The sequence below is a fragment of the Euleptes europaea genome, chromosome 2, assembly GCF_029931775.1.
Source record: "Euleptes europaea isolate rEulEur1 chromosome 2, rEulEur1.hap1, whole genome shotgun sequence".
NCBI classification, from domain to species: domain Eukaryota; kingdom Metazoa; phylum Chordata; class Lepidosauria; order Squamata; family Sphaerodactylidae; genus Euleptes; species Euleptes europaea.
The window spans coordinates 11,522,966-11,594,267 of record NC_079313.1 but is presented as its reverse complement, the minus strand read 5'-3'; the positions used below and the strand labels follow the sequence as shown (position 1 = coordinate 11,594,267).

At 49.0% G+C, this 71,302-nt stretch overlaps 1 protein-coding gene across 1 annotated transcript; it reads right to left on the bottom strand.

Moving 5' to 3' along the window:
- Nucleotides 1–22,425: 22,425 nt before the first annotated feature.
- On the bottom strand, nucleotides 22,426–51,518 carry MAP2K2 (mitogen-activated protein kinase kinase 2). The gene is made up of 11 exons (XM_056867707.1): nucleotides 51,407–51,518; nucleotides 43,907–44,117; nucleotides 40,309–40,455; nucleotides 36,228–36,305; nucleotides 33,659–33,710; nucleotides 29,924–30,048; nucleotides 28,029–28,242; nucleotides 26,344–26,408; nucleotides 25,570–25,631; nucleotides 24,639–24,684; nucleotides 22,426–22,538 (listed from the first exon to the last, which is right to left on the bottom strand). Exons 1-11 carry the CDS (start codon nucleotides 51,502–51,504, stop codon nucleotides 22,428–22,430), a joined length of 1,209 nt encoding a protein of 402 aa, XP_056723685.1. The 5' UTR covers nucleotides 51,505–51,518; the 3' UTR covers nucleotides 22,426–22,427.
- Nucleotides 51,519–71,302: the final 19,784 nt, after the last annotated feature.

Here is a 71,302-nt window from a genome sequence, read left to right as displayed (position 1 = left end):
GTAAAAGGACTCCTCCACTTGATTAAAGAGTTCGCTCTTGAGACCATAGATCTATTGAAGATCTAGCCCACGGAACCTTTCGGTGGCCAAGGTTTACAACTGATCGGGAAAGATATCTTGGAAAGATCTTGTTACGGTTATCAGGGAGATCAGATCTGAATAAACTTGTAACGTTATCGCTGGACAGAGATAAATGGATAAATGGCAAATGGTGAAATTTATTGCCATGGTTGCTAAGACTAAGATAAAGTTAGGAGCTCTTGATGCAAGTCCTACAGATGAATAGTTTATTATGATAAGTAATTTTTATGGTGTAGTTCATTATTACGGAAGATATTGTGACATTCATCTGTTATTATGGTTGTAAATTTTATACTGCAGCTGGCAATGCAACTGTTTGTGTTTGTTGCCGCTGGTGCTGTGATTTTATGATCCTGAGGTTGTCGTTTGCTATGACTTTGAGTCAATCCAACAAAAGCATCAGATTTTGATTTAGAAAATGTATTCCCTGCCTTATATCACACTATGAAGAAAATAATATCTGACCAGAGCTGAAAAGGAATACATGTACATTTTAACCCAAATAGTGCTGTTAAAAATTAATTTAGCAGCACTAAAACAATAAAGCATGGTTGTTGTTGCTTTTAAAATCGACAGATAAATCAGATTAAAAATTAAAAAAGAGGAATTCTACCTCGGAGTACTAGATGGCAGGGACAAACAATTCGGTACACTTGTGAGCTCTAGTCCTGCGGCAAACCCATAAACAGATTCCAGCAGACAGCAAGTCCACGAAAGCAGTTTTATTGATTAGATTCGACAGGTTACAGAAGCCATATTCAGAATGATACTAGTAAGGGGCTAAGGCAAGGCACCTGGCATATATGGAAAAGCAAAAGGAGATAACCAGTAACCCAGGCAACCCCCCTCCCAGAGGCAGGAAGGAGTACTTGGCCTTTCTCACACTAAAGGAATCTATGAAGGACTCTATGAAGTCTAAACACGGGGAACGGACTGGCCTTGGAGAGAACTGCAAAACAACACCTGGGAGCACAACCATGAACTGTCTTCATGGCCTGCTCCTGACATTCTGCCCCCTAAAGACTTCCACCGAGGATTTGTGAGGGTAGGTGGAATGGAATTCTTGTACCAGACGGGGGGCTGAGACGTCACGGGCACACACCCATTCATCTTGGGCGGCACCAAAATGTTTCCAGCGAACCAGGAATTGAAGGGCACCGTAGTGAAAGCGGGAATCCAGTATCTTAGCCACTTCAAAATGTTCTTCCCCTCCCACCATTTCAGGCACTTCAGGTTGTGGCTCAGGATGCCATCTTTGGGAAGGAACGTACGGTTTTAAGAGACTGACATGGAACACAGGATGAATTCTCCATAGAGACTTGGGCAAGGAGAGTTCTACAGTTACTGGATTAATAATCCAGGAAATGGGGAACGGACCTACGTACTTGGCACTAAGTTTATCACACGGGCGGGTGGATCGTAGGTTCTTGGTGGACAGATAGACGAGATCCCCCACCCTGTATTCCTTACCGGGGGAGCGATGTTTATCAGTCTGAGCTTTTTATTTTCGTTTAGCTCGCTCCAGATTTTTAACCAGCCATGGCCAGGTTGTTTGAATGGAAAACACCCATTCAGCCACATCAGCACCCCCCCTCTTCCTCAGACACATCGACATGGCCCACAGGATTAAACTGAAACAGGCTGAACTTAATCTGAAACGGGCTGAACCCTGTGGATTGGTGAACCACATTATTGTAAGCATACTCGGCAAAAGGCAACAGGTTTACCCAGTCATCCTGATGGTAATTGACATAACAGCGCAAATAACATTCCAAGACCGCATTTACCCGTTTGGTTTGACCATCCGTTTGGGGATGGAAGGCACTAGATAGTTCCTGTTCCACTCCAACCAGTTTGAGGAAAGCTTTCCAGAATTTGGCCACAAAATTTGAACCCCTGTCTGTCACCACCTTGCGCGGGAAAGAATGGAGACGGAAGACGTGACACAAAGAGGCGGGCCAATTTCAGGGCAGAAGGGATACCTGCGCAGGGCACAAGATGCACCTGTTTTGAAAACAGATCAGTAATCACCCAAAGTACAGTCTTTCCCCCACTAGGGGGTAAATCCGTCATGAAGTCCATTGCAATCACCTCCCAAGGCTGAGAGGGGGTCTCTAACGGTTGCAAAAATCCGGGCGGTTTTCCCTGTGCCCATTTGGCCGCTGCACAGATGGGGCAGCTGCGGATGAAGGAGTCCACATCTGATCGCATGCCCGCCCACCAAAATTGCCTCCTAAGTAAATGCAACTTCTTAAGGTATCTGAAATGTCCGGCGGTCTTGGCACCATGAACCAAACCTAAAACCTCCCCCCACAACACCTCTGGCACATACAGTTTAGAATTCTTGTACCAAAATTCCCCGTGTTTAACTAGAGAAGCTGGAAGGGTCTGCAAAGAAGAGTGTCCCTAAAGGACTCGGACAGACCTTCCACCCCCTCTGGAGTAGTCCGGCGGGCAGCTGGACCGGGGACGGAGTCGATACCGGAGTGGGGGGCGGTTGAACAGGGTGCTTGGGTCCCCGTGCCTCGGGAGACATGGCTTTGGATTGCTCCGAGGGAGGAGGAAGCGAGATGGGTGGTGAGATGGGTAGCGTCACCGGCTCGCCCGGGTGTGGGGCATCTGTCCCCTCCGGAAGCGGCAGCAGCGGGGAGTGAGTCTGAGAATGGGTTTGCACAGCCAGAGTGGGCACTAGACCCCGTTGGGCAGGGGTGAAGAGCGATTCTGTGGGTTGGTCAACCTTGGTGGGATATTGGGGAAGTCTAGATAGGGCGTCAGCCAGTAGATTTTGCTTCCCTGGTACATGCTTCAGGATGAATCGGAATTGGGCAAAGAAGTCCGCCCAACGCACTTGTTTTGCAGACAGTTTGCGGGCCTCCGTTAGGGCGACCAGATTTTTGTGATCGGACCACACTTCAAAAGGCACCGTGGCACCCTCCAAAAACTGTCTCCACACTGTTTTACAGCATGTTTTACAGCGGCGGCTTCCTTTTCCCAAATAGCCCAATTGAGTTCAGATTGGGTAAAGTTTTTGGGAAAATAAGTGCACGGACGCAAGTGTCCATCCACCCCCCGTTGCAGAAGTGCTACGTCAGAAGCGTCTACTTGAACTATGAATGGTTGAGTGCAGTCGGGGTGTTGCAAGACCGGTTAGGACGTAAAGAGCTGCTTTAGACTATCGAAGGCGGCTTGACACTGGGGGGTCCACTCCACCCGGGTGTTGGGTAAAGTGCCCGAATCTCCCTTTCCCTTAGTTCCGTGCTGGGCAGAGCAATCCGAGCGAAATGAGGGAGGAACGCCCTGTAATAATGTGCAAACCCAAGGAATCTTTGGACTTGTTTGCGAGTAGAAGGTGGTTCCCAACTGAGCACAGCTCGCATCTTTTCTGGATCCATAGTCAGTCCTTGGTGCGAGACAACATATCCTAGGAAGGTTAATTGCTTCTTGTGAAACTTGCACTTAGACAGTTTGGCTCTAAGATGTTGCAATACCTTTTTGACCAAAGCAACATGTTTCTCCATGGTTTTGGAGTAAATAAGAATGTCATCCAAATAAACTCCTCCTCCTCTGAATAGCAGGTCATGGAGGAGCTCATTAATGAGTTGCATGAAGACCCCCGGGGCCCCTTTCAATCCAAACGGCATCACCATAAATTCAAACATCCCAAAGCAACTGGAGAAAGCTGTCAGAGATTCATCCCCCTCCCGAATTCTGACTCTGTAATAAGCCTCGACTAAATCCAACTTAGTGAAAATGTGTCCTTCTTTCAATTGTCCCAAGAGATCAGAAATGAGGGGGATGGGGTAGGCATTCGTTTGAATAACAGCATTGAGTTTCCGGAAGTCAACTGGCAGCGACTTTCCACCTCTTCCACCAGTAAAATCCATTCTTCCAAGGTGGCTGGGTCTCGCTGCATGTATGCCCAGTTTAGAATCTCGGGATGCAATGCTGCTCTGAAGTAGTGCACTCGGGTCGCTTCAGTCCAATCAACTATTTTATTAGCGAGTCTTTGGAACTCGTCTGCAAACTCACGGACTGAGGAGGATCCTTGCCGAAGTTGGAGGAGGGCTGCCTTGGCCTTTTCTCCCTGGAACGGATCCTCGAAGCGTCTTCTTAACGCTCGCATGAACTCATTAAGCGATCGTATGGAGCGGGCCCGGGTATCAAACTGGAGAACCATCCAATCTGCGGCTTTTCCAGTCAAAAGCGAGGAGACAAATCTCACAGGGCTGTCTTCCGTAGGGAAGGAATGCCCCTGTTCTCTCATGTAACTGTCCACTTGGTGCAGAAAACAGGGCAACACATCCGCGGAGCCATCAAATGTCACTCGTAGACGGGGTTGTTTCCACTGCAGCACCGGGACTACAGGGGGTGGTGCTGGTGGTTGCCCTGGAGCCGGTAATACCGGGGCTGGCTGTCCCGGCTGCCCCGGAAGCGGCTGCGCTGGTTGTCCTGGCTGCCCCAGTTGCCCTGGTTGTGCCGGCTGCCCTGGTTGCGCTGGGGTCAGTTGTCCCGGCTGTCCTGGCTGTGCTGGGATTGGTTGCCCCGGGGGTTGTTGGCTTGGGACAGGCGCCCCTTGAGTACGCTGCAGGCGACCGTACTCATGCATCACTAAGTCCAGTTGGTCCTGCATCTGGGCCATACGTTCCATTAGCTCTCGGTTTTGAAACCGCAAGGCATGGATTTCTTCCTCAGTCCCTCCAGTCCGTTGGGCTTGGCTGACTCAGTAATTGGTATTCCAGTCACCTTCTTTGACGTACTCAGTCTCCTCCTCCTCATACTCATGGACATCAGGAGCAAAGGTGAGCCGCTGTCTGCGTGCTACTTCCCGGGGTTGTCCTGGTTCCGGAGAAGACCAGTCCATCCCTCCAGTAAATTTTGACCCTGTTCCAGTCCCTGCCGGCGCTCGCGCCCGAGCGGTGGCCGCCTCCGCCAACAGTTGTTCCTCCGCTCACCTTTGGTCAGCGAGCGCTCGGTCCGCCTCGAATTTGGCGACTGCGGCGGCCGTCACAATTGGTTCGGCCATTTGCTCCAAGAGTAATTGGATCTCCTTGTGTTGACCCAACAGCAGGTGGACCTGTTGAGCCAGATCTGCGGAGGAAAGACCAAACTTTGGGCTTAAAACTTTCTCAACTTCCGCCACCGTCGCTGTGTTTAGCGGTAAGTCCATGAGGGCCAAGACTATCCATGCGGCAACGCTCTGTGCTTCCCGGTGGCATATGGTGGGGTCCGGGGCAGTTAGCGGAACATCTCCCTCTCGAGCCCCTGCCATCAGGAAGCTGGGGGCCGCCGACTCCCGTTGCGGCTCGCTGAGTGTCAGCTCAGACAACAACCGAGTTAGCAAGGCAAGGTCCTCCTGCGCCAACCGGGTCTCTTCCAATAAAGTGTCCAGTTCCAAAAGGTCGGCGTGGGCACGTAGATCAGCGTCCTGGGTCCTCCAGGGGGTCATCTCTGCCAGGTGACGCCACTGATCAGTCTCCAGCCAAACCAGCCGGGTGGCCTCCGCGTCAGTCCGCAGCGTCTCCTCCAAGACGGCTTGCAGTAAACCGGGATCCTCGGGGAGCTTGTCCCGCGCTCCAAGCCGAGGAGACGAGTGCCTAGGCGAACCCTCCAGGGCCAAGGTCAGCAATTAAAACTGATGAAGATGACTGACTAGTATCATAATGTGAGCTCTAGTCCTGCGGCATCTGAACACTGCATCTGAACAGGGAGGCTCCATTTAGGTATAATAGCTAATGGAAGTAGCGAGTCCTTTCTCTATAAGATCTTAAAACCTTGCTGGATCAGACCATGGTTCTATCTAGTCTGGCATCCTGTGTCCAAAGGAGGACGGCCAGAGACTTCCAGGAAGCCCGCAGTCAGGGCAAGGCAGTAACAGATCTCATGTTGGTTGTCCTGCAGTACATGGGACTCCAGTATAGTCCTTATGAGCAGGGCTAATAGCTGCTCCTCCGGCGTGGTGTAGTGGTTAAGAGTGGTGGTTTGGAGCGGCGGACTCTGATCTGGAGAACCAGGTTTGATTCCCCCACTCCTCCACATGAGCGGCGGAGGCTAATCTGGTGAACTGGATTGGTTTCCCCGCTCCTCCACATGAAGCCAGCTGGGCGACCTTGGGCTAGTCACAGCTCTCTCAGCCCCACCTGCCTCACAAGGTGTCTGTTGTGGGGAGGGGAAGGCAATTGTAAGCCGGTTTGATTCTCCCTTAAGTGGTGGAGAAAGTTGGCATATAAAAACCAACTCTTCTTCTTCTTCTTTTAGGAGTGGCCGTGGCTCAGTGGCAGAGCATCTGCTCAACATGCAGGAGGTTCCAGGTTCAATACCCAGCATCTCCAGTTAAAAAGTTCTGGCAGTAGGTGATGTGAAAGACCCCTGCCTGAGACCCTGGAGAGCCGCTGCTGGTCTGAGTCAACAATACTGACTTTGATAGACCAAGGGCCAGGGTCTGATTCAGCATGGGGCAGATTCGTATGTTCATGAGTGTGTCCAGTCCCCCGTTGAAGTGATCGAAGCCCCTGGCTGCCGCCACCATCTTGTGGCAAAGAGTTCCATAAGTCATGAGTATATTATGTGAAGAAGCTGCCTCCCCACCCACCCCGGGCTCAGTTGACTATAGAAGGAAATTAGATTTGTCCGCCATGAATTTCTCTAGGAATGGCTATTAGCTACAATCGCTGAATGTCTCTGTTCAGAGGCAGTATAGCTCTGAATGCCAGATACCGGAGGAGGCGTCAAAAACAAAACACAGAGTAGGGCAGTTGTCTTCGTGCCCTGCTTGTGGTTTGGCCAAGCGTCCCAGACATAACAACTGCAGAAGGAACAAGAAAACAAGGCTTTTAGATCAGGCTTCAGTAGAAAATCTGAGTTGTGTGTAGGAGGCCAGAGCATCTCTCCAAGCATGCTCAGAGAAGCCACCACTGGGTAGTACCGCTTGCAACTCTCTTCCTGCTTATTAAGCACCTCTGAAACTGCAAAAAGCAGCACTGAAAAGAAGTAGGATTTAAAAAAAAATTGTCCTGCGTATTTTCAGCCCAAAGTTCCCAAAGCGGTCAGCGCAAACCATTGGAAACAAGAATTACTGAAAGATTACTGGTGAGCTCCCCCTCACTGGCAGGCTTTTAAGCAGAGGCTGGACAAGCACTTGTCAGGGATGCTCTGGGCTGATCCGGCATTAAGCAGGGGGTTGGACTAGGTGGCCTGTTTGGCCCCTTCCAACTCTATGATTCTATCCTGTCTTGTCTAGTTAACAGCTAGCCATTCTTGTCCATGACAAGAAAAGCTAGCAGTTCTTGTCCATGTTAGATTGCAAGCTCTTTAGGAGACAGTGACCCGTGTCCTTTTGCTTCTGTTGCAGTTCAAAATGCTGTTCACTCCCCTAATGCCGTAATTCTCACTTTAAAAAAGAGAGCACAAAATGCCATTCACGTCAACAGCATTGTGATCCTTGCAAAAAAAAAAAAAAACATGCCAGAAATTGAGCATGCACTAACCGCTTTTCTCTCCAATCGAGCACTGCCTACTCTCAAGCGGGTTTGTTCGCAATTTAAAAATAAGCGGCATATTAAGTGTGCTTGTGCCTCATGGTTCATGGCCTTCATTACCTTGCGGACAACTGGGCTACCGGCCTCCCGAGGTATCAGAAATTACTGCATTGGTGGGCTTGATGGGAATTGTAGTTTCCTTGGACTTCCACTGCAGTTTGGGAGGTTGCAAAAACCCTGGCAGGAAGTCAGGCTGACAAAAGTTGGGAAGAATAATTTACAGGAAAGATAGGCCTGACTGGGGCCTGTCTTCAGTTTAAAAATAGCTACCCCATTTTAGGGGTAGTTTGGAAAGTCACACACACACAGTTTGGAAAGTCAATGTTTGTGGCTTGTAGGGGAAACAGGCAGAGAGCAGAGGGTGAACATAATAAAGGCCATGCTGGATCAGACCAAGGGGAGGGGCCATGGCTCAGTGGCAGAGCATCTGCTTGGCATGCAGAAGGTCCCAGGTTCAATCCCCAGCAACTCCAGTTAAAGGGACTAGGCAAGCAGGTGATGTGAAAGACCCCTGCCTGAGACCCTGGAGAGCCACTGCTGGTCTGAGTAGACAATACTGACTTTGATGGACCGAGGGTCTGATTCAGTATAAGAGAGCTTCATATGTTCAAGGTCCATCAGATCCAGCAGTCTGTTCACACACTGGTGTCAGACTCCAGGACCTCGTTGCATCTCAGGAATAATAAACTTCGCTCCAGACGTTACAGAGAGTTTAAAAGTTTTATTAAGAAAGCAAACGAGTTCAGTGGTCTATACAACTTAAGGTTAGAATAACAACAGGGATTTTACAGATCAGCTTTATAGGATGCACACACTAGAATTGTTTACACGTAATGGCTTTGAAATGCAAAACATCAGAGTTCTCTCAAACTTCAAGAGAGAGAGGGTTCCGGCAAAATCACACCTTGAGATCAGAGCAGATTTACAATAGGAAGGCTACTTTGAAATGGAGACGTTGGAGCCTCTGGGCATAGCACCTTTCTCCCAAACTGAAGAGACTTTCCCATGGGACCAGGAGGTGGGGGGGGAGGACACGGAGCTTGCTATCCAGGGCTCGATTGCGTGCCCTCGCTGACACTCCGCCTCCCCAAAGACCCCCCCAGGGTCTCTCGGTTTGGCGGGGTAGTGGCGATGGAAATCCACTACTAGGGTGGGGGTTTGTACGTGTACAGTGGACATCCACTCATCGTGACTGGAATTCGGATGTTTCCAATGTATGAGATACTCCAGCTGGCCCCTCCGCACCCAAGAGTCTAACACCTTGGAGATCTCAAAGTGCCTTTCCCCTTGTACCATGATCGGGGTCGCAGCTGCGGGTTCGGGGTGCAATCCAGGCGCCGGTAGAAGGGGTTTTAACAGACTCACATGAAATACCGGGTGCACCCCTTGTAAGGTTTTTGGCAGTTCCAACTCCACTGTGACCTCATTGATAACCCGGGAGATTGGGAACGGCCCCACAAATTTTTGACTCAGTTTCCTGCACGGGCGTAAAGACCTGAGATTCTTGGTGGAGAGGTACACCTTCCCTCCGACCTTCAACTCCCACTGGGGCGCCCTGTATTTGTCCGCTTGCACCTTGTACCTGTCCTTCGCCTGTTTTTTACAAGCCAGGGCCAAGTGTTCCTCACTGTGTTAGCCCACACAGACACCTCGGGAGGGTCGCCATCCGGCGGGAGGGGTACGGCCCCCAAGGGTCCAAAATCCATCCCGTAGACCGCTTTGAACGGGCTTATACCAGTCGCAGAGTGTACCGAGTTATTGTAGGCATATTCCACCAATGGCAGCAGATCTACCCAATTGTCTTGGTGGTAATTTACAAAAACAACGCAAGTAACATTCTACCACTGCATTAACCCTTTCGGTCTGCCCATCCGTCTGCGGGTGATAGGCTGAAGACAACCCCAGTTGTACACCCACCAGCCCTAAAAACGCTTTCCAGAATTTTGACACGAACACGGACCCCCTGTCACTCACGACCTTCCGCGGAAAGCCGTGCAGTCTGAAGATGTGGTGTACAAACAAGCGAGCCAGTTTGTGTGCAGATGGCATTCCTTCACACGGAACGAGATGAACTTGCTTAGAGAAGAGATCCGTGATCACCCACAGGACCGTCTTCCCCTGGCTAGATGGGAGGTCGGTTATGAAATCCATCCCAATCACCTGCCAGGGTGCCTCTGGAGTCTCTAGGGGCTTTAGCAATCCTGGGGGCTTCCCCATCAAGCGCTTGCTTGTCGCACACACAGAACAAGATTTAATGAACACATCAATGTCCTGGCGCATCCCCGGCCACCAGAACTGCCTTCTTACTAGGTGCAAGGATTTCACAAACCCGAAATGCCCCGTTTTGGAACTGTGGCTCCATTCCAATACCTCTCACCGCAGCTCCAGGGGGACATAGTGTTTGTCCTTATGGGTACCATTCTCCATCACCTGGGGAGGGAGAGACTCTCCCCCCCGCTCCCGCCGAAGAGCCTCCCCCAACCTCCTCTTGACAGCTTCAGGGAGGTTCTGTCTCCCAGAAGCGGGAGACAGCAGCATCCGACTTTTGAGAGGAGACTGGGACCGGCTCCTCAGCCCTGTTTCCCCACTCTTGCTGAGGGGATCCCCCCCTCCCCAGAGACTGTATTCGGAAGATCCCCATGGGCTGCCGGGGGTGAGGAGGCAGGAGCGGCCTCCTCTCGAGAGGGACTTGGGGTTGACCCTTCTGCCGCAGCGCGGGTTTGGGCTCTGGTCAGAACTCCTGCGCTATTCCCTTCCGGAGTCAAACCCAGGTGTTCCCGTGTAAAAAGAGAACCCACCGGCCGCTCGACCTTACATTCATATTGCGGCATTTGGGATAGCCTGTTGGCTAGGCAGTTTTCCTTCCCAGGCATGTATTTAATGGTGAAATGCCCGTGAGGGCATGCTTAATTGCCATGGCCTCCTTCTCTCCAATCAGCCAGTTGAGCTCCAACCCAGAGAATTTCTTGGAAAAATATGCACAGGGTTTAAGCCTCCCTTGGTCATTCCTCTGAAGGAGTGCACCTCCCATCGCCTTCTCCGAGGCATCTACCTGAAGGGTGAACGGCCTGGAACAATCTGGGTGAGCCAGCACGGGCTCGGAGGTAAAGCGTTCCTTGAGTCTCAAAAGCCGCCTGACACCGGTCAGTCCAAGGCACCTGGTACTGTGCAAAAGTGGTCTCTTGCCCCTTCCCTTTGGTTTTAAGCAAATCGGTGATTGGTAAGGCTATTTGGGCGAAATCCTGGATAAAACCTCTGTAAAAATTAGCGAACCCCAAGAATTGCTGAACCTGTTTGCGAGTTCTGGGGGCTTCCCACTCCCATACCGCCTGAACCTTCTCGGGGTCCATGATCAACCCTTGGGGGGATACAACATATCCGAGAAATGACAACTGGTCCTGATTGAACGCGCATTTCGACAGCTTAGCATACAAATGGTTCTCCCTTAAATCACGCAAAACCTCCCGCACCAACTCTCGGTGTTCTTTGGGGTCCCGGGAGTAAATCAGAATATCGTCCAAATAAACTATTACCCCTTTAAATAGTAGATCTCGCAGGATCTCATTAATTAATTGCATGAAGCACGACGGTGCCCCAGATAGACCGAACGGCATGACCATAAATTCAAACAAACCATAACAACAAAAAGGCTGTCTTTGCTTCGTCTCCCTCCTTAATCCGGACCCGGTAGTAGGCTTCCGCCAGGTCAAATTTTGAGAATACACAACCCTCCTGGAGAGCACTCAGGAGGTCCGGGATTAAGGGAATGGGATAGGCGTTAGTCTCAGTAATCACGTTAAGCCCCCTGTAGTCTACACACAGTCTGAGATCAGAGGTTCCCTTCTTCTTCACAAAGAAGCAGGGAGAAGAAAACGCAGCCTTGGACAGTCGTATGAATCCCCGCTCCAAGTTCTTTTCCAAGAATTCCCGCAGCACTGCTTTCTCTTGGGGACTCATGGGATAAACTCGGGCTTTGGATGGTTTAATGTCTTTAATCAGTTTGATGGCACAGTCCGTCGTGCGGAGGGGGTAACAAATCACAGTCTGTCCCCTCAAACACATCTGCAAAGTCACTGTACTCCGGAGGTAGCGTGTGCGCCTCCAGCGCGGCGGCATTCCCCCCTTGCCTCCGGGTAAGTTGTCCCGGCCGTGTCTCTCGCACTGGGGAGCTCCAAATACAACCCGCCTCTGTTCCCAATCAGTGCTCGGGTTGTGCCCCGCCAGCCAGTTGCTACCGAGAACCACCGGGTAGGAAATCTTAGGGACTACTGTGAAGTGGATCTGTTCCCAGTGGTCTCCCACCCCAACACCTTGCGAGTGCGCAAATGGACCGGACCCCCTCGCAGATCACTCCCATCCATTTGATGGAAATGTAAAGGCTGGTCCAGTTCTCGAGTCCCAATTTTCAGGCGTTCTACCACAGCCTGATCAATCAAGGTCTGGGAACACCCGGAGTCCAGGATAGCAACGACAGCCACCGGTTCCCCTCCCCGGGGGTTTCATAACACAACAGGTAGCAGCAGCGTTTCTCCCTTGTCACTCACCCTATTCAGAGCCAGTTTGGTTTCTTCTGAGGGCACCCTCTCACAGAAGGCCATCCTCGTTTTTTGCCAGCAAGGGATCTCTGTAAATATCCTGAGTACGAAGGTTGTGTGGATCCGATGTGGGTTCTGCCTGCAGGGCTGCCGTTCTGCGGCGACGGGTCGTCCCCTCCACTCTCTTACACTCTAGGGTCCGAGGTGGTGTTGACTCCCGCTCTCGGGCTGCTCGGTTGCTTGCCCCCTCTGTCAACGCGCTGGTACACTTCGCTGCAAAATGACCCATCTTCTCGCACTGGAGACAAGCCCCTTCTCTGCAACGGCACGCCCTGTCGAGGCTGGAGACCCCTCGGTGTCTTCCCTCTCGCCACAGGTCCACTGCGTTGTCCCCTCTCGGGGGTTGCCTTTGATGGACAATCCTTGGAGAACTGGAGGGTCAGCTTGCGATTTTCCACCAAAGCCGCCAAATTTATCCATTCCTCTACTGACTCAGTCTCCCAAGGTTAAGCAGCCGTCCAGCACTTTCCAGCGTAGTCCTTCGCGGAAGTGCTGGACCTTGGTGGCTTCGCTCCACTCCCGTATCTTGCATGATAGGGATAAAAAGTCCTGTGCGTACTCACTCACTGAGCGGGCCCCTTGTCTCAAACGACGCATGGCAATCTTCACCTTCTCCCCCCTATGGGGATCCTCAAAACGGTGTCGCAGAGCAGAGAAAAACTCCTCTAAGGATTTCAAGACACTGGGCATAGTTTCTGCCGCCGTCACCACCCATTCTACCGCCTCTTTCTCCAGAAGGCTGATCACGTACCTGACCCGAGCTTCATCCGAGGCAAAAGTCTCTCCTTGGTCCTTCATGAAGCCGGAGACTTGGAGTAGGAAGTGGGGCAGCTGTGCGCTGGATCCGTTGAAGGACACTTTCAGATCCCTGGCAGTAGGGCGTCTGGGCGTGGGTGCCTCCCCACAGATGAGCGGTTCCGTAGAGGGCCGGGAGCTCGCTTGGGGTTGCTGCGAGGATTGTCTGAGCTCTCTCACAGCCCCCATAACAGCAGCCATGTCCCTCTGTAGAGTCTCCAACTGAGTCTGCAGGTCCCGGTTCTGTAGGTCTGGTTCTGTCCGCGTAGCAGGGTAGCCTCCTCTGCGGTGAGGACGGGAGTGCGGGCGAGCGAGGGATCCTTCCACCACTCTCCAGGAGCGACCTCCCGGCTTCGCTCTTCCCCTTCTCCGTACCAAGCGGTTAGCGGTCCTCGGTATAACTCGCCCCATGGTTCCGACGCTGCCCGTTTGCCGGTTACGACCCTCTGTCACTGTCCGGCTTCCGAGGGCAAGGAGGTCCACGTTGGCCTCCCAGGGACATCGGTAGACCCGGGCGGGTGCTGCTCCAGGGTCGCTTCTTCCCGGCCAACCTCAATATCAATGACGGTCTGCCGGAGGTCCTCTCCCACGGCAAGCGGATTTGAGGATTGTGCAGACATACTAATTCCTAACACAAAAATAATAAAAAAAAAAGGCTGGAGATTCTAACCTACTGTCAGACTCCAGGACCTCGTTGCATCTCCGGAATAATAAACTTCGCTCCAGACGTTACAGAGAGTTTAAAAGTTTTATTAAGAAAGCAAACGAGTTCAGTGGTCTATACAACTTAAGGTTAGAATAACAACGGGGATTTTACAGATCAGCTTTATAGGATGCACACACTAGAATTGTTTACACGTAATGGCTTTGAAATGCAAAACATCAGAGTTCTCTCAAACTTCAAGAGAGAGAGGGTTCCGGCAAAATCACACCTTGAGATCAGAGCAGATTTACAATAGGAAGGCTACTTCGAAATGGAGACGTCGGAGCTTCTGGGCATAGCACCTTTCTCCCAAACTGAAGAGACTTTCCCACGGGACCAGGAGGTGGGGGGGAGGACACGGAGCTTGCTATCCGGGGCTCGATTGCGCGCCCTCGCTGACAACTGGCCACCCAGGTGCCTCTAGGAAGCCCACAAGCAAGACTGCAGCAGCATTGTCCTGCCAGTGTCCCAAAGCACCTAATATAATAGGCATGCTCCTCTGATACTAGAGAGAATAAAATTCAAGTCCAATAGCACCTTAAATGCCAACAAAATTTTCTAGGGTACGTGAGTCAAAGCTAGGGTTGCAACCTCTAGGTGGTGGCTGAAGATCTCCTGGGATTACAACTGATCTGCAGGTGACAGAAGAAGAGTTGGTTTTTATATGCCAACTTTCTCTACCACTTAAGGGAGACTCAAACTGGCGTACAATCCCTTCCACTCCCAGCAGACACCCTGTGAGGTAGGTGGGGCTGAGAGAGCTCTTAAGAGAACTGTGACTAGCCCAAGGTCACCCAGCTGGCTTCATGTGGAGGAGCGGGGAAACCAACCCAGTTCACCAGACTAGCCTCCACCACTCATGTGGAGTGGGGAATCAAACCCAGTTCTTCGCATCAGAACCCACTGTTCCAAACCACCGCTCTTAACCACTACACCACACTTGCTTTGGAGGGTGGCCTCTATGGCATTACACCCTGCTGAGGTCCCTGTCCTCCCCAAACCCCTCTATTCCCAGACTCCCCCCCCCCCCAATTCTCCAAGCATTTCCCAGCCTGGACCTGGCAACCCTAGCAAAGCTCATTTCGGTCAGATATCTGGCCTTGAAGGTGCTATCAGACTCGAATTTTATTCTACTGCTACATGGCTACCCACCTGAAACTATAAACAATCAATGTTAGTACAGCTAGAGTATCCCTTATCTGGACATCCTGTATCCAGACTGATCCGAAAACTGGACCCTTCGAACCGCCACGCAGGCAGAGCCGGGCTGCCTGCTTTCAATGTTCCCTCTAACCTAAAATAATAAAATACAGTGTACACTGTGTTGCAAGTGGAGACTGAAAGCCTGGCGTTGTTGGTTTGTTTGCGGTTTATTGTTGCTCTTGTTTAACAGCTGATACAGGTATTCTGGAGAGTTTCACCTTTGCTTTCTGATGGTCCAGTGTGCACAAAATTATTAAAAATATTGTTTGAAATTCCATTCACGTTATGTGTATAGAGTATATATAAACCATAAATGAATTTGGGTCCCGTCCCCAAGATATCTCATTACGTGTATGCAAAAATTCCAAAATATTCCAATGTACGGAAAGATCCAAAATACGGGTTTGTGCTCCCAAGCAGTCCGGATAAGGGATATTCAACCTGTAATAAATGTGGCTGAGAATGGAGTGGGGTCAGGGACTGATGCAAGCAGATTCTCGCACCCTTGGAAATCCTCCCCCTCCAGTTTCACTTTTGTTTCCTGGGATTTGATATTGTGTTCCATTTCAACAGCAAGAAAAGAACAATTTCTTCAAGGTTTTAAGCTGCATAAAACCAAAATTATTCTTGTCTGGCAGTGGAATTAGCATCCTTTGCCTCGTATTCCACAATCTGGAGAACCGGGTTTGATTCCCCACTCCTCCACATGAGTGGCGGAGGCTAATCTGGTGAACTGGGTTGGTTTTTCCACTCATGAAGCCAGCTGGGTGACCTTGGTCTAGTCAAAGCTCTTTAGAGCTCTCTCAGCCCCACCTACGTCACAGTTGTGGGGAAGGGAGGGTTGCCAGGTCCCTCTTCACCACTGGTGGGAGGTTTTTTGGGGCGGAGCTTGAGGAGGGCGGGGTTTGGGGAGGGAGGGATGTCAATGCCGTAGAGTCCAATGGCCAAAGCGGCCATTTTCTCCAGGGGAACTGATCTCTATCGGCTGGAGATCGGTTGTAATAGCAGATCTCCAGCTAGTACCTGGATGTTGACAACCTGAGGGGAAGGGAAGGCGATTGTAAGCTGGTTTGATTCTTCTTTAAGTGGTAGAGAAAGCTGGCATAGAAAAACCAACTCCTCTTCTTCACTTATACCATTAAAAATTCCTGAAAATTCAAGTTTGGCACGAAAACTGAATATTCTATTCAGAGGCCTATCACAAAACAGCACTTACCTGGGGGCGGGGAATGAGGTTAAGCTGGATGTAAATCCACCATCATTTCCCCACACTGGAATGCGACACAGTTGTTGGAAAAGGTTCTATCCAAGATGTGGAAACCAGCGGTTTTGAATGGATGTTTCCTAGCCTGTTACCAAGGCCAGGAATATCAGGGAAGGCTTCAAAACATCAGCAGTGCGTTCGTGTGTATTTGGAAGGAAGCTTGCACACCAAAGGTGTGTTAAGCAGCAGCACATTTTCCGAAGTCTGTGTGACCATCCAAAGTGACCAAAGTGAAGTGTCTTTTAAAGAGAAAAAGAGTTGGTTTTTATATGGCGATTTACTCTACCACTTAAAGAAGAATCAAACCGGCTTACAATCACCTTCCCTCCCCCTCCCCACAACAGGCACCCTGGGAGGTAGGTGGGGCTCAGAGAGCTCTAAGAGAACTGTGACTAGCCCAAGGTCACCCAGCTGAATTCATGTGGAGTGGGGAAACCAACCCGGTTCACCAGATTAGCATCTGCCGCTCATATGGAAGAGTGGGGAATCAAACCCGGTTCTCCAGATCAGAGTCCACCGCTCCAAAAAAACTAGCCCATCAACAGAGAATTCCAAGAAGTTTCTACAATGAGCTGAATCACACTTTTTACGCTCTTCTCAGTCCCTTTCTTTTGGGATCAGAGATCTTTCGGGTTTCAAGGAACTTTTAGCTCTCTCGTGTTTCAGAAAATAAAGTCAGAAGAGTGTGACTTCAGTTAGTCACTCCAGAGCAGGGGTGTCAAACATAAGGCCCGGGGGCCGGATCCAGCCCCTTGAGAGCTCTTATCCGGCCCGCGAGGCAGCCACCACCACCCAGTCCCGATCTGGGCTGGAGCGGCATGGCCCTGCCCAACCGAGTGACATTTATGTCATATCCAGCCCTCGTAAAAAATGAGTTTGGCACCCCTGCTCCAGAGGATTTATTCGCCTTCAGAGGCAACAGCCTCTATTTCTCTGCATGAGTCACTCACCCAGGATTGCCTATTTCCATTCAAGGCGCTGAGACATTGGATGGCCCAGGGCAGACACAATGGAGTCTACCTGTCCCTGGAGAAATACTAAGGGGTGAGTTTCTCTCACCACAGATCATTCTCTGTTGTATAGTGAAATATTTCTGGACGTAGAAATGAAGCGTACCTCCAATCTTTATCCAGAAAAAAAGGAGAAGAGTACCCTGGCTATCTTGAGTTTGAGAAACAGGGATAAAGGGTCAGAACGGGCAAGAGAGAATCCAGGTTCAAATCCTTCCTCAATCATTTACGACAGGGGGTGTCGAACTCATTTGTTACAAGGGCCAGATATGACATAAAGGTCACTTGGTCGGGCCGGGCCATGACCTGTCAGCCCAGATTAGGAGCGGGGTGGGAGGTGGCTGCCTTGACTGGTGAGCCAGCAGCGGGCTTACCAGCCCAGATTGGGACGGGGTGTGTGTGGAGCTCTCAAGGGGCTGTATCTGGCCCCCGGGCTCTATGTTTGACATCCCTGATTTAGTGTCACTATGAAAATGATTTGGGACCCACCCCCCCAGAACACTCTGGGCTCTTTGGAAGGGTAGGATACAATCTCAAGTGGAATATGGCGTATGCGAATATGGGGGATGCAAAAGGAAAGTCCTAGGCTGTTCGACGCATATAACAGGAACGTGGAATGTCAGAAGCATGAAGCAGGGTTAGCTCAAAATTGTAAACTCAATAAAGGAAGCCACAGCCCTCAATTTGCAAGATCTGAGCAAGGCTGTCAAAGATAGGACATTTTGGAGGACATTGATTCATAGGGTCGCCGTGAGTCAGAAGTGACTTGACGGCACTTAACACAACACACGAAGACCATACCTTGGCTTGGGGGTAAAAGGTAACGGTCCCCTGTGCAAAAACCGGGTCATTCCTGACCCATGGGATGTCACATCCCGATGTTTACTAGGCAGACTTTGTTTACGGGGTGGTTTGCCAGTGCCTTCCCAGGTCATCTTCCCTTTACCCCCAGCAAGCTGGGTACTCATTTTACCGACCTCGGAAGGATGGAAGGCTGAATCAACCTTGAGCCGGCTACCTGGGACCAACTTCCATTGGGATCAAACTCAGGTTGTGAGCAGAGCTTGGACTGCAGTACTGCAGCTTACCACTCTGCACCATGGGGCTCCTTGGCTTGGGGGAGGGCCTTATAATTCAGGCTTTCAGTGCCACAAACCTTGCACAAGTTTGTTTTTTTAACTGGCGTATAGGTATGTAAGCCATCCCGTTGGAGAAAGCACAGCAAACCTTTCCATTTAATGTAAAGTGCCATTTATTTTATCTCCCCATGATGAAAATATTGAGTTTTTTTCCTTTAAAAAAAATTGCACCATCAAAATGCTTAACACATTCTCTTTAAACTCTCCCCAACGTACACACACAAAAGAAAAAAATAAACCCCTAAAGCGCAGAAACACAAAAGAAAAGCAAGAAACATATCCAAAATAAAAACTTTTAAACTGTAGAATGTTCTACTAAATATTCTCTTTTTTTAATTTAAACAGAGGCAGAGAAACATAAAATAACCCCCCGCACATACCCCAACGAGAGCCTCACTTTTCATGTTATGTCCAAAGCAACAACAAAAAAAGTACAGTAATTAGATCACATGATCCCACTGGTTCATTGACAACTTTTAACTCAAACATTGAATATTGTACATTCAGATCCTCAGGAGTTACTTCCGTTCGATAAGACTGCAACCGCACCCCTACAGAGAGGAGACAGAAGAGGGAATTTTTAGCGGCCGGGAAAACCGGACCGCATCACCCGACAGAAAGGCAGCTGCAGAAGGCAGTTCAAATTCCGATTCACCGGCCGGAATGGTTGCCCCCTGCCCAAAAAGCCTTTTCCCATAAACCGCCTGTAAGATTCTCCCAAGGAAATCCTGTCCCATTTTTTCCTCTATGCCCAACCACCGATAACACTGGAAAGCGCTTCACAAATATTCTCCAGAAAAGAAAGTTCTTCCAGGCTTTTGCTGCTTCGCCGTGTAGATGAAGGCAGCAAAGACCCGCTGGGAGCGCTGCAGGAATCGCATTGAACGGAGTTAACTCCAAGGTTAAAAAATAAAGGCCTTCAAATGTTTTCTTTTAAAAAGATGATCATGGTTGAGCCACTTGTACTATATATATATAAAGGAAACAAAAAAAGAGCACTATTCATTACATTTTTATTTTACCTTCCGACACCCACAGAAATCAGCAGCATAAAAAGGGACTGAACAAAGGGGGGCAGATTTTTCTCCCCCTCCCCTGCCCCCAACATCAGCTCCCCCGATATTTCTCCTTGGAAACTGTCCTTTTGTCTAAGGTGGAGCATCCGTAACCATACAGGCTCGCCGGTTGTGCCTGCTCCCAGCCTTTCAGCTGCTAGGAGACAGCAAGCAAGCGTGCGTGCGTGCGTGCGTGGGGGAAGATGAGCTAAGGGAAAATTCAGAGGGGGTGGAGCGGGAGGCTTGCAGTGTCCCAAAATCAAGGCCGCTCCAGGAAAATCCAGGAAAAGGAACCATTCCCAACCCCATTCTAGCTTCAGGTGAACCACGGTCATCGTTTGAGCTTAGGGTTTGCTCGACAAGGGGCGCAAAAGCGCTAGGAGATATCTACGCTACTCCCCCTGCCCCCATAAAAGATTCAAAGAGAACAAATTGCACTTCTTAAATTTGGGGCTTTTAAGGGACAGAGGGGTTCTGCTGCTGGTCTTGAATCCGAGGTCTGAGCTGACTGAGACTCTGTTTCAAGCTGTCCAGGGGCACGAAGCTCGATCCGCATTGTAATCCGAGAGCCAAAGGCCATTCTGTGGCTACCTCGCTGCGGAGTTGGTTTTCAGGGATGAAACTAAATTAACAAAGTAAGGGGGGGAGGGGAGAAGCCACAAGCTTCCATTTAGTTATTAACATTCCCCTCCCCACCTTTGGGAAAATGCACTCTGAAAATATCGGGGGGGGGGGGATGCACAAAGGTGCGAACCCCCGGCATGCTAGAGTTTTCTGCCTAGGTGCAGAGCCTGGCCGGGACCCCCCCACGTCCAAGGCAAAGCTGACCGCTGGGTCTGCTTTTGGTCATGCTGTCAGGCCTGGGAGCCAAGGTGCCCAGCTGTGGCAAGTACAGGTGCAGAGATGCCCGCGGGCTTTTCCACCTTTCGAAGGAAGCAGCTGCCAAGCCCAGCCCGCAAGACGGCCCCGTGAGTCATGGAGCAACCATTTCTCTTTGCAAGATGCTTCACGTAGGTGTCCCCGAGCCGGTTTCTTAACCAGGCAGGGGACGGGCAGAGATGAGCACGCCAGTTTCCGCAGGAAAGGCTGGCTGCTGCACAGCATGTGGCAAAAGCTTCCGGCACGCTCGGACTCCCGCAAATGCCCCTTTGCCCATGAGAGTACAACACGCCTCACTATGAGGGGCGGTTCGTATCTGATGCGCTCGCCCTCGCAGTGAGCAACTCGATGCTCCGACAACTGCGCTGCGGCCATTTCAAAAGATGATCCCCCCCACACACACACACCTGCTCAGCCTCCTGGTCACGGCTTCCTTTACCTACAGGAGCGAGAGCAGCTCACTGAGTGGTATCATCTGGCTATTCTTTGCCAAAGCTGGAACCGTTATTTAAAAAACAAAAACAAAATGTGTGCAAAAAAAAAGCAACATGGTAAGAACATCCTGTGTCACCATACTTCAAGAAATCCATTTGGGAATTTTTGTTAAAAATTATTATTTAAATGGAGATGGGGGAGGGAATTGGGTCTTGCTGAGGTCCCTCCCAAGAAGCCGTGATTGGTCATCAAACCGTAACGAAGGATGGTGGAAGGGGAGAAAAGGAACAGCTGTAATTAAACCGGATCAATTCCAAGGAGGATTAGAGACTGGAGCGGGGGGGGGGGGGGAGAGGAGAAATGAAACATCAACCACCGTTAAAATGTCAGCCACGGTCAAAAGCAACAAACAGCATCCACCACCCCTCTAAAAATAACAAAACGTTCCCAAAAGACTTTCCACCCGCTTCGGAGCCTGCAGATGTTAAGTCTCCTCTGAGCTCGCGGGGCATCGCGGCTTGAGAGAGTGCACAGAAAGGCAGGAGCAACGTCCAAACAGAACGGGAGATGCTGCTCCTAGGCGGAGCTGCCATGCCCACGGACAGGACACTCTGACACCGAGATCCCTTTTCGGAGAGAAGGCGAGGTCGCTGCCGCAGGTGCTGCGCAGCTGGGATTCTTGTCCTCGTTCAACTACCCCTAAAAAGGAATTCTGACTCAGCCCGTTCCCCCCCTTTCTGTTTAATAAATTAGCAGCAGGAGCTATTTCAGAAACGGAGCGCTACGACACAGAGTGCTGAGCAGGCAAGAGGAAGGAAGGAAACGGGGGTCGGAGGCAGTACTGTGTGCGGCCCCCCCCCACAGATGGCAGGATAATAATCACGGTTCCCAGAATGCACGGTGGAGGGGGGAAGAATGAGAAAAAAGCGGCAGTTTCGCCCTCGAGCATGATTCCCCCCTCCCGCACACCCCTAAACAACAAGCGAAATGGAAGTCTCTCTTCTTTGTAAGAAACTGAGTGCTAAAAAAAACAGGGAAGGAGAAGGTGAGAAAGCAGCACACGGCTGTCCTTTCACCCGTCGAGCAGAGAAACGTCACCCACAAACTTCCTTAATCTCGCAGCCCTCCTGCTATATCTCCCCCACCCCCAGCTTCCCCGGGCACGCTCCAGGAAGCAACTGGGCTCGAGTCTTCCTTTCCTCTACCAACGTAGACCAAACAGCCACACTGTTTGGTAACCTGCCCACCTTTGCCCCCAGCCACTCCTTACGCAAAGGTTTCCACCCGTCTGCGGCGTCCGCTGCCAACTATCCTGGCCCCCGCCCCAAGAGAACAAGTGCACAAACAGGGCAACTGGATTGCCCGGACAATTTTTGCGCCTCTCCCCCCCCACTCCAAATCCCTGGTGACACAACCTAACAAGAAGCAGCAGCACTTTTACAGCAGCCCCCCCACCCCCCGTCCCAAGTCAGAAGGCTCTGAGCAGCGTTCGGCCTGGAGAAAGGAAAGCGGGCAACGAAACGGGGACGGGACGGAGCGAGCCGGTCTCTGCTCTCGCTGTCGGGAGGGCCGGGCAGTTTCCCCCAAAGCGACTGGTGCTTTGCTGCTCCGGAGCATGGAGGAGAAGGCGGGCGAAGGGGTAGTTCTTTCTTCTGCTGAAGGGCAGTGAACGACGGCAGACAAGCAGGTGCACGAGGGGGGGGAGGAGGAGAAGAACGCTGTTCACTTGGCGGTCACATGGCAGTGCGGGTGGGCGTGCCGGGCTGGTTCAGTCGCAGCGTCTTACAAAGCCAACCGGCGAAATCCACCTCTTCCACCTCGGAGCGCTTGATAAAGGTGTGATTCTGAAAGCGGAGGAGAAGGAGAAGGTGGCGTTAAAGGGGTCAGTACACCCTGTCCCCTGACGGTCCCCACGGGAATGGATATGGTTATTGCAGGAGGCAACTGCAGGGCAGGAAAAACAGGGCCTGACTGAACATCCAAAAATGATTGGACCCCCCCACCCCCAATGCTGAGAACGAGGCATCGCACAGGAACATCCGGTATGTGCGCAATGCTCCTCTGACACAAACTGCTCACGATGCGGCTCCATTTAAATAAAGACCTACCAGATCCTTGGGCACAGCCAGCTGCCCTGACTTTCAATTTCAGACTCCCCTAGAGTTATCGCTGTCTGTGTAGATGCCAAATGGACCCAGGGTCCAACCTGGTAACAGGTCGCTTTTGTAAGGCAGACGCTCTGGCTAGGGGGCCGGGCCTCTTGCAGAAACCCACCGATACAAGGAACGGAATAGGAATTGCATACTGGCCTAACGTGGGCCTTAAGGAGGGGGGCAGGGAGGCAGAAATCTTGAACGAAGGAGGGCTTCTGTAAAGCTAAATGTAGTCCCCAGTCATTCCTGACCTATGGGGCAACATCACATCCCGGAGTTTACCAGGCAGATTGTGTTTACGGGGTGGTTTGCCATTGCCTTCCCCAGTCGTCTACAATTTACCCCGGCAAGCTGGGTACTCATTTTACCAACCTCGGAAGGATGGAAGGTTGAGTCGACCTTGAGCCGGCTACCTGAACCCGACTTTCGTCAGGATCAAACTCAGGCCGTGAGCAGAGCTTTTGACTGCAGGACTGCAGCTTACCACTCTGCGCCACGGGGCTCTGTACCAACAAATAAACATTACATCTTGAAACTGGTTGGAACTTTTAACATAACCAAAATACATACATTTATACTCAAGCCTGCATAGGATCTAGCTACCTTACACATCTATATTATACTACATTATATTAGTATTCTAACACTGTTTGTTAAACCTTTTAGCCAATGTATCTAAATAATACACAGCACTACTTATCTATCATTTAGGTCTAGATCTATCATTGCAAGATCTAGTTCAGTGGTTCCCAAACTTTTCGGGCCACCGCCCCCTTGGTTCCACAAACTCAACCCCAGCGCCCCCTACCCTATCCAACAACACAGTTGAAGGGGCCCACCTCTAGCACCCCCCTGCTGCCCCCTTGCCTCTTAGTGCCCCCCTAGGTAATCCCACTGCCCCCCAGGGGGGTGGTACTGCCCACTTTGGGAACCACTGGTCTAGAGGGTGCTTTTCCACAACCCCCAAGGTAATTGTCACCCCCTCATCCAGGTTCTGGAGAGGGGTCAAGTATCTGCAGCTGTGGAGAATTCAGGTTTCCAGAAACACCACGTTGCCAACTTTTTTTTGGGGGGGGGAAATTCCCCCGGGCACGCTTTCCAGAAACAAATGATATTGGCTAGGGGTGAAAAACACATACGCGCGCACACTATTCCCCCCCCCCACTTGTGAACAGACTGGATCTTTCAGGACTTAAATTGGTACAGAACGGCCTCAGCACCGCCAGCATCTGTCCGACCAATCTGGCGACATTCAGAACTGTTGGCGGCTCAGGGAAGAACAAAATGCCACCGTTGGTCTGCAGGCACGTTCCGCTCAGACTCAAAACTGGCTGCGGCAGAGAGGAGGTTCAGGAACGGCTTCCTTCTGCGCCGCTCCGTTCGCCCCCGAGGACGAACCAAAGAGCTGCAAGAAAACAGCTTCCTGCCGAGTAAACGCACATTGTAAACTGTGTGCCCCGGGATTACAACCATCACCTTCGAGGTGTGTGTAAAACAAAAACAAAACAATTGGCCTCAAGGTTCCTTAAAAAAAAAAAGGCTCTTGTGTATGGACTTTTAAAACTTGTGGGGCAGTGCAGGCTGAAATCTCAGAGACAGCTCAGTAGGACTTCTGGTGTCCCTTTTAGAGCTCCTGGTATTCTCCCCACCACCCAAACCAGGAAAAACAGAGTTAAGAAATTATGCACTGGTTTCAGAGCTGATACTCAGGCGGAAGGACTCGGCTTTTCCCTTAAGTTTTAATTTTGGCCTGGAGTCTGCACCAGCCCTGAACACGTCTTAGTCACTCACCATCAGCATCTTTAGATCTGCCCGTTCAGCAGGGTTTTTAATTAAGCTGGAGGAGCAGGAGAAAAGTTTTTGTTAATTTTTTTTTCTTAAAAAGGCAAAAGGAGGCTCATTAATGGTTGCCATTTGCAAAGCTCCCCCCACCCCACAAACTCTGGCTCAACCTTTGGAGTGGCACCTGCATTTTAGTAGGACCCAACGGATATAGACGAAGAATTGGTTTTTATACCCCAATTTTCTCTACCTTGAAGGTGTTTCAAGACAGCTTACAATCTCCTTCCCTCCCTCTTCCCACAACTCACGCCTTGTGAGGTAGGTGGGGCTGAGAGTTCAGAAAGAACTGTGAGCAGCCCAAGTTCACCCAGCAGGCTTCATGTGTTGGAGTGGGGAAACCAACCCAGCTCACCAGATTAGAGTCCGCCGCTCATGTGGAGGAGTGGGGAATCAAACCCAGTTCTCCAGATTAGAGTCAGCTGCTCTTAACCACTACACACTGCCTCATATAGTCATATGAGGCTCTCGTTAGCAGTCCCAACTCAACCCCACCATTCAGGGGGTCACACTGCCCAGGAGCAGACAGTGGTCCCCTCACAACCCCCCCCACATCAACACTGATCCTACCAGGTCAGGAGAACAAGCAGCTTTGAAAATAAGCGCAAGCCTGCAAGCAGGTTTTGCTAACTTGCATGCTCACATATACCTTACACTACGCTAATCTTTTGTTGCTTGAAAGGGAGAAAAGAAAGAAACCACACACCCCTCTGCCTGGCTGCTTCAACACAATCCCGATTCTCCACAGATGATCAAGAGAATGCACATCTGGAAATCTGGGAGACAGGATGAGGAAGCGGCACGCCTGCGGCCATTTCCATTTGGGGGGCGGCAAGCCTCTGTCGGCCAAAGGCCTTCCCCATGCAGGAAAGCAAATCCTTACCATTTATTTACAAACTCCTGGAAGTCTTGAGTGAAAACCCCATACGGCAGCTTAGGAGGCGGCTGGAAATAAGGGAGGAGGAAGACATAGAGGGTTAAGGAGGGGAACGATCTGGAAACCTTCGGTGACAACAACAGCGTGAAAGACAGTGGGCAGGCACTGAAGACCACTTGTGCAGTTTGCGTGTTGGGGTGGGAGAGGACAAATGAAAAAGAAGAGTTGGTTTTTCTATGCTGACTTTTCTCTACCACTTAAGGGAGAGCCAAACTGGCTTACAATCACCTCCACCCCCCACAACAGACACCCTGTGAGGTAGGTGGGGCTGAGAGAGCTCTAAAGAGCTATGACTAGCCCAAGGTCACCCAGCTGGCTTCATGTGTAGGAGTGGGGAAACCAACCCGGTTCACCAGATTAGTGCCCGCCGCTCATGTGGAGGAGTGGGGTTCTCCAGATCAGAGTCCACCGCTCCAAACCACCGCTCTTAATCACTATGCCACGCTGGCTCTAGAAGGAACTGGACAGTCCCTTTCCAACTGTGGGATGCGACAAAATGGGATTGACTCAAGTGGGAAAAATCATTCCTGGCTTGGGCGCTTCATTTCTGAGATACGTTTGGACCAGATGTGCAAAAAAGGAAGAGAAGCATGAGCCATGAGGGGTATTACGGTACTTGGATTTCTCACTCACCCCACCCCCCAGCCCCTGGGATTCTTTTAAAGCTATGAGGAAGAAACTTACAACAGGGGGGGAAAAAACCCACTGCAGGTCACCAACCTCATTAACTATGTAGTCCAGCAGTTCAAAGATGGCCATCGCGGGCCGGCTGTCCATCCCGTGGCCTGCATTGGGAAAGAGGGACAAAAGGCAGGGTGAATTGTGGCATGTGGATATTGCTAATAAAAAACAAACAAACAAACAAAAACAAATGAGGTTTACAGCCTAAACAGGCATGCAGAGGAAGTGTTGGTCGTCTCCAATTTCCCCAAAAAGGGAAACTGGAATAGCTGCCCTGAGCGACCAAACATGCTTCCTGGGCATCTAGCGGTTTCTTTAAAGAAAGTGATGCTGGGAAGCCTAGGCCTGAAAAAGCTTAACTGTGAAGCCGGGTAGGATGGTGGCTGGCTGCAGTCATGCACGAGAAGGGAAAGGCACTCTGCACATGCTCAGGATGCAGCAGGAAGCGATTTCATAGGTCCCTGTGACAATGAACACCCCCTCCACCGCCTTTTGTTTCATTTTTTAAATTTTTTTATACATACATACACACACACACACACGTATATGCAGGGCTGGTGCCAGTCTTTTTTGCGCCCTAGGCAAGGCTAACTACTTGTGCCCCCTCCCATTGCTAACTCATTTTCAAAAACAGATGTCTTGTAGAAAAAATAAAAAACCTGATGCATTCCTACAAAACTTTTTATAAGATGTTATAATTAATTATGGCCCTGACCTGGATGGCCCAGGCTAGCCAGATCTCATCAGTTCTCAGAAGCTAAGCAGGGTCAGCCCTGGTTAGTATTTGGATGGGAGATAACCAAGGAAGTCCAGGGTTGCTATACAGAGGAAGGAACTGGCAAACCACCTCTGTTAGTCTCTTGCCTTGAAAACCCCATAAGGTGTCGCCATAAGTTGGCTGCGACTTGACGGCACTTTACACACACACATAATTAATTATATTCCATAGCACTGTTGTGGTACCTATCTTAAAATAAAAAAATATAAATTGTCAGTTGCATTTTTTCAAGAAACTAATCTGATTAAAACTGTGCCCCTCAGGCCAGTTCTGTGCCCCTCTGAGGTCTGCGCCGTAGGTGACCGCCTAGTTCGCCTAATGGTAACACCGGCCCTGCGTCTGTCTGTCTGTCTAACTATCTACATAAAGTAGAAAAGTAAGAATAAAAAAGCAGATTAAAAGTCATCAAATCTAAACAAAAACTGGTAGTGTAAATAAAAAAACAAAAGATAAGGACAATATTCTTTGCAATACACAGTAACACAACATTGCACATTCATAGATAACAGTCTTACTGTAAAACGTAAAATTTTACATGATGCTTATAAGATACCATTTTAAAATTAAACTTTATCATAGAACCAAATTATTATTAAATCATAATACTGAATCAAATATAACATATATTTAAAAGTTATTAATATTACTTGTTATTTTACATTTCTGAAAATTCCCCCACCCCTAAACAATACTTAATCAAGATACACTTATTCCCTCCACCTTTTTTTCAAGGATTCATTACATCCACATCAGCCAGAGATTAACTGTTAGCCTTTCCATTGCCTGTTAGAAATATTTCTCCCTCACTCACAGGAGCTTTATTTCTCCCTCACTCGCAGGAGCTTTATTGGAGAAGTCACAGCACCTCCTTAGCAGGCAGAAGGTCCTGGGTCCAATCTAATGGCAGGAATCAAACTGCCAGCACTGCTCGTGGTATGGTCCCTACCGCTAATAGGACGTCCTGGGGGCCTGGGCCGCGGGGAGATGCTGTGGGTTTCCCCTTCCGCCCCATCGATCACAGGCCGGCCGAATATAGCTTCCAGTTCCTTGGCGTCAGGCGGGGGGATGGGATACCGCCCGATTGACAGCTCCACCAGGGAGAGGCCCATGCTCCAGATGTCAGACTGGACCGAATAGTGAGTGCCTTGTAAGCGCTCGGGCTGCAAAGGGGAGTCAAAACAAGACACGGGTTAGTTTGGCCTCACAGGATGCACCTGAAGACAAAGTTAACCCTGCTGTTTAAAATGTGTTATGTGCAAGACATTCACGCCCCTCCGGTTTACAAAAGCTTCCCTGCTCCATCAGTTAGACACGATTCGTTGCTACAAATGAACAGGCAAGCGACAATTACGGATCAGCGGTGCTTACCTCTTGTGAGATGGCTGCAGAACCCAGCCGAAAGGAAAAAAAAACAGTCTCTCTCGTTATTAGGAAACAATAACTAAAACTGGTTGTTGAAAAGCCCCTTTTGGCTCAAACTTACAGAAGCAAGCCCCTGATAACTGAAACTGTGCTGCAGTTTATTCCATGAATGAAGGAAATAAAACACCCTGAAGCAAAATCACCTCTTTCCCCCCAATCTGTCATTTACTGGGTAAAGCAAGAGAATGACCAGCAAATAGGCTCAATAATATACACTCAATATATATACAAACAATTTTATCTAAGAAACTATGTACCCACTGTATAACAACTATGTGTAAAAAAACAACACCTATCATCCAAAAATGAAAATATACAAACAAATAACCCAAAGAATCAAAACTGAAAAGTCCATTTGAAGTATAAATGGCCCTTGGTCCATTTATCTTAGATTTAAACACTTTTCAATAGCCAGTTCAAGGGCTGTAGGTAGACCATGTCTTCTTGTCCAGAAGAATTCCTTGGTTGTCTCAGAAAGAGCCAGGAAAATATGCAGATATGCATATCTGCATATTTTCCTGGCTCTTTCTGAGACCCTGCATATCTGCATATTTTCCTGACTCTTTCTGAGACAACCAAGAAATTCTTCTGGACAAGAAGACACGGTCTACCTACAGCCCTTGAACTGGCTATTGAAAAGTGTTTAAATCTAAGATATTGGACCAAGGGCCATTTATACTTCAAATGGACTTTTCAGTTTTGATTCTTTGGGTTATTTGTTTGTATATTTTCGCTTTTGGATGATAGGTGTTTTTTTTTACACATAGTTGTTATATAGTGGTTACATAGTTTCTTAGATAATTTTTTTTGTATATATATTGAGTGTATAATATTGAGCCTAGTTGTTCTTTTTTTGGAGGTCCAGGGTATCCGTAACACTCTCCTCCAACACCACATTTCAAAAGAATCTACTTTCTTCTGGACCGCCAAAAATATATATATATAAAAAATCAGTGGGTTTTAGATCAAATCAAGCCTGAACTGACCCTAGAAGCTAAAATGACTAAACTGAGGCTGTCGTACTTTGGACATATTATGAGAAGGCAAGAGTCACTGGAAAAGACAATCATGCTAGGAAGAGTTGAAGGCAGCAGGAAAAGAAGAAGACCCAACAAGAGATGGATTGAGTCAATAAAGAAAGCCACGGCCCTCAGTTTGCAAGATCTGAGCAAGGCTGTTAAGGATAGGACACTTTGGAGGACATTGATTCATAGGGTTGCCATGAGTTGGAAACGACTTGACGGCATTTAACACACACACACACATTATTGAGCCTATTTGCTGGTCATTCTCTTGCTATTTCCTATACAGCATAGGTGTTTTTCGTTGTTGCCAGATTAACTGGGTAAAGACACACACCGGCAGACAAAAAGTCCACTCCCCAATACAAATAGTGTACAAGAACGCAAAAGGACGTACGGACATATAGGATCGAGTGCCCACAAAGGAATTTGCCATGGAGTCGATGAGCTGACCACTGACTCCAAAATCACAGAGTTTAATTTCTCCTCGGGAATTCACCAAGATGTTAGATGGCTTTACATCTGCAAGTGGATTCAAAACAAGCAAACAAAACAGAAAAAAAAAACAGAAAATGTCACAGCACAAGAGTAATTCAAACTATTGGGACATCCCACTGAGGGCTGTACATATTTCAAAGCACTCGCCAAGGTCAGAGTCTGGTACTGAAGAAGACGAAGAGTTGGTTTTTATATGCCGACTTTTGCTACCACTTAAGGGAGGCTTACAATCACCTTCCCTTCCCCTCCCAACAACAGACACCCGGTGAGGTAGGTGAGGCTGAGAGAGCTCTAACACAGCTGTGACTTGCCCAGGGTCACCCAGCTGGCTTTGTGTGTAGGAGTGGGAAACCGATCCAGTTCACCAGATTAGCCTCTGCTGCTCATGTGGAGGAGTGGGGAATCAAACCCGGTTCTCCAGATCAGACTCCACCGCTCCAAACCACTACACCGCTCCGGCTTTCACTGAACGTAGGAATTAGCTGAGAGGCTTTGATACTTTATCTCACATACGCAGTTTTCCTCTTAATCGGGGCGTAAAACACGAAGTTCCTAATCTACAGGGATGAAGGGGAACACTCAAAGCTTCAGAGGCACAGAAGACCTCCAAAACCTCAAGACCCTTCCCAGGTTGCACCAGGGTTACAGCTGAGGTACAGCACATACTCTGCATCTAGAAGGTTCCAATTTCTACCTCTGGCACCTGTTGTTACAGGACTTCAGGTATACAGAGCTGAAGGCGGCTTTGGAAAGCTTTTGCTACTCAGTGCCAATAAAATTCAGGACCAGATGGGCCAATGGCCTTCCTCTGCTTTGCAGGGTCATGTGCTCGACAGAGCCGCCTTACGCAAGCAAAGGTGGTCCTCTGGGTTGGCCAGTGCCTAGGGGAAAGAAACTCTCCCCTCCCCATTCAAATGCCACCTTGAGTTTTCTGATGAGAGAAGCAGGATATGAATGACGTAACAGATGGGAAGGTCCCCAAAGGGTTGGGCAAGTATGTCAGATACACTGTGCTTATTTATTTAAACATTTATACCCTGTCTTTCCTTGTGGCTCAAGGTAGCTTACACGTCACAGCCAGTTAAGAGGAGTCTTGATAAAGGGCTATAAAATTATGCTCCGTATGGAGAGAGTGGACAGGGAGAAGCTTTTTTCCCTCTCTTCTAATACCAGAACGCGGGGGTCATCTGCTGAAGCTGGAGGATGAGAGATTCAAAACAGACAAAAGAAAAGTATTTCTTTGCGCAACGCATGGTTGAACTGTGGAACTCCCTGCCCCACGATGTGGTGATGGCTGCCAACTTGGAAGGCTTTAAAAGGGGAGTTGACATGTTCATGGAGGAGAGGGCTATCTGTGGCTACTAGCCAAAATGAATAGTAGTCATGATGCATACCTATTCTCTCCAGGATCAGAGGAGCATGCCTGTTATATGAGGTGCTGTGGAACACAGGCAGGATAATGCTGCTGCAGTCGTCTTGCTTGTGAGCTTCCTAGAGGCCCCTGGTTGGCCACTGTGTGAACAGACTGCTGGACTTGATGGGCCTTGGTCTGATCCAGCAGGGCTTTTCTTATACTCTTATGTTCACAGTTACAACATTACAGTTTAAAACTACGGATTAAAGGACCATCTCCTGTATGTCCCCAGGTGCCAACAGTGGTCTTTAGTTTGCCATATGCTGGCTATTTGCCCACTTCAGGTGGCCTTCCTGGCATCGGGCAGTGCCCGTGCCTTTCTCACTGTGGCTCGCATTCTGTGAAACAGGCTCCCTGAAGTAGCGAGGAGAGCATTGTCCTTAGCTTCAGGAGGGGCCACGGGGTCATTTTATTTGCCAGGGCTTTTGATGATGAAGAAGAAGAGTTCGTTTTTATATGCCGAATTTCTCTACCACTTAAGGAAGAATGAAACCGGCTGACAATCACCTTCCCTTCCCCTCTCCTCCCCACAACAGACACCCTGTGAGGTAGGTGGGGCTGAGAGAGCTCTAAGAGAGCCGTGACTAGCCCAAGGGAAGGGAAGGTTATATTCTTAGCGTATAACATTGTACTATTTGGCATATTTATGGAATTTAAGAAGTATAAATGTATCAGAAAACTAAGAAACACTGCAAATCTACCCAGTACTGAAGAGTTGCATACCTCACCCTGTGAGGTAGGTGGGGCTGAGAGTGTGAGACTGGCCCAAGGTCACCCAGCTGGCTTCATGTGTAGGAGTGGGGAAACAAATCCAGTTTACCAGATTAGCCTCTGCTGCTCATGTGGAGAAGTGGGGAATCAAACGCGGTTCTCCAGATCAGAGTCCACCACTCCAAACCACCGCTCTTAACCACTACACCACGCTGGCTGATGGGAGTCCGAACTGCAGGTTTTAAATTGTGGGCCCCTCTAGCAGGGAAACGCCAGGCATGAGGGAGAGCCACAGCCAGTCAAACACAAAGCTGCCTAAACCAAGTCAGGCCACACCGTGTTTGCCTAGCTCACCCCAGAGCGGAGAAAGGTCTCCCTCCTCACCTGATACCTGCGGTCCTTTAACTGGAGATGCCAGGGATTGTTCCTGCATGGACAGCAGATGCTCAGCCATTGAGTCACAGCCCCTTTCCCATGTCAGAATAGGCAGTAATGGGCTAGAATGGACCTGCCTGTACAAGGATGGCTTCAGTCTCCCCCCTCCTGCTCTTGTTTGCATCTCTTCCTTAAAACTAGACAGAAAGGTCAGGCGTCAACTCAAACGCAACACCCGCCCCGCTGCCCCTTTCAAATCCCAGGAAAACAGAAGGGGACCCATGTTGGTTTACAACACGCTTCATTTGCAAAGCTGTACTACAATGCAGTAAATAGTGATCTTCATCCACTTAAAATAATCAATGGTATCAGGTTTTGACAGATCTGTTATTAAATATCTTGACACCAAGTTCCACATGCTAGTGGTTGATAGAGGCAAGCAACATTGTAGACACAATATGGGTTGACACTCACCTCAAAAGAGCAGCCCTTGGAGGAAAAAGGCTGTGGCTCAGTGGTAAGGCTGAGGACAGTGATGGTCTTATTTTAATCCCTAACCCTCCCTTTTTCAAGAATGTTTTACTGTTTCCCCCCTTATTCTTCTCCTCTGAATTGACTCCTGTTATTGTTATATGGTCTTAGAGCGTTTGGAACCTTTAGAGATATTGTGGTTCTAAATTGTAAATTGTTGGAGTTTTAACCGTGCTGGAATTTCTGTAAGCCGCTCTGAACCCAACTTCAAAGTTGGGAAAGGGCGGCATAAAAGTCGAATAAATGAATGTTGCTGGTTGCTCCATCCGTGCAGAGTGACTGGGTAGAGGGGCAAAATTCATCACAGGTTCTGGCACTATTGTATTGCCATGATCATTCCAAGCCCCGTGGATACGGAGGGAGCTCAAGAGCATGCAAACAATGGCCTGAAAAATTTAAGCAAGTTATAGCTACGTTCAAGCTTTCACTGTGATGGTAACTGGTTGGGAACAGTGGGGGGTGGGGAGAGAGAGAGACGCTAAAAGGTGAACTCTTGAGCACAGCAACGTTGACTAAATGGACGCAAAGCCATTTCCTAACTTGTTTTTACTGCATAATCTGGGTTTCCCAGGAACGGAACAAACCGAAGCCCAGCTCTCTCACCTCTGTGCATGATCTGGTGCTTCTCTCGCAAGTAAGCCAATCCACGTAGAACCTGCAGATGGGAAGACAGAGATGGGGGGTGGGGGGATAAGGGGGGGAAGAGGTCAGGGAAAGGCCCAGGTTGGGGAAGCTGCAGCTTTTTGGAGGGAGGGGGTAGAGCCACCTCGGATTACTCAAGTTTTGAAGGATGCAGCAGACCTTTCGAGCAACGCAAGCTAAGAGTTGGCTAATAAGAGATTGCATCAACCAGAGGGTGGTGTTTCCAGCTTCTCCTTGGAAGCCCTGCTGGTTTCCTCCTGCCATACTGGCTAGGCCAGCCCTGATTCTACTTTTGCCCTCTTGCCATAAGAAGAAGAGTTGTGTTTTTATATGCTGACTTTCTCCACCACTTAAGGGAGAATCAAACTGGCTTACAATCACCTTCCCTTCCCCTCCCCACAACAGACACCCTGTGGGGTAAGTGGGGCTGAGAGAACTCTGTGACTAGCCCAAGGTCACCCAGCTAGCTTCATGTGTAGGGGTGGGGAAACAAATCCACGTCACCAGATTAATGCCCGCCGTTCATGTGGAGGAGTGGGGAATCAAACCCAGTTCTCCAAATCAGAGTCCACCGCTCCAAACCACCGCTGTTAACCACTACACCACGCTGGCTCTCTAAAGAATGTGAAGTGGGCTTGAGGCGGCCCAGGTGCTTTCCTGGGGAGCATCCTGCCTCTGCTGTCTAAGACGGCCCTGCATGCTGCGAGAAAGGAAGGCTGTGGCTCAGAGAGATGGCGGATTCCTGTCTGCATCTCTGCTGAAAGGCTCTTGGCTAGTGGGAAAGACCTCCCTCTGCCGGAGACCCTGGCCAAGGCAAAAAAAGAAGCAAATACCTCTGTGCTAACCAAAACGCTCAATTAGAAAAAAGTACAGGATGCCAAGCATAATATACTCACCATCAATGTATTGGTAACACTATATAAACCCAATACTAACAAGCAAACCACATATGACCAAGGATGGAAACTCAACAAAGCAAAGGATGAACATCTAACGTACAGTCCATATGCAGTCCATAAAAGGAAATTCTTCCAAATTCTTCCAAAGCAAAGTGTAACTTGAATGTTCCAAACAACGATGGTTACTTCCAATTCCAGATGACTTCCATATAAAATGGTAAGTATCTACACATCACAAGTCCACTGCACAGACAGTGATCTAGAAACATGTGCCATTACGTGGAGACTTCATCAGTGTGCTGTGTAACACACAGGTACATTATTTCATCTGGTACAGTAATGGGTAGGACAAATTTCACCTTCCCATATTCAAGTCTTTCCTAGGAAAGACTTGAATGTGGGAGTGTGAATGTTCGTAGTTTGGAACATTCAAGTTATATAGTGTTATCAATACATTTATGGTGAGTTTATATCATGCTTAGCATCCTATACTTTTTTCTAATTGAGACCCTGGCCAGCCACTGCTGGGGGCTGGGGGAGGACTGAGCTAAATGGACCAATGGCCGGACTTTGCGCAAGGCACCTTTGTAACTTCCAATGGAAAAACCCCCTGAACATCTCCCCTTTCAAAGGCACTCTGAGTTAGAGCCCCTAAATCTCCATGCCTGCGTGGTGTAGTTGTCAAGAGTGGTGGTTTGGAGCAGTGGACTCTGATCTGGAGAACTGGGTTTGATTCCCCACTCCTCCGCATGAGCGGCAGAGGCTAATCTGGTGAACTGGATTTGTTTCCCCATTCCTGCACATGAAGCCAGCTGGGTGACCTTGGGCTAGTCACAGCTCTGTTAGAGCTCTCTCAGCCCCACCTGCCTCACCATGTGTCTCTTGCAGGGAGGGGAAGGGAAGGTGATTGCAAGCCGGTTTGAATCTCCCTTAAGTGGCAGAGAAAGTCGGCATATAAAAACCAACTCTTCTTCTATTTTCATAGAAAAGGGGATAGGTCAGACATGGGGTTGGACTCTCCACTCTGCTCAGCTAACTGGAGTGCCTTCCTCAGATGAAAACACAAGAGGGCTTTTCTGCTGGCTCCGTGCATGAGAGGAAGGCAACGCCGTTAGCTGAGCAGAGTAGCAGGATACAGCCCGTTAACTGTGCATTAACTTCACAGAGACTTGGGAACACCCCCCACAACTTGCAAAGGTGTTGTTTGAGAAGCTGTGCTTCATATGAACAAACAATATAGCCTGAAAGTTCACTCTGCCCCAGAAGCTCAAGGAAGTTAAGGGGCATCAATGGAACCAAAGGGTCCTCTGAAGCGTTCGATATGTCTGCTATCTCTGAGAAGCCCCTTTAGCACGGGAAGAAGCTCTGCATACCAAAGCAATGTACAACTATTCCCACCACCCAAAGAGCTGCGGACTGTGCAGCAGGTGTGAATTCAACTCCCGAACTGGTTCTTCCAACACTCAGGAGAAGCTGGTGGGAGGACAAGAGAGGCAGAGGCAACGGGCAACTCAGTATTAAAAATGCAGTGTGCCTTATTTTCTTTTAGGCAGTCCCGGCCTCTCTCTTCCCAAGGCAGAACTTTTAAATTTATTTTATTTTATTACAACAGAAGGCAGGAGCATACTCACCGCTATACTGACTTTCCCCAAGATTTCCTCTGGAATTCTTTTGGCTTCTTTCAAAACCTGATCTAGGGAGCCTCCATCCTGAATTTGGAAAGGGAAAAAAAAAAAGACTAGCTGATCGATATGGACATTCAGAGTTCCCTGTTTGCTTCACAGAGTTCAATTCCCTGGTTGACGTGCACGTGTTACCATAAACATAGGGAACTGACCTCCCTTTCCCAGGCATCTGACAGCTGGGAAAGGGGGGGAAGTAATGCATGCAAAGACACCATTACATGGCTGCTTCTGCTTTGCCTGGACAATTCTCCCTCCAATCCTATAGCTCATGTAAGGAAGAACGGCCTTGAGACAGAGAGCCCAGGGTTTATACGATCTCATAGTAAGTCTGGAGAGGTACTGCTGTTTATTTTGCGTTGGTTTGTTTCCAGGTAACTCCGAATACTAAATACTTCAATAATGTTCTGTGTCTATGCCCAGTATTTTGATAAGTTCTGGTGGGCTAGAGAGATATTCTTCTCGAGTTTTAGCTTGTTACTAAAAGGTAACTTGTATCAATGACTGTTATATGGAACTTTATCAGTTCTTGTAAAGGGCCTTTGGCCACATGCAATAAACCTGAACCTCATCACTGAGAGCCTAGCAAAGTCCTCCTGGCACACCATGTTGTGGAAACCAGTGCCTATTAGACAAAGTGGCAACATATAACCTCCCTGTTCAGAGGCAGTATATCTTTGAATACCAGTGGCCGGGGAGGCCTCCAAGGGAAACAAGGGGAGCGATGGCCCTCGCAAACAATCATTAAAGAGCACTGAACATGGATTGGAAGTGCATTATTCGGCATGCGTGAAAGCGCCCATTGTGAACTGCATCAGGGACTGTGGTTAAAAAGGCTGATGACAAAGCCAACGAAAGAAAACTACAGGCTGAAATCACACCCAAGCTACGATCTGAACAGTCTTCCCGGGAAAAAGTCCGATGCTCTCCCCACCGAGCACATATACCCGTGCATCAACATACACTCTCACACACTCCAGTTTCCACCTTTTGACACAGGCACGATTTTCTCCCCCTTTGCTTAAGGAGGATTACTACACTCAATAATCACTGGCATGAGGGGTTTTCCACTGCTTCATTTCTTTTCAGTTGCAGAATTAATTGGGCCTCACTGATAACAACATGACTTGACAAGTCACCAGATGGCAGCATCTCTCCTGTAATACTGGTGGTGGTGGGGGGGTAGAGAGGCAGACGCCAACAAAATTCCAAAAGGGGGTGGTGGTGGCATTAGAAGAGAAGAGCCATTCCCTTCTCTGCCAATTCTTGCGCTGCGTATACAAGGCTTGTCTCGAAGAGAAATCTGTTCACTGCCAAAACTGCAACGGATCCTCTTGGCTGGAACCAAACGTTTTGCCATCCCCAAAGCAATCCCCACCCCAATTTCAAGACCTTGTTCCAGCTGCCCCTCCCTTCAGACTAATGGTGATCAGACAGAACTTCTCCACAGTGAATACCCTCCCCAGAGAGACGATGGTCTGATGCCCGGCAAGCCCTGCATTATTCTCCTGAGCTTCTATCTAGCGCACTGGTATCCCACCCTTACTCCGAGGCGCTCAGAGTGATGTACACGGTTCTCCCTTCTCTATTCTACCCTCACAACAGCCTTGTCAGGTGGGTAAGGATGAAAAGGGGGACTAGACCAAGGTTACTAAGCAAACTTCATTGCAGAGCAGAGATTGAAATCCGGGTCTGCCAGATCCTATAATCCATCACTTTAACCACTACAGTGACTATTGCTCTAGCCATTTTGGTTCTGCTGCTTTTAATGCATTCAGTGCACTGCAATACTGTCCTGCTTTCTCTCGATTAACAGATATAAGATGCCTTGGAGTTTTGTTTTGTTAAAATGGGAAGGCAGGATGTAAATGTTTCAAATTAGCAAACAAATCGGAGACGTTTATGCGAGCCCCTTTGGCTCTTAAACAGAAACGTTCCTTCCACGTTGCCATAAGCAGGCAAGTCCATCCTCAGCATGCGAGCAGACAAAACCTCAGAGATCCACAATCATATCTCCAGGTGCTTAAAAAAAAAAAAAACTGACACCGGGCACACCAAGTTGGATCAGGAGCCAGAGCTGTGGGGTGGGGTGAGAGGGGCTCTTAAAAATCCATTGCCAGTGTGGTTAAGTGGTTAAGGGCGGTGGTTTGGAGTGGTGGACTCTGATCTGGAGAACTGGGTTTGATTCCCCACTCCTCCACATGAGCAGCGGACGCTAATCTGGTGAACCAAATTGGTTTCCCCACTCCTCCACATGAAGCCAGCTGGGTGACCTTGGGCTAGTCACGCTCTCTCAGCCCCACCTACCTCACAGGGTGTCTGTTGCGGGGAGGGGGAAGATGATTGTAAGCTGGTTTGATTCTTCCTTAAGTGGTAGAGAAGGTCGGCATATAAAAACCAACTCTTCTTTTACTTCTATCTGATACTTGATCTGCACCAATCAACGGCCAGTTTTCCCAACTGGAGTCAACCCCTCCAAGCTACTATTAACCCAAGATAGGTGTGTGGGGAAGACAAAAGAGACTGGCACCCACAATGCACCTGTGGCTAATACAAACGCTCGGGGAAGGACAGGCTTCTAAAGCTCAGGCGTTACAAAACAAATTCTACTTCATAGGTGTGTTAAGGCTTGAGAGACTGATGATGCAACGTTAAGGGTGCAGGTACAAGGAAAACAATTCCTTATCCCCCCCCTCCCCACTTGAAGAATTGGAGGTAAGTGTGAAGAAGCTTGAGGGCTGGAACTTAGGCCTATCACAACACGGGACAGCCATTCCAGGCGGGCAGGTGCTTAAGAGGCCATCTGGTAGGGTGGCATCTAGGACGCGTTGCGCCACACTCGTTCGCGCAGCCCTGCCCAAGAACAGGTATATAAATAGGTTATGTGCAGGTGTGACAAAGGAGATGTCGGCAGAAAGTTAACTGGTAGGCATTTCAGGAGATAGAGTGACACATTGGAGGCCAATGTGGAAAGAAACGAGGTGGCACGTTGGGAATAACAAGAAAACAAGAGTCTAGTGGCACCTTGACGACTAGCATGATGTTATTCCAACATAAGCTGTCATGGGCTAGATATTTTTCCCAGCTCTGTGCAAGCCTTTAAAAAATAAACAAGGAAAAAACCCTTTCATCAGCACCTAGGATTTAAAATATTTTGGGCACCGCAATTTAAGAAGGATGTAGACAAGCTGGAACGTGTCCAGAGGAGGGCAACAAAGATGGTGAGGGGTCTGGAGACCAAGTCCTATGAGGAAAGGTTCAAGAAGCTGGGTATGTTTAGCCTGGAGAGGAGAAGACTGAGAGGGGATATGATAACCATCTTCAAGTACTTGAAGGGCTGTCATATATAGAGGATGGTGCCGAGTTGTTTTCTGTTGCCCCAGAAGGTTAGACCAGAACCAACGAGGTTGAAATTAAATCAAAAGAGTTTCTGGCTAAACATTAGGAACAACTTTCTAACAGTCAGAGCGGTTCCTCAGTGGAACAGGCTTCCTCGGGAGGTGGTGATTCTATGACCTTAAGCAGATGATGAGAGAGAGGGCATCTTGGCCATCTTCTGGGCATGGAGTAGGGGTCACTGGGTGTGTGGGGCGGGGGAGGTAGTTGTGAATTTCCTGCATTGTGCAGGGTGTTGGACTAGATGACCCTGGTGGTCCCTTCCAACTCTATGATTCTAAAGGATCAGCATGGCAGAAGACACAAAGGAAGGGTGTAGGGGAAAGGAACGCTAAGAGCTGGAAACAGGAGAGCCTGAAAGGAGAAGGGAAAACAACTGGGTGAAGAAGTCAAGGACAAGATGACTGAGAGTATGAAAGAGGAAGGAGTCTGGAGTGGAGGGAGGGAGCCATCAATGAGCCAGTGCAGAAGACACAGTGACTGAATGAATCATTCAAGATATGCAAATCTGCCACGCCCCGGGCATGCAGACTACATACAGTCATCCACGCTTGGCACAGTATTCCCAAAGAATACTCTCAGCCAACTACCTGTCCTGTCTTGAAGGGGGGGGGGACAGGAACCTGGTCCTCACCATGTGCTCCATGCAGATGCTGATCTCCCCGTCACTGTAGAAGGCGCCGTAGAAACCCACGATGTAGGGGGAGTTGCACTCGTGAAGCACCTGGAGCTCGCGGATGATCTGGTTTCGGATGGCGGGTTTGATCTCCAGGTGAATCAGCTGCCAAAAAAAAGGGAACAGGAAAATCAAGGAGAAGGATAGTGGAGTACTCCTAAGCGACATTTATTACCTTCCAAGGGCAACTGGGATCTCTGCGCACCTCAACTGTTTTGCCATCCCTGGGAAGGAGGGAGGGTGTATGGAAAAGAAGCACCTTGGCTATGAGGCAGAAGTGTTGGGTTTTTTTCAACAAGAATAAAAACCATCCCAAAACTAAAATACCTGTTCTTCTTAGAATCACAGAGTTAGAAGGTCATCTAGTCCAATCCCCAGCTCAATGTGGGATCAGCCTACAGTATCTCTGACAAGTTTTGTTCAGCCTCTGGTTAAAGAGTGCCAGTGAGGGGGAGCTCACCACCTCCCTAGGAAGCTGATTCCACTGTTGAACAACTCATACTGTAAAAAAATGTTTCCCTAGTATCCAGCCAGTACCTTTCTGCCCATAATATAAACCCATTATTGCGAGTCCTATCCTCTGCTGTTAACAGGAACAGCAACCTGCCCTCCTCTAAGTGACAGCTCTTCAAATACTTAAAGGGAGCAATCATGTCCCCCCTCAACTTCCTCTTCTCCAGACTGAACATTCCCAACTCCCTCAGCCTTTCTTCATAGGGCTTGGTCTCCAAGGCCCCGATCATCCTCCTCGCTCTCCTCTGCACCCGCTCCATTCTGTCCACATCCTTTTTGAAGCGAGGCCTCCAAAACTGCACACAATACTCCAGATTCAGCCTGACACCTTGCGATTTGGATATGATGCCTCTTTTGATACACCCCAAGATCGCATTAGCCTTTTTTGTCGCTGCATTACTCTGGCTGCCCATATTTAACTTATGGTCCACCCATACCCCAAGATCCTCTTCACACACACTGCTACCCAGTGCTACCGCTTCAAACCAGCTGATTTACAGCTACCGAAAAGTACTATTATTGAAAATGAATTCTCAGGATAGCTAAAAGGCTCCAGTGTGGTAACGAGAATGACAACCAGGAAGAAAATCTGGTTAAACCTGCTTAGTTTTCCTCTGTGCGTTTGTACCAATGGCAGGAGACACTTTACATGTTGCTGATTTGGCAGCTTTATTTGAAACTGCCAGATACCACCAACCTTTGCATGTTCCTTCCTTTTTGCCCTTTTACCTATTACACTGTTGTATTATTGAGATGTTTCTTGTTTGATGTGTGCGCCTACATCTTAGATCTCGTATTAAACATGTCACATGAAGTGTGTGCATGTGTATGTGTGTGTGTGTGTGTGTGTGTGTGTGAGAGAGAGAGAGAGAGAGAGAGAGAGAGAGAGAGAGAGAGAGAGAGAGAGAGAGAGAGAGAGAAAGAAGAAGAAGAAGAAGAAGAAGAAGAAGAAGAAGAAGAATCTACACACTTGGAAAACCCTCAGGATCTGATAGTTCCCAACCAAGTGTATGATGCAGAAGAGAGCTTTAAGCATGGCAAAAAGAACTCTTGGGCGCTCCATTCCCTGTACTATAGTTGAAGGAAACACAGTATTGAAATATGCTGTTATGTCTCTGCAGGTTACCCACAGGGGCCTTGAAACTTATAACTCGATTATGGCAAATGATAACCTTCATGCAAGACACCCCCCCCCCCACCATCACAGAGATACAGCCCCATGCTCTGGGCTGCGGCATGTGTCCAGGAAATTCTCATATTTTTTTCTAGCCTTAATGAGTTTTCAGCAGAGATGTCTTGATGCCTTACGTTCATTGGACCGTTTGCAAAGCTGAGTTGGGCAATGCAACAAGCTGCTTGGAGAGGAGGCCTCAGAATGCTGCTCACTGAAGAGAGGAAGAGGAGGAGGAGAAGGAGAATTCATTTTTATATGCCAATTTTCTCTACCACTTAAGGGAGACTCAAACCAGCCTACAATCATCATCCCTTCCCCTCCCTACAACAGACACCCTGTGAGGTAGGTGCGGCTGAGAAAGTCCAAGACCTGACACCTGACAAGCACCCTTTGGATGCTACATGCAAAATGCAAACCAGAACAAGCAGCTTGAGACCCATCCCCAATCCATCTCCCCAAAGGAAAGGCCCAGCCAGCGTGGGAGAGCCAGCGTGGTATAGTGGTTAAGAGCGGTGGACTCTAATCTGGAGAACCGGGTTGGTTTCCCCACTGTTACACATGAAGCCAGCTGTGTGACCTTGGGCTAGTCACAGTTCTCTCTGAACTCTCTCAGCCCCACCTACATCACAGGGTGTCTGTTGTGGGGAGGGGAAGGGAAGGTGATTGTAAGCCGGTTTGATTCTTCCTTAAGTGGTAGAGAAAGTCAGCATATAAAAACCAACTCTTCTTCTCTGTTCTCCCTTGTCACAGAAGCTGACAAGAGAAACAGGAAAAAGGCAGGAGGGTGCCTCCAGTAAGCCCTGCTCTCTTCACTTTTCTTTCTTCCAACTGCTACCATTTCTAGAGGCAAGACTTGGATGCACACAAGAGATGGCCAGGAAAGTTTTAAGCATGCATCACGGTGCTTGTTTCTCACATGTCTCTTCTGTATTAATAGTACTAACATAACACTTGGGTCTCAGACAGTCACAGGGTATGCAAGCATGAAGAATAGTGTCCACCTTGGGGGTCTAGACACCCCCCGTGTTAAGTCACCAGGTTCCACTGAGGGCTCTGGTACCTTTATTAGTTCCACAGAGGAGCAAGCTGCAGCAAGCGTGACTTTGAATATGACAGCACTGCAGTTCTAGGAAAAGTCTGCCCAAAGCCTCCTTGCTAAGCAACAGAGGTAGTTGTACAATTTGGGGTGTGAAGCAACGGGGTGGGGGGGAGGAGAAGGAAAGAGTGGCAGACTAGGGAAAAGCTAGAGCCGCAGTCACTAGCACAGGAATGTAAGACTTTCTGGATGCAATCTTGATTTTGCTGTACTGTAAAGGAGGCAGAATGATGATAGTTAAACGGCAGAAATCCACAAACAGTAGGGCAGTGGGAGGTAACCCGTGACACAGGCGTCGAACAGAAGCATGCTGCCATACCGTTTTGTTCACCCCACTGCGATGATTTTCTACTGACATTTTGAGGGAGCTGGAAGTATTTTCTTTAAGTCCTGCCTGGCCCTCTTCCCACACCACAGGGCAAATTTTAGCCGACTGTTGCTGACTACCACATTCCAGATCAGCCGTCATCATCTCCTGCTACCAAATTGCAGCAGGGCACCTTAAACCGGCTGGATTTTTACCATGTGAGCGTCTATAAAGCATTTGTTCTGGAGAGGCTTGTCCTAATAGTTTTCCTATGCCGCAGCAAAACACAAGCACCCTCAAGGACAGAACTCTGCCTCATCGCAATACAGGTAACACAAGGTGCTCGTGGCTTTGTACCAGCTGTACCAGCTGCCTCACTTTTTGGCAGCTCCATCTTGCCGCTGGCACCCTCCCCCCCAGCTGATTAATTTGTCAGAAAAGAATTCTCCCGTCTCCCACACCTCACCTTCCGTGCCATGATTAGCCCTGAGGGTTTGTGTTGTACTTTGGTGACCACCCCGCCATTGCCGGCTCCCAGCTCCGAGATCCTCTCAAAGTCGTCGTCTTTCAGCTCTCCGACTTTGGCTTTCTGGGTGAGGAAGGCTTCCAGCCGCTTCTTCTGCTGCTCGTCCAGCTCCAGCTCTTCCAGTTTCTTCTGGAGGTCGACAAGATGCGCTCTGAAGAAAAGCAGGGGAAGAACCATTGGGCTTGCATGGATTCCCTGCCCTCTCCCTTCTTGCTTCTACCAAAGCATTGCTGTTCTGTACAAGTTTGGCTCTTAACTGTCCCAATGCTGGCTCCTAGGAACTGGAAGTATCCTTGAGCCTGGTGCGAAATACATGAACACATGAAGCTGCCTTATACTGAATCAGACTCTTGGCCCATCAAAGTCAGTACTGTATGCTCAGACCGGCAGCAGCTCTCCAGGGTCTCAGGCAGAGGTCTTTCATATCACCTGCTTGCCTAGTCCCTTTAACTGGAGATGCCGGGGTTTGAACCTGGGACCTTCTGCATGCCAAGCAGATACTCTACCACTGAGCCACAGCCCCTCCAGACAGCCTATGTTTAATGTTACTTATCAGAAGTCAACAAAAAGAGACAAGTGACATCTACCACCACCTCTGAAAATAGAAGTTATGTACCCTTTCCTATATATATATATATATATATATATATATATATATATATATATATATATATATATATATATATATATATAAAAAAAGGGGCACAAAAAAGAAAAAGAAGGGAAAGGGGAAATGAAATAGAACATGTTTCATCTTCCGAGCTTCAAACATAATTTAAATTTAAAGAGAAAAAGATATTACCATAAATCCTGTCATTCAACATTACAACATCTAAAATTCACTGAAGAAAAAAAAGTAATATTTTGCCACCTAAACCTAACTTCTATCAATTATCTTAAACATTTAAGCATCCTTTGTATCACTTCGAACTGTCATCTAATAGATCATTGGTTTCTTTTTTGTTAAATTCTTTGTTTGCCACCTGAGCTGTAGTCATAAAAAGGCTGCCATTTCAACACAAATTCGCTGTTGATTTCATATTAACCAGTTGGGTTAGTTTGGCCATCCATGCAAAATCAGAAAGTTTGGCTATCCATTCTGTGATATCAGGAGTTGTATTTGATTTCCAATACTTGGCGTAGGGAATTCTGGCAGCAGACGTACCCTTTCCTTACAGTCCCATGAAGGACCAAAATGTGTTGCTAGGCGACCCTCACTGCTTGTTAAGGGTATTCACAAAATCAAGCCCACCCTGCCAACCAACAACTCTCAAATCACCTGGACTCCTGTTGCCTGGATTCCCTTTTGAACTCCTGGTGTGCCTGAATCCCCCAGTCCAGAGGCAGAATTCAGACCCACACTTGACTCCCTCCAGTTTTGAAGCACTGTCTTCAAAACTGCCAGCCCCACCGCCAAGGCTCCTTTCTTCACACTCACTCCAACTAGACTTCAAACCTCACAAGCCTGACGAACCTTCCCTTGTCCCCCCACCCAGCTCCTCAAGAAGGTATTGGCGTCCACCATGCTATCCCTTGCCTCCCGCTGGTTCTTTCCCGACTAGCCCACGCCACTTCCCCATCGACAGCCTCACGACCCCACACAGCCTCTTTCCTGACCTTGATCCTCCTTCATCGAGTCTTTTAATTTCCACCCATATCTCCTTCACTGTCTTTTTTTCAACTCTTCATTTGCTCAACTTCACACAATGCACAGTTAAATTGTGGAACTCCCTGCCCCAGGATGTGGTGGTGGCTGCCAACTTGGAAGGCTTTAAGAGGGGAGTGGACATGTTCATGGAGAAGAGGGCTATCCAATGGCTACTAGTAAGAATGGATGCTAGTCATGATGCATACCTGTTCTCTCCAGGATCAGAGGAGCATGCTTATTAGGTGCTTTGGAACACAGGCAGGACAATGCTGCTGCAGCCGTCTTGTTTGTGGGTTTCCTAGAGGCACCTGGTTGGCCACTGTGTGAACAGACAGCTGGACTTGATGGACCTTGGTCTGATCCAGCATGGCCTTTCTTATGTTCTAAATGCCTCAGCCCCAATTCACCCTACTGACAACATCCCCCTAGCTTCATACACATTGCTGGAGATGTGCTGGCCCAGGGGGAAAAATAGGGAGAACACGTCCCCACCCCCCCGGCAACCCCCTCTCAATTTGTTCCGAACAGAAAAATTGGGAAATTGAGGTTCACTGGAAAAGGTCTCCCATGAAACATTTTCTCTTTTAGAATGACTAAAATCCTTACAGGATGAAAAAGTTTGAGGACTTTTCCAGTATTTTCTATGAAAATTTTGGGGTACACTGCAAAAACCGACCCACCCCCCTTTTGGAATGAGTGAAATGCAGGACAAGGAATCTCTTGAAATGTACAGTATGAAGATTTTTATATAAGCCAATCTACACCATTGATTAATTAATACATATACCATAGACACATTTGTCAACAATATGCTACAATGGGCATGATAATATATAAAAGAATTCATTGTTTTCAATGTTATATAGTTCAACATCCAAATATGCTGGCACACCTACCTATTGTGACTATCAGAATATTTATGCCCAAATAATAATACACTCTTTTGTTTACTGTAGAATTTGTTTACTACCTTCAACTTATATTTCCCTACCTCTCAGATGGCAAAAATTAAGATACATGTGCTAATGAGCCAGCGTGGTGTAGCGGTTAAGAGCGGTGGACTCTGATCTGGAGAACTGGGTTTGATTCCCCACTCCTCCACATGAGCGGCAGAGGCTAATCTGGTGAACTGGATTTGTTTTCCCACTCCTACACATGAAGCCAGCTGGGTGACCTTGGGCCAGTCACACTCTCTCAGCCCCACCTTCCCCACAGGGTGAGGTATGCAGCTCTCGAGTACTGGGTAGATTTGCAGTGTTTCTTAGTTTTCTGATATTTATACTTCTTAAACTCCATAAATATGCCAAATAGTACAGTGTTATATGCTAAGTTATAAATGATGCATTGTATGTTGTTAAATCAGTAAAAGCAGCTTAGGTTTGGAAAAATAGTACCGCGTATATTTCTGTTTCTCCCTAAAATCCCGCCCCCCCCACCAATGGAAAAACATGTTTTTTCCCTGGCTTCAAAAAATTTCCAGAAGTTTTACACCATCTCGACCCCTACTCTCTTTAGTCATATAATTCTTTGCAAGCCCACCTTTTCCCCCAAGCTGTTGGCCTCCTTGTGCTCCCTGCCCACTCCAGTCAGTGTTCTCCAGGGCCATACTCGATCCTTGTAAATGAGTCTATCCATTGCTTCTGGGTGTACTCCCAACACCGCTCATTTCAGAAATTAAACCCAGGTGGAAATGTTACCAGGAGGGAGGCAGAAAGCACAAGATTTTTTACAAACCCCTCTGGCCTTTAAAATTTAAGCAGGATTTTGTCTGCTGCAGCAGATGACCTGCGGAAATCCCTCCCCGAGGGGCTTCATTGGTCTACTTCCCATCCAGTCTTAAGAAGGGCACTATGGATCATTTCAGCCCTGCTGGGTTCCCAAGGTTGACAGCACAATGGCATTTCCTAAGGTTGATATCTATAACCATATGTCAAATGCGTTTCGGCCGATATGGCCTTCCTCGGTGGTTTGAAACCCGTGTAAAACATGCACACATTTACAGATATATATACATATACAGACAATATAAAACAGACCAGGCATGTAATGGGTTGTATACTATATTACCAATTACACAAACATCTGGTAAGATTGTCTCAAGTTGTTATGCTGGGCTGTATATGTCTCTCATATAAGATGTGTGCAGTTATTGACCTGGTACCCAGCTTCTTTTTTCTAGGTTGAGTTTTAGTCCCCTCTTTTTTCTTTTACTCATTTCAGCCCTGACCTAGATGGCCCAGGCTAGCCCGATCTCGGAAGCTAGGCAAGGTTGGCCCTGGTTAGTACCTGGACAGCAGATCACCAAAGATGTCCAGGGTTTCAAACCACTTCTGAACATCTCTTGCCTTCGAAACCCCATAAGGCAGGGGTGAAAAACATATGTCCTGGTGGCTGGATCCTGCAGCTTGAGAGCTCTTATGCATCCCGTGAGCCAGCTCCCCTCCACCCCCGGTCCCAAACAGGGTTGGTGAGCCCGCTGCAGGCTTTCCAGCCGAGGCAGCCATCCCACCCCCCAGTCCCAAGGTGCCAATGATCAAAGACTGTTGAATAAAAGAAAATACTGTAGGAGTGTTATTGTTTTAAGCATGTTTGTATTTTAAGTAAACAATAAAGTAGAAAATAACGCCATTAATTAGTTTTGCTATGCCTTCTATAAAGTTTGTATCTCTGGTACCTGGCATTTAATTTTATGGCCCAGCCTGACCAAGTGAAATTTATGTCATATCTGGCCCTCATAATAAATGAGTTCGACACCCTTGCCGTAAGCAGTCACCACAGGTCAGCTGTGACTTGATGGCACTTTCTACCACCACGCACCATTTCATTCTGCAGAGTGAAGAGTGGTGGCCGAGAAATTTTATCCCGTCGCTCTTAAGGCCGCTAGTGTCCTGGGTGTATTTTTGTTGTTGTTGTTGCCTAATGTGCCTTCATTTTTAATGCAGTAATTTTTCATCTTACAATATCACAAACTTTCAGGGGAGGCCTTGTGATACGAAAAGCCTGCGAACGCATTAAAATTATCAATCCCCTCGGAAAAAGAAGAGGAGATGGATTGTAAATTCCAAGCCACAGCCAACACTGGGGTTTCTTGGTTTCCGCTCCTAATTCTGCTCTTTCCAGTGCACCGCCCAGACTCCTTGTGGGTTCATATTCATACACTGTTCCTCGTGCTCTGTAATCCTAGACCTACTGTATCATTGATTGGCTGTCTTATGCTGTACGAATGCTGTATTTTGTTCTGTAATTCGCACTGGGTATCAGGGAGAAAGATGAACTATAAATTAAGTAAATAAATGCATGAATAAATGCCTCCCTACATAACGCTTGCCCTTCTTCCCTCCAACATCACCCTAGAGAGGTTAGCTTCCTTGTCTTTCCCACAACCACCCCTCACTTAACCCCAGCCACTCTTGCCAAGGCTCTCACAGTTCCCCCCTACCCCTTTCCTACAAATCTCCCCAGACAGCCTCCCTAGTCTATAATGGGTTTCGGCTGTCTAATGCACCCCCACACACACACATCTCGCTCTATTAACAGCTGCCTCCCAATCTTAGCTGTCCCTCAAAAGTACATGTTGTCACGCACACCCTCCACCAAGCTGTTGGTTTCCTGCATCCCTCCCCCAAACCCATATATGGCCTCCTTCAGGGGCTGCTCTGTCCCTCAGGAGAAGCCCTTTACCTCCCCACTACTTCCATCCCAACATTCGTTTTCCGGTTAAACCTACTCAGGTTTCCACTCCTCTTCCATGTGTGGATTTTAACTAATTCCCTCTCCACACTGAAGGCCTTCTATCCCATGGCCTTCCCTCTCTACCTCAGTCCAGTAGCAATCAACACTCACCTTAACCAGCATTAATGATATTGTCTGCAGTAAAAAACAACACCTGTAATACTCATTCACTATAAAAATAATCTGGAAATCATTAGAACTTATTTCTGTGCCCCTTTCTGCTCCCCCATTTCTCCGCCTGCTTCCATATACCCACTCCCCCTTTCAGTCTCCAGATGCAACCCATATCCCCATCCCTTACTTTTCCTCACTCCCATCATACTAAATACCACTTAATGACTAATAACATTGATAATAACTATGGAAACGTATTGATGGGAACCCTGATCGGGTGGAAAGGTGGCATAAAAATGTTTAAAATACGTAAATACCATTCTAACATGAATACTGGTAAATCTTCTGTTTAAACACCCCTCCTCCTTCGCCAGATTCCATATACACATACAAACACAACCCTCCTTTAACAGTCTAATATAATCCATCCCCACCATGCATCTCTCTTCCTCCATTCCACAGATGGATCAATCTCCCCCTTTGAAATGTCTAATGCCTTCTTCCATCTGCCTTCATTATCAGGAGCACCCCACCTTAGGTTCATTGCTTCCACTGTTTTTCTTCACTCCAAATCCCAAACATTTATCTACAACAGCGGGCATATCCACAGCAATGTGACAATCTCAATATCACCAATTATTTCTGATATGAATAAAACACCATGGCACCTTTGAAGACTAAGGGTTTTTTTTATTTCTGCAGAACCTCAGTGTGGTGCAGTTGGCAGAGAAGGATCTGGGAGAGCCAAGTACAGCTTGCTGGGTGATTCTGGACCAGTCACTCTTTCTCTCTCAACAGTACCTAACTGTTGGGGCTGTTCTGATAAAATGGAGAAGAGGAGAACAATGTAAGCAACTTTGGCTCTCCACTGAGAAGAATGAATGAAATAAATACATTTTGGAGACTACTATGATGCAAGTTTCATTGCATATGAAGAACTGGGCTCTAGCTAATAAATAAATAAATAAAGCTGATGCTGGAATAAAATGTTGTTAGACTTCAAGGTGTCACAAGACTCCTCCCTATTTTTTGCTTGAACAGCCGAACACGACAACACATCTGGAATTATTAGTCATATCAGCTGATTTCCATGACAGCATTAATTCTAGTAACTGCCTCCTGTATGCTTTCTAATAGCACCCCCACACTTGCCCCATCTCTCCCTCTTAGCAATATTAAGGACGTTGGGAGGGGCTATGGCTCAGTAGTAGAGCATCTGCTTGGCATGCAGAAGGTCCCAGGTTCAATCCCCGGCATCTCCAGTTAAAGAGACTAGGCAAGTAGGAGATGTGAAAGACCTCTCTGCCTGAGACCCTTGAGAGCCAGTCTGAGTAGACAATACTGACTTCGATGGACCAAGGGTCTGATTCAGAATAAGGGCCGTAGCTCAGTGGTGGAGCATCTGCTTGGCATGCCAAAGGTCCCAGGTTCAATCCTCCGGCATCTCCAGTTAAAGGGGCTAGACAAGTAGGTGATAGGAAAGACCTCTACCTGAGACCCCGCAGAGCTGCTGCCAGTCTGAGTAGACAATACTGACTTTGATGGACCAAGGGTCTGGTTCAGTATAAGGCAGCTTCATGTGACAACGTTGATATTACCACCAGCACATAAGCACAAATAACAATGAATAAATGATCAATGTCAACGTTATTGAATATGGGACACCAACAACAATAATGCGAACGTGAATAATCTACAAACAATAATCACGAGATGAATAAAACGAACCCAGATGAAGAGAACATTAATTAAACGAGCCGCATTCGTTTTTAGACATCCAACAGATATGACTGTGATCAACAACTTAATGGCTTGAACATGAATAATAATATCCACGAAAAATACATATAATAGACCCTAATGAGTATAATAAGCTCCCCCGGCCCAGGTTCTTTTTGAACGCCCCCTCCCCTCCGGCTCCCGCCTGCCCCCTCCCCGCCACTCACTCGGAGCCGTCGCCCTCCCCCCCGGTGGGGCTGGGTCCCTCGGCGATGGTGGGGGTGATGTTGAGGGCCGGAGGCACCAGTTTCCTCTTGGCCGGCATGGCGGCGGCGGCAGGGCCAGCGGGCTGCCTCCTTCCTCCTCTCGCCTAGCGAGGGCCCCGCCTCAGCAGCAACAGTGGCAGCGTCGACGTCGCCACCCCCCTCGTAGTCATCGCCCGGCTCGACGCGCTACGCCAGGCCGAGGCTGCGAGGCCTAGTCCGAGTGCGGATGAAGGAGGAGGGGGGCGTGGCCGACGTCCGCCCGCGCGCGAGACCCCTCTCCGGGCTGCCCTGATTGGCTGGCGGGCCGAGCTCCTCGGCGCGCGGCCCTGAGCCCGTCCTCGATAAGTCGGGGCGAGGGAGGGCGCGCTCCCGACCGAGACTGGGACGGGTTGGTTTCCCCCCTTCCTTCCCGAGCTCCCTCAGGGAGTGGAGCGCGCGTGCGAGAGAGAGAGAGTGGTGGCTTTCGATTGGCTGGACATCCGTGGGTTAGGTGCAGGCGCGCGCCAGCGAGGGAGGAGGAGTAGAGAGCGCGCGCCGCCGCAGAAGAGTTTCTCGATCTCCTTTCTCGTGGCTGACCGGCGCGCGCATGCGCAAACGGACTGTTGAGAAAAGGGCGGGGAAAGGAACCGGCGCGCGGGGAAAAGAGCAGAAAATTAAAGCCTTTTCCCCATAGGGGGGAAACAAGATGCATGTGGCAATCAATGAAAGAAGAGAGGCTCCTGAGAATGCGCAGAGGACCTTTTCAGTAGTTAACGTGCCACCTGGGAGTTTCAGGCTAGGTTCTGACGAAGAGAGCTGTGACTCTCGAAAGCTTATACCCAGAACATCTTGGTTGATTTCTAAGGCCCTACTGAAGTTCGATGCCATATTGGCTGGAGATTAGCTGTAATAGCAGGAGACCTCCAGCCACCACCTGGAGGTTGGAGCAACCCAAAACAGCACTATAACACTATAAAGCAAATAAGTGAATTTTATAAAGTGCAAAGTGAATAAATATATACAGCATATACAAAGGGAGTACAACCAGATACAAAATTTACAATAACAATCCAATAAATATGACTTATCAAGAGGATGCCAAGGATCCTGATTCAACAGGTAAGTTCAAGTAATCAACCAATTAAGGTATCATTTGATATTAGAATTTTTTGAATCATTCAAATTCTTTTTAGGTTGCAGTTATTGGAACAAAGCCACAGGAAAAAGATGTCAGACGTGTTGTCTAGATCGGGACCACGTTTCGCATATGGCTTCTTCGGTGACCTGTATCTGTGTATCAAAAATGCATGTATTCAACTAATAAATCAACATTTATAATAGACATTAAAACATTATTTAATCAATAATAAAAAGACTATGCAAGCATAAATATTCTTACCAATAATAGATATAAGTATAAGGTCACTTTATAAAATTCACTTATTTGCTTTATAGTGTTATAGTGCTGTTTTGGGTTGCTCCAATTATCCTTACAGCACTGAGCCTTCTTTTCTTGTGGTTTACCACCTGGAGGTTGGCAACCCCAGTATAACGCCATAGAGTCCAATGGCCAAAGCGGCCATTTTCTCCAGCGGAACTGATCTCTATTGCCTGGGGTAGGGGCTGTGGCTCAGTGGTAGAGCCTCTGCTTGGCATGCAGAAGGTCCCAGGTTCAATCCCCAGCATCTCCAGTTAAATGGACTAGGCAGGTAAGTTATGTGAAAGATCCTCCGTCTGAGACCCTGGAGAGCCGCTGCCGGTCTGAGTAGACAATACTGACTTTGATGGACCAAGAGTCTGATTCAGTAGAAGGTAGCTTCATGTGTTATTGAGTTCATGTGTGAGATGAGATCACTTGTAATAGCGGGAGATCGCCAGCTAGTACTTGAAGGTTGGCAACCCTAATTCGAAGCCAGCTCTTCAACATGGCACCTGTTGTTCAATGAAAGAACAGGGTTTGGATGATTGTTATCAACTATTGGCTGAAAGTACACCGTCATCCAACAGGTTTTAATGCCTTTCCTCCTTTCACTCATCCCTCAATGTACTTGGAGAGAAGGGATGGTTAAAAATTTTTTAATGTTAGCCATAGACCCTGAACAATTATTAGAACTAGGATTCAGGAAGGCGAAAACATTAACCCACCAACGCCCTACTGATATTGAGATGGAAAATGAGATATCTGCCCTTCCAAATTCATACAGGAATATTGCACACGCAAAAGGACAGTTGAGAAAAAGGCAGAGAAAGGAACTGAAGAGAAAAGAGCAGAAAATAAAGCTTTTTCCCAGTGGGGGGAAACAAGATGCATGTGGCAATAAATGAAAGAGAGCTCCTGAGGATGCACAGAGGACCTTTTCAGTAGTTAACGTGCTACCTGGGAGTTTCAGACTAGGATCTGACCAAGAGAGCTTTGAGTCTCCAAAGCTTATACCCCGAAAATCCCATTGGTCTCCAAGTCCTTACTAGATTGGAAGCTATTTCTTCAACATGGCACCTGTTGTTCAATGAAAAATGTGACATAAATTGAATTTCATAAATATCAAATAGGCATAATGGATGAAGGGTGCCTTCCTTGAGGGCCCTAGTTGTGCAGAAAGGCGGCATGCAAATGTTTTAAATAAACAGCAAAATCACGGACTTTATTCTGTATTATTTCTGACACACCCACAATAATCAAGATGGAAGCAGCTCTGAGGAGGTACATAAGTGCCTCTTGCTTTTGCCACCAGTGAATAAACACAGTTACGACAGCCTTCACACATCTGAACGTTGGGACTAAAGGAGACGCAACTGTACCCATGATAATGATGCTTGTATTGGCACATCTGAATGCACTTGCTATAGGCCCATTTGGTATGAAGGTGGTATGTCGCCTGCACGGTGTGGTGTAGTGGTTAAGAGTGGCGGACTTTAATCTGGTGAATCAGGTTCGATTCCCCACTCCTTCACATGAAGCCTGCTGGGGGACACATGAACACATGGAAGCTTCCTTGTACTGAATCAGACTGCTGGTCCATCAAAGTCAGTATTGTCTACTCAGACTGGTAGCGGCTCTCCAGGGACTCAGGTGGAGGTCTTTCACATCACCTACTTGCCTAGTCCCTTCAACTAGAGATGCCAGGGACTGAACCTGGGACCTTCTTAATGCCAAGCAGTGGCTCTACCAGTGAGCCACGGCCCCTCCCCTTGACCTTGGTCCAGACAGTTCTCTCCGAACTCTCTCAGCCTCACCTGCCTCAAAAGGTGTCTGTTGTGGGGAGAGGAAGGTGATTGTAAGCCGCTTTGAGACCCCTTAAAGGTAGAGAAAAGGCAGGATATAAAAACCAACTCTGCTTCTGCTTCCTTAGGCTGCCCATCGCACGATAGCTTTATGGAAATGAGCCAATGTGAGGAGAAATGTATGACAGGCGCACGTGCTTTAATTGTGGTCGCTGCCACAGCTATTTTGTCCATGTTCTAAATCAGCGCAACTTCCAGGCTGCTTGCAGACAATGTGGGTGTATGTACCATGATGAACAGCGGTCCACAAGGACCCTCTGAGGACGTTTGCAAGTGTTTCACTCAGACAGGTTTCCAGTGTGTAGGGATGCCAGCCTCCAGGTGGGACCTGGTGATCTCCTGGAATTACAGTTCATCTCCAGACTACAGAGATCAGTTCCCCTGGAGAAAATGGATGTTTTGGAGGGCGGACTCTATGGGATTGTATCCCATTGAGGTCCCTGTCCTCCCCAGACTCCATCACTAAATCTGGAGTTACCCACCTGGATCAGGCAACCATAAACCCCTAGAGATGCCAGCCTCAGGGTGGGAACTGGGGATCCCCTGGAATTACAGCTCATCTCCAGACTACAGAGATCAGTTCCCCTGGAGAAAACAGATGCTTTGGAAGGTGGACGCTATGGCACTGTACCCCACTGAGGTCCCTGCCCTCCCCAGGCTCCATTCCCAAATCTCCAGGAGTTTCCAAACCTGGATTTGGCAACGCTACATCCCCATCCCCTGCCCGGTGGCCAGGGGGGTCTTGGCAACCCTATCACGGTGGTGTAGTGGTGGGAATGTCGGACTCGGATCTGGGAGACCCAGGTTCGAAGCCCCAGTCTTCAACGGAGGCTTGCTGGATAACCTTGGGCCAGTCACTCAGCCTAAACTACCTCACAGGTAGTTTAATGTAAGCTGGCTAGGGTTCCCACTGGGGAGAAAGGCAGAGTATGAATGAAATAACTAAATGGCCTCTGGAGATGTCTTCTGTACAGAGCCTGAATATCTTTCATTCTAGGTACTAAACATGGGTTAAACATTCATAAATAGGGAGATAATTTTTTTAAGCCTAAAGCAATAAAAACATAAAATAAATAACCAGGTGGCACTTTTTTGGGTATTTTCTGTATGTCTAGAGTTGGGGAGCCCTGACCTGGATGGCCCAGGCTAGCCTGATCTCGTCAAATCTCAGAAGCCAAGCAGGGTTGGCCTGGTTAGTATTTGGATGGGAGACCACCAAGGAAGTCCAGGGTTGCTATACAGAGGAAGGCACTGGCAAACCACCTCTGTTCGTCTCTCCTTGAAAACCCCATAAGGGGTCGCCATAAGCCGGCTGTGACTTGACGGCACTTTACACACACACAGGGTTGGGGAAGGCAATGGCAAACCATCCCATAAACATAGTCTGCCTAGTAAACGTTGGGATGTGACGTCACCCCATGGGTCAGTAATGACCCGGTGCTTGCACAGGGGGCTATCTTTACTTAGGATTGCCAGCTCTGGGTTGGGAAATACCTGGAGATTTTAGGGGTGGAACCTGAGGAGGGCAGGGTTGGGGGAGGGGAGGAACTTCAGTGGGGTGTTAAATTTAAAATTTATTAATACGGTCGACTGACCAATCACGTGCCAATACATCAAAATTTCCAGACTCTAGTTTTGCACCGCAGAATCACAGACTGCCCGTACATATAAAGGTGTAAGATCAATAAAAGCAACCCCTGTTTAAAATTATCATGTTAAAATTGATAAAATTGTAAACTATTCTAACAATCATTTTCTAATAAAGTTTTGCATGTTTTAATGGCAACGGCACAGAACTTGGCAGTTCGGAGCGTAAGCGGAGGGTCTTCTCCTAATAGGAGCTTCTTTGCCAAAAGCTCAACTGACTCTTCAGGGAATTTACCAAGTAGGGGGGAAATAAGCTTTGGGGTGTAATGCCATAGAGTTCAGTTTCTGAAGCAGCCATTTTCTCCAGGTGAACTGATCTCTGTCGCCTGGCTATCAGTTGTAATACTAGGAGATCTCTACCCACCACCTGGAGGTTGGCAACCCTAGGTATATATACACACCAACATACTAACCGGGACTGATATCCAAGCTGACCCAAGGCATATATAGAATGAAGAGTGGTTCCCTCTCCACACAAATACCCTGGGTATTGGAGGAAGTGTCACACTGCTCTTAACAAATGTCTCTCAGCACCCTTGTTAAGCAAAAATTCCCTGGAATCCTTTCGAGAAGACCAGTGTTTCGTTATGACCTCCAGTTGGCTGACAGGACAACTGGCTTTGGTTTATGTTCTTGCCTTCTGCTTCCCGATACTCAATACAGGTTCTCCAAGAGTGTTGGATGTCTTCTTTAGCCACTGGTGCTGAATCACAAATCATTGTGGGGGGAAATGGCAGTTTTCCATGTATCGCAGCCATTTTCCCCCTCCCCACCCCACTGCTGCCATTTGGAAGCATCGAAACCCGCTGTGCCGTTCCGTTCTTCTCTTCCTCCCTTCTCCATCCATCTGCTAAGTGCTCACATTGTACCCCGTCCCCATGGCAGCGAAACACCTCTCACACTGCCATCCTAAACAGACGTACATCTTTCTAAGCGCCCATTGACTCCGGGTGATTTAGAAAGGCATGACTCTGTTTAGGATTGCACTGTCAGTCACTTAAAAATAGAAAGAACAGAACGGGGAGGGAAAAAAACCCTCTTTCATGCTTGTCTCTCTTCCTGGCCAGCCTGTAAGAGACAGAACTGGATTTGCAAATAGATCGGCTGATCATGCACTTACACGGGTTTGTGAGAGAGAAAGTCACGCTACCATTATGAAAACTCCGCATCTCTTGTGGAATGAAAGAGTTGTTGTTTATACCCTGCTTTTCTCTACCATAAGGAGTCTCAAAGCGGCTTACAATCACCTTCCCTTCCCCTCCTCACAACAAAGGCCGAGAGAGTTCTGAGAGAACGGTCACTAGCTCAAGGATCCTATCCCCATTTATTTTATTTTATTAAGTTCATATCCTGCCCTCCCCAGCAGAGCCGGGCTCAGGGCAGCGCACAAGATATTTACAAAAAAAAATTCCATCATTAAAACATTTTAATTTAATTTTAAAAAGTTTGCCCCCTAAAATATTTTAGTGCGCTTATTGTGATACACAACTACAACAGAAATAACCAATCAGCTCCCCGACCCCACAAACAATAATTATGATTGCCAACCTTCTGGTACTAGCTGGAGATCAGTTCCCCTGGAGAAAATGGGTGCTTTGGCAATTGGACTCTATAGCATTGAAGTCCCTCCCCTCTCGAAACCCTGCCTTCCTCAGGCTGCGCCCCCAAAATCTCCAGCTATTTCCCAACCTGGAGCTGACAACCCAAACAATAATATACATAAGACGAGGGGGGTTGGGAGGCCAGTGTTGATGAAGGACTAAGGTTGCCAGGTCCTCTTCGCCACTGGTGGGAGGTTTTGGGGGCGCAGCCTGAGGAGGGCGGGGTTTGGGGAGGGAAGGGACCAATGCCATAGAGTCTAATTGCCAAAACTGCCATTTTTCTCCAAGTGAACTGATCTCTATCAGCTGGAGATCAGTTGTAATAGTAGGAGATCTCCAGCTATTACCTGGAGGTTGGTAACCCTATGAAGGACTGTAGCTGACCTCAACCATAGGCCTGGCGGAATAGCTCAGTGTTGCAGGCCCTGCGGAATTCCCCAAGGTCCCACAGGGCCCTGGTCTCATTAGAAAGGCTATTTCACCATGCAGGGGCCAGGGCAGAGAAGGCCCTGGCCCTGGACAAGGCCAGCCGGATACTCTTTGGGCTGGGGACCCCCAGGAGGTTATTATTTGCAGAATGGACTGTTTTCTGGGGCACATACCAGGACACTGTATGATGCTTTATTCAAAATAAGGTTGCCAGGTCCCTCTTCACCACCGAATAAGCATGTAAGCTATGATCTGAAATGTAGTTGGGAGCATCCATAGATTCTCCATAGTTCCATTGGCTGTTCCATTGGCTCCTCCCCTCCACCACATGAAAGCATTAATTAAGTTTTTTAAAAAAATCCACTGCATAACTAGGACATTTTTTTTAATCTTTCAAAACCAGGTGTGAAATATTTGCATCAGAATTTGCAAATCACAGGTTTCAGTGTGTCCCAAACGGTCATGGAACAGAGACTGTGAGGAGCACAAAAAGGATGAAAAAGAAGTGACCACGAGTGACCCCCATGTTTCTGTTATGAGTAGTACCTAAGAAGCCAGCGTAGATAAGTGGTTGAGAACGGGGGACTCTAATTTGGAGAACCGAGTTTGATTCCCCATTCCTTCACATGAGCGGTGCACTCTAATCTGGAGAACTGTCAGGCTGTTATCTCGGTTTCTCTGTTGCCTCTGTTCCTTTGCTGAACCGTCCAGACTTCAAGGACAGCTTCACATACCAAACCTGGGAACGCTACCCCTGGGAAAGTGTGCTCTGTTTATGCTTTGTGTGCTCTGTAATCTCCCGCCTTTTCAAGCTTTATATTGCCAACTAACGAGCAAGACCCTCATAGCTGTCATCTTATCCTATATGCACTGTATTGCCTATTTGACCAGTAAAAGCCATCTGCTTGGATTCTAACTGTCTCTGTGGTGATTTCTGGTTCTTTGGGTCAAGAGCTGACATTATGACAGCTATCACTACAACTCTTCTTCAACGATCCCCTAGTCAGGCTAGAGCCCTGGAGGGTTCGCCTGCCACTCGGATAGGAGCTAGGAGGTCGCTCTCCGAGTGAACCGGGACTACTACTTCCTGGAACCCTGGAGTCCTCATGTGGGGATCCTACCCTCTGAACTTTTTAGGACTACTCTAGAGGCTTGCCGCTTGGAGGGACTAGTACAGACACAGTGGCAATCTCTAGTGAAAGTTCTCTGGATGTTAACCTCGGATGATACTAATACTCGCTTAGATCTCCAGGATTTGATCAGTTGCTGGATGATGCCCGGCTGGCAACTGAGGACTTACAGGTACTAACCGGATTATTGGACGAACTTATTGCCCGTGAATCTCTCCCATTCACGGCCCCTACTACCCTGGGAAAAGGTACCATGGCAGGAGCCTCAGGTCTTTCCCTGATACCCGATGCAGCTAGTTGTCAAGCTGAAGCCAAGCGGGTCGCTGTCCATACGGCCCTCCTCTTTGCGGATTGTACAAAGGATACTACGGTAGCCACCTTGGCCCAACGTTTGGCCTCGACGTTTGGGGCCGACGCACCCGCTATCGCGGTTCGGATACAGCCATTACTGGGCGGGGAACCCGACCCCATACTCTCACTCCTGGAAACAGAACTTTTACTGCACGTTACCACAACTGAAGCTCTGAAACTCGAAGCCCGAAAAGTTCTCGAGGATAAAGAAGCTGCTGAAGCGGCTAAGGCGGCGGCCGAAGCCAAAGCCGCAAGGGATAAGGAGTTACAATTGGCTGCGGATCGTGCGCGGACCGGCGGTCACCCTAAGGACACTGTAAAGAGCGGCCCTCCGTTAGGTCTGTCTTTTTCCCCGGTGTTTGTCCCGTCGCGCACGACCCAACGCGCATGCCGCCTTGCAGACCGACGCCAAGACTCCGGAGAGTCTGCAGACGAGGACCTATATGGGGACAGTTCTCAATGGGCCACGAGTTTCCGGACAAGTAAACCTCATCGTACCGGCGGCCCAGGAGAGGATGTTCACCTGTTACGAGCCCAGAATCGAGAGTTATCCGACCGTGTCGATCAACTCCAAGAGCTAATGGAACAAATGCTGCAGGACAACAGGCAGTTGCAGCAAGCCGTGATAGCCCAAGCACAGCCCGTCCCAATACCGGGTCAGGGGGGACCAGTCCAACCTCCTGCACCACCTCCACCTCCCGGAGCTCCCGTTCTACCTGCACCCGGAGCACCTGTGCCACCGGGTCAGCCTGTGCAACCGGGTCAACCCATACCCGGTCCTTGGAAACAGCTCAAGTTGAAAACTACGTATGATGGATCTCTTGAAGCCCTACCCTGTTTCTTGCATCAGGTGGACAGTTATATGCGAGAACAGGGACAATTGTTCCCTACCGAGGACAGCCGGGTGCGCTACATAGCTTCCCTTCTGACAGGCAAAGCGGCCGACTGGATGGTCCTCCAGTTCGACAACCGATCCCGCTCTATCCGTTCCCTCAACAATTTCATGACTGCTTTACGTAGGAGGTTTGAGGACCCCTTTCTGGGGGAACGGGCCAAAGCAGAGCTGCTACAACTAAGACAGGGCTCTACTCCAGTCCGAGAGTTTGCCGATGAATTTCAAAGACTGGCGAGCAAAATTGTGGGCTGGCCCGAGGCCACCCTAATTCACCATTTCAGGGAAGCCTTACACCCTGACGTCCTGAACTGGTCGTACATGCGGGGCGATCCCGACACTCTCGAGGATTGGATTCTATTAGCCGAAGAAGTAGAAAGCCGCCGGCGCTTTATTTCCCTTGTCCGCCAAAAACACAAGGAGAAAAGCGCCCAAAAGCCCCAGCCCAAGGCACCCCCCCCCGCTATACGGAAGCCGACGCGTCCACCCCAGGATCGCGAAACCCGATTTCAAAGGGGTGCCTGCCTCATTTGTGGGGAACAGGGCCACTTTGCAGTGGTCTGCCCATACCGCCCTGAACCCTTTCGTCCCAGCACGGCGACTCGAGCTAGGGGACGACCGCAACGCAGAGGCACCGCGGCCACCCGCAGCGCAGCGCCGGGAAGACCCACACCCTCTGCACTTCACGCTGGAGACTCATCCGTTCTGCCTGCATCAACTGACCCAGCCGGGTCTCGGATTACAAGTGCCCCATTGGGGGACAACTTTCCCTCTTCGGACGAAGAGAACCCATGGACGTCTCCGGCTTTAAACCTGGAATCTCCCCTTGATTTGTCAAAAAACGGCTCCGGTCTGTGGTGAGTGGAGCGTCTCCACAGACCTCTGCAGATTCTCCTGCTAAACCGACAGCTCCCACCAAAGTAAAGGAAGTAGAAACCACCGTTTATGTAGACGCCATTCTACAACATCATGAAGGTGGCCCCCAACTACCCGTTAAAGCACTTATTGACTCTGGTTGCAGTCGCACTCTCATAAGCGCAGCCACATTTGCAGCACTCAAAGTCGAGTCCGAGACTTTACCAGCCCCCGTCCAATTTGCCCAAATGGATGGGAGCCCTTTCAAAGGGGGTCCAGTTGATCATCGCACTATAGGGGTGGCGATGGGAATTGGCTCCCACTGGGAACAAATCGACTTTACCATAGCCCCTATTCGATTCGAGGTGGTCCTGGGAATTAACTGGATTAAAGGTCATTGTCCCAGTATCGATTGGGACACGAACACAATCTCCTTTGACAACCCTAAATGCGATCAGCACCGACAGCAAGTTGCGGTGCTGTCTCCGCCCGCTTCGGCATTACTCTCCGAGGTCCCATCAACACCAGCCCTCCCTGAAATATACCAAGACTTCGCGGATGTCTTTAACATTAAAGAATGTGATGCCTTACCCCCTCACCGGGCTACTGACTGTGCAATTGAAGTGGTGAAGGACTGCACATTAACCAAAAGTAAAATCTACCCAATGAGCACTTCCGAGCGCACTGTGCTTCGGGACTTTTTGGACAAAAATCTTGCCAGAGGGTTCATTCGCCCATCGAATGCTCCCAACTCAGCCCCCGCGTTTTTTGTCCGAAAAAAGGAGGGCGACCTACGCCTCTGCATTGACTTCCGAAAACTCAATGCAGTGACTCAAACCAACGCCTATCCTATACCACTAATTTCAGATATCTTGGGACAACTACAAGAAGGACATATTTTTTCTAAATTGGACCTAGTAGAAGCCTACTACCGCGTCCGCATCCGAGAGGGGGACGAACCCCTCACTGCCTTCTCTAGCTGCTTTGGAATGTTTGAATTCCTTGTGATACCCTTCGGGTTAAAAGGGGCCCCGGGGGTCTTCATGCAACTCATCAATGAAATCCTTCATGATTTACTATACCGCGGAGTAGTGGTTTATTTAGACGACATTCTCATTTATTCAAAAACCATGGACGAGCATGTCACATTGGTCCGAGAAGTTCTACGCCGCCTACGCAACCACCAACTCTTCGCAAAGCTGGCTAAATGCGAATTTCACCAGAGCAAAATAACTTTCTTGGGATACATAATCTCCCACCATGGCCTTAGCATGGACCCGGACAAGGTCCGTTCCGTCCTCGAATGGGCACCTCCCTCCAACCGCAAGCAAGTACAACAATTCCTGGGCTTTGCTAATTTCTACCGCGGATTTATTCCAAACTTCGCCCAAATAGCACTGCCCATCACCGACCTTCTAAAAACCAAAGGTAAAGAAAACTCTGCCACATTACCCTCCACTAAAATACTATGGACTGATCAATGCCAAGCCGCCTTTGTAGCTCTCAAACGCCTTTTCACATCGGAACCGGTGCTACGGCACCCAGACCCTAATCGAATGTTCATTGTGCAAGTCGATGCCTCCGACGTAGCTATGGGGGGGGGGCCCTACTGCAAAAAGGACCTAATGGTCTCCTTCATCCTTGCGCTTATTTCTCTAAAAAGTTTGCGCACTCCCAATTGAACTGGCCTATTTGGGAGAAAGAAGCCTCAGCTGTTCACCATGCTCTCACTCTTTGGCGACAATTCCTAGAAGGGTCCAAAGTCCCCTTCGAAGTTTGGACCGATCACAAGAATCTGGCCGCCCTCACAGGAACCCATAAATTATCCGCAAAACAACAACGTTGGGCGGAATTCTTTGCTCAGTTTCGTTTTGTCCTGAAGCATGTCCCAGGAAAACAAAACGTTCTCGCGGATGCTCTCTCCCGATTGCCTCAATACCCGGCAAAACTCGATCGGCCAACAGACTCTTTATTTACGCCCGCACAAAGAGAAGCCCTGCCCGTATTGGCTGTACAAACCCGATCCCAAACGCTATCCCAGCAACAGCACACGATCACCAGCGGGCAAACTCCTCCAATCCTACCGACTGCTCTCCTGCCTCCTCCACGGAACACCGCGATGGCTCCGGCTCCTCCGACTCAACCGGCCGCCCAGCCGCTGTCAGGCTGCTATCTCGGTTTGGTTATTGCCTCTGTCTCTGCGCTGTACTGTCTGGCCCTCAAGGTCGCATACCTAGGCCTGGGAACTCAGCTCCTGGGAAACTGTATTCAGCCTATGCTTGTAATCTCCCGCCTTTTCTGCTTTATATTATCTCCCAGCTAGTGAGTCTCTCATAGCTGTCATTTTATTCGTTTGCACTGTATGCCTATTTGACCAGTAAAAGCCATCTGCTTGGACTCTATATGACTTTGTGGTGATTTCTGGTTCTGTGGGCCAAGGGCTGACATTATGACAGCTATCTCTTCACCATTCTACTAGCCAGGCTGGAGCCCAGGAGGGTTTGCCTGCCACTTGGATGGGAGCTGTGCAGCTCTCCAGGTGATCTACTACCCTGGAGCCCTTCTCTGAGGATCCTACTCTGTTACAGGACTTAATCGCTGAACTTTTCCGGACTACCCGAGAGGTTTGCCGCTTGAGGGGACTGGTACAGGAACAGTGGCAATCTCTTAAAGGAACTCTCTGGATGTTGACGTCGGAGGATACTGATACTCGTTTAGATCTTCAAGACTTGGATCAATTACTGGACGATGCCCGGTTGGCAACTGAGGATTTACAAATATTAACTGGACTTTTGGATAATCTTATTTCTCGAGAAACTCTTTCTACCATGGCGGGAGCCCCGCCGGAGGGTTTTTCCCTGATCCCGGATGCAGCCAGCTGTCAGGCTGAGGCCAAGCGAGTCGCTATTAGCACCGCTCTTCTCCTTGTGGAATGTACAAAGGACACCCCGGTAGCCACCTTGGCTCAAGTTTTGACCTCGACTTTTGGAGCCGAGGCACCCGCACTGGCGGTTCGAGTACAACCTCTGCTGGGCGGGGAACCCGACCCCATACTCTCACTCCTGGAGACAGAACTTTTGCCGCGCATTACGGCAGAGGCTGCCCTAAGACTTGAGAACGCCAAAGTTCTTGCGGATCAGCATGCCGCCGAAGCGGCTAAGGTCGCAAGAGAGAGAGAAGCTGCGGAAGCAGCCAGGGCGGCTGCAGCAAGGATTAGGGATCGGGCGAACGTGGACACGCGCCCCAAGGACAATGTACAAGGGCTCTCAGGTCTGTCTTTCTCCCCGGCGTTTGTCCCATCGCGCGCGACCCAACGCGCACGCCGTTTGGCTGACCGACGTCGAGACTCAGGAGAGTCTGAAGACGAGGATCTATATGGGGATAGCTCTCAATGGGCCACAAGCTTCCGGACCAGTAAACCTCATCTTACTGGTGGCCCAAGTGAGGAGGTTCATCTCTTACGAGCCCAGAATCGGGAGCTCTCCGACCGTGTTGATCAACTCCAGGAACTAATGGAACGTATGCTTCAGGAGAACAGACAATTACAACAAACCCTGATAGCTCAGAGACAGCCCGTTCCGATACCGGGTCAGGGGGTACCCGTACAGCCACCCCAACCACCCGCTAATGTGCCTGCTCCACCCTTGCCTCCTGGAGCTCCTGTTGTTCCTCCGCCCGGACCACCCGTGCAACCGGGCCAACCTGCGCCCGGCCCTTGGAAGCAACTCAAATTGAGGACTACGTACGACGGATCTCTCGAGACTTTGCCTTGTTTCTTGCATCAAGTGGACAGTTATATGCGAGAACAAGGACAACTTTTCCCCACGGAAGATAGCCGGGTGCGTTACGTAGCTTCCCTTCTGACAGGTAAAGCGGCTGACTGGATGGTCCTCCAGTTTGACACCCGCTCTCGTGCTATTCGTTCCCTCAACAACTTCATGACTGCCCTGAGAAGGAGGTTTGAGGACCCCTTCCTGGGGGAAAGAGCCAAAACGGAACTCTTACAATTAAAACAAGGCTCTGCTACAGTTCGAGAATTTGCCGATGAATTTCAACGACTGGCAAGTAAAATTGTAGGTTGGCCCGAGACCACCCTGATCCATCATTTCAGGGAAGCCTTGCATCCTGACATTCTGAACTGGTCTTACATGCGGGGCGATCCCGATACCCTCGAAGACTGGATCCTATTAGCCGAGGAAGTGGAAAGCCGCCGACGCTTTATTTCTCTCGTCCGTCAAAAGCACAAGGAAAAAGGCACCCAAAAGCCTCAACCCAAGGCACCATTGCTCGTCCCACGAAATCCCCCACGTCCGCCCCAGGAACGTGAAGCCCGATTTCAAAGGGGTGCCTGTCTTACTTGCGGAGAAATGGGCCACTTTGCAGCCGTTTGCCCGCGCCGCCAGGAATTATTTCGTCCCAGCACGACAACCCGCGCCCGAGGTCGTCCACCACGCAGAGGCACCGCGGCCACCCGCAGCGCAGCTCCGGGAAGACCCACACCCTCTGCACTCCATGCCGGGGACCCAGCCTCCCTGCCTACTACCAACGACCCAGCCGGGTCTCGGATTACAAGTGCCCCATTGGGGGACAACTTTCCCTCTTCGGATGAGGAAAATCCTTGGAATTCTCCAGCCTTAAACCTGGAATCTCCCCTCGACTTGTCAAAAAACGGCTCCGGTCTGTGGTGAATGGAGCGTCTCCACAGACCTCTCAGGATCTTCCTATCAAACCGAATGCTCCTACCAAAATCAAAGAAGTGGACTCCACCGTCTACGTGGATGCAGTTTTACAACACCTTAACGGTGGCCCACAACTACCCGTCAAAGCACTAATTGACTCTGGTTGCTGTCGCACTCTCATAAGCGAAGCCACTTTTGCTGCACTCAGAGCCGACTCTGAGGCTTTACCCGCCCCCGTCCAATTTGCCCAAATGGACGGAAGCCATTTCCAGGGGGGTCCAGTTGATCACCGCACCATAGGGGTGGCAATGGGAATTGGTTCCCACTGGGAACAAATAGACTTCACTATAGCCCCTATCCGATTTGAAGTGGTCTTGGGAATTAACTGGATTAAAGGACATAGTCCCAGTATTGATTGGGAAACAAACACTATCTCCTTCGCTAGTCCCACCTGCGACCAGCATCGGCAGAACTTTGCTCTGCTATATCCGCCCGTTCCAGCATTAACCTCTACTACCCCAGCACCACCGGTTCTACCTGCTGTATACCGGGACTTTGAAGATGTCTTCGATCTTAGGGAATGTGATGCCTTACCCCCCCACCGGGCCTCAGACTGTGCGATTGAAGTGGTAAAGGACTGCACATTAACCAAGAGTAAGATTTACCCTATGAGCGCTTCCGAGCGCACTGTCCTCCGGGACTTTTTGGACAAAAACCTCGCCAGAGGGTTCATTCGCCCTTCGAATGCCCCAAACTCGGCCCCCGCGTTTTTCGTCCGGAAAAAAGAGGGCGACCTTCGCCTGTGCATTGACTTCAGAAAGCTCAATGCGGTTACCCAGACCAACGCCTATCCTATCCCATTAATATCGGATATTTTGGGACAATTACAGGAAGGCCGTGTGTTCTCTAAATTAGACTTGGTGGAAGCTTACTACCGAGTCCGTATCCGCGAAGGGGATGAGCACCTCACTGCCTTCTCTAGCTGTTTCGGAATGTATGAATTCCTTGTGATGCCGTTCGGATTAAAAGGGGCCCCGGGGGTCTTCATGCAACTCATCAATGAAATCCTACATGACCTTCTATATCGTGGGGTGGTGGTCTATTTAGATGACATTCTCATTTATTCGAAAACTATGAACGAGCATGTGGCTCTGGTCCGGGAAGTTCTGCAACGCCTGCGTGACCATCAACTTTTCGCAAAACTAGCTAAGTGCGAATTTCATCAAAGCAAACTCACGTTTTTGGGATACATCATCTCCCACCAAGGTCTTCGCATGGACCCCGCCAAAGTCCAAGCCGTCCTCGATTGGACTCCCCCCACCAACCGTAAGCAAGTACAACAATTTCTGGGATTTGCAAACTTCTATCGGGGATTCATCCCTAACTTCGCCCAGGTGGCTCTACCCATTACGGACCTACTGAAAACTAAGGGAAAAGTAAGCTCGGCTGCCTTGCCCTCCGCAAAAATCCTATGGACTGAGCAATGCCAAGCCGCTTTTCTGGCCCTCAAACGCCTCTTCACTTCGGAGCCGGTGCTACGGCACCCAGACCCAAATCAAATGTTCATTGTGCAAGTCGATGCTTCCGATGTAGCCATGGGAGGGGCTCTCCTCCAGCAAGGACCGGATGGTCTTCTTCACCCTTGCGCTTACTTTTCAAAAAAATTTGCGCACGCTCAATTAAACTGGCCCATCTGGGAGAAAGAGGCCTCAGCAGTTCATCATGCACTGACTCTATGGCGGCAATTCTTGGAAGGGTCTAAAGTCCCCTTTGAGGTTTGGACCGATCACAAAAATCTAGCTGCCCTCACGGGGTCCCATAAGCTATCGGCGAAACAACAACGGTGGGCGGAGTTCTTTGCTCAGTTCCGTTTCACCCTGAAGCACGTCCCTGGGAAGCAGAACGTTCTCGCGGATGCCCTCTCCCGTTTACCACAATATCCGGTAAAACTCGAGAGACCCACCAACTCTCTGTTCACCCCTATGCAACGTGGAGCCCTACCTGTGCTGGCTGTGCAAACTCGATCCCAGCATCAGCACGCCTTACCCAACTTACAAGCTCCGCCAGCCCAACCGGCTGCCCAGCCACCACCGCAACAGACCGGCGTTCCCGCCCTTCCTACCCCTCCGGCCGCCCAGCCGCCTGCAGTCTGCGCGCCGCCGCACGTAAGCACTAGCCCCATAACTGTTTCTAAGATCACCATGGCCGACGGGGGGGCCCCCTCCAAAATCCCCATCTCCGAGTCCTTTTTAAATGTCCTTCGGGACCAGTGCCTTTTAGAACGCTCCGCTCATACCCTACCTCCTGGTGTTTTGGAACAGGGAGGATCCTGGTACAAGGACTCGAAATTGTATGTACCCAAAGCTCTCCGGAAGGACGTTTTACATTTACCTCATGGAGCCAAAACAGCTGGGCACTTTGGGTTTCTGAAAACCCTTCACTTATTGCGCAGACAGTTCTGGTGGGGGGGAATGCGTTCCGACATTGACTCCTTCATCCGCAGCTGTCCCGTTTGTGCCGCTGCGAAACGATCGCAGGGCAAACCCCCGGGACTGCTACAACCTCTTGAAACGCCCAGCAAACCTTGGGAAGTGATTGCTATGGACTTTATGACTGATCTCCCTCTCAGTGGGGGTAAAACTGTGTTGTGGGTTGTTACTGATTTGTTTTCTAAACAAATACATTTGATTCCATGCGCAGGGATCCCCTCTGCTCAGAAACTGGCCCGCCTCTTCATGACGCATATCTTTCGTTTACATTCGTTTCCGCGTAAGATAATTTGTGACCGCGGAAGTGGTTTCGTTTCTAAGTTTTGGAAAGCTTTCCTCAAGTTGGTGGGAGTGGAACAAGGGTTGTCTAGTGCATACCATCCTCAAACTGATGGTCAAACTGAACGTGTCAATGCTGTACTTGAATGTTATTTACGCTGTTATGTTAACTACCACCAGGATGACTGGGTGGAACTGTTACCTTTAGCAGAATATGCCTACAATAATGCCATGCATCAATCCACAGGTTTTAGCCCATTTTTTGCTGTGTATGGACAAGATTTCAGTCCTATTGCTCCTGCAGATGATGTAGAGGGGGAGGGGAACCCCGACATTGCCTCCTGGGCACACGCCCTCCGTACCACTTGGCCCTGGCTCGTTAGCAACCTCGACCGGGCCAAGCGTAAATACAAAGCGCAAGCTGACAAACATCGCTCCCCCGGGGGTGATCTGCAAGTGGGTGCTTTGGTTTACCTTTCCACCAAAAATCTCCGTTCCACCCGTCCGTGCCATAAGCTCAGTGCTAAATTCATTGGCCCTTTCCCCATCACCCGGGTCATAAACCCTGTCACGGTGGAACTGGCTCTCCCCAAAACCTTGAGGCGTGTGCATCCTGTTTTCCACATTAGCCTCCTCAAACCCCATGTTGCTTCTCCACAGTGGCATCCGGATCCACCTCCTGCGCAACCCATCATGGTGGGGGGGGAGGAACACTTCGAAGTCTCCAAGATCCTTGACTCCCGTGTTCACCATGGCAACCTGCAGTATTTAGTCCGTTGGAAACATTTCCCCCCTGCCTATGACGAATGGGTGCGCGCACGAGATGTCTCCGCCCCCGACCTCGTCAACGCCTTTCACATTGCTTACCCAGATAAGCCAGCCCCCTTGCGAACTGGGAGGGGGCCTTGAAGGGAGCAGAATGTCAGGCTGCTATCTCGGTTTGGTTATTGCCTCTGTCTCTGCGCTGTACTGTCTGGCCCTCAAGGTCGCATACCTAGGCCTGGGAACTCAGCTCCTGGGAAACTGTATTCAGCCTATGCTTGTAATCTCCCGCCTTTTCTGCTTTATATTATCTCCCAGCTAGTGAGTCTCTCATAGCTGTCATTTTATTCGTTTGCACTGTATGCCTATTTGACCAGTAAAAGCCATCTGCTTGGACTCTATATGACTTTGTGGTGATTTCTGGTTCTGTGGGCCAAGGGCTGACAGCCGCCTGAAGTCTACGCACCGCAACACGTAAGCATTTCCCCCTCGCCAACCCCCCTACCTGCTCCTACTACTACTTTGAACGAGGGGGGGGGGGTTCCCGTCTCCGATTCTTTCTTAAAGTCCCTGCAAGAACACTGCCTTATGGAACATTCTGATCAAACCCTGCCTCCTGGTGTTATTGAACAAGGGGGCTCTTGGTACAAAGACTCAAAATTGTATGTACCCAAAGCGCTCCGAAAAGACGTCTTACACTTAGCCCATGGAATGAAAACCGCAGGGCACTTTGGGTTCCTAAAGACCCTTCACCTGTTGCGCAGACAGTTTTGGTGGGGGGGAATGCGTTCTGATATTGACTCTTTTATTCGCAGCTGTCCTATTTGCGCCACAGTCAAACGATCTCAAGGCAAGCCCCCAGGACTACTGCAACCACTTGAAATACCCTCCAAACCCTGGGAAGTGATTGCTATGGATTTTATGACGGATCTCCCTCTCAGCGGGGGAAAAACTGTACTATGGGTTATCACTGACTTATTTTCTAAGCAAATACATTTGGTTCCATGCGCAGGGATCCCCTCCGCTCAGAAATTGGCCCGCCTCTTCGTGTCACATGTCTTTAGACTACATTCGTTTCCGCGCAAAATAATCTGCGACCGCGGCAGTAGCTTTGTTGCAAAGTTTTGGAAAGCTTTTCTCAAATTGGTGGGGGTGGAACAGGGATTGTCTAGTGCATACCATCCCCAAACGGATGGCCAGACCGAACGTGTTAATGCTGTACTTGAATGTTATTTGCGCTGTTATGTCAATTACCACCAAGATAACTGGGTAGAACTGTTACCTTTTGCAGAATATGCTTACAATAATGCTGTACATCAGTCCACTGGTTTCAGCCCGTTTTATGCAATATATGGACAGGACTTCGGTCCTATCCCCCCTGTGGAGGATGTGGAAGGGAGGGGGATGCCGACATTGCCTCTTGGGCACACACCCTCCGCACTACATGGCCCTGGCTGATTAACAATCTTGCCCGAGCCAAGC

Excerpts from the sequence above, each read along its gene's own strand:
- MAP2K2 (XM_056867707.1), bottom strand. The coding sequence starts at position 51,504 with ATGCCGGCCAAGAGGAAACTGGTGCCTCCGGCCCTCAACATCACCCCC. Across the intron at positions 40,456-43,906 it reads GGCTAATCATGGCACGGAAG|CTGATTCACCTGGAGATCAA; the intron begins GTGAGGTGTGGG and ends TTTTTTTGGCAG. Across the intron at positions 26,409-28,028 it reads CCCAGGACGTCCTATTAGCG|GCCACGGGATGGACAGCCGG; the intron begins GTAGGGACCATA and ends TTCCCAATGCAG.